The sequence below is a fragment of the Cololabis saira genome, chromosome 5 (genome assembly GCF_033807715.1).
Source record: "Cololabis saira isolate AMF1-May2022 chromosome 5, fColSai1.1, whole genome shotgun sequence".
NCBI lineage: Eukaryota > Metazoa > Chordata > Actinopteri > Beloniformes > Belonidae > Cololabis > Cololabis saira.
Genome location: NC_084591.1, coordinates 34,875,384 through 34,936,331, shown reverse-complemented (window position 1 = coordinate 34,936,331; position 60,948 = coordinate 34,875,384). Strand labels below are relative to the sequence as shown.

General features: G+C 40.8%; 2 protein-coding genes across 2 annotated transcripts; one reads left to right on the top strand and one right to left on the bottom strand.

The window, feature by feature from the left end:
* The first annotated feature begins 7,595 nt into the window (after nt 1-7,595).
* On the top strand, nt 7,596-11,776 carry islr2 (immunoglobulin superfamily containing leucine-rich repeat 2). Its single transcript, XM_061721794.1, has 2 exons — nt 7,596-7,875; nt 8,460-11,776. Exon 2 carries the CDS (start codon nt 8,469-8,471, stop codon nt 10,605-10,607), a length of 2,139 nt encoding a protein of 712 aa, XP_061577778.1. The 5' UTR covers nt 7,596-7,875; nt 8,460-8,468; the 3' UTR covers nt 10,608-11,776.
* Nucleotides 11,777-12,129: 353 nt separating this feature from the next.
* stra6 (signaling receptor and transporter of retinol STRA6) lies at nt 12,130-30,036 on the bottom strand. Its single transcript, XM_061722620.1, has 18 exons — nt 29,893-30,036; nt 26,378-26,777; nt 25,302-25,368; nt 24,540-24,622; nt 23,599-23,732; nt 22,934-23,100; nt 22,063-22,188; nt 20,704-20,774; nt 19,242-19,321; nt 18,752-18,813; nt 18,296-18,458; nt 16,960-17,035; nt 16,414-16,547; nt 15,976-16,093; nt 15,334-15,435; nt 15,048-15,211; nt 14,262-14,399; nt 12,130-13,149 (listed from the first exon to the last, which is right to left on the bottom strand). Exons 2-18 carry the CDS (start codon nt 26,440-26,442, stop codon nt 12,911-12,913), a joined length of 1,989 nt encoding a protein of 662 aa, XP_061578604.1. The 5' UTR covers nt 26,443-26,777; nt 29,893-30,036; the 3' UTR covers nt 12,130-12,910.
* Between the last annotated feature and the right edge of the window lie 30,912 nt (nt 30,037-60,948).

The following is a 60,948-nucleotide window of genomic DNA, read 5'->3' as shown; positions in this document are numbered from 1 at the left end:
TTTCAAAAGTGTTACCGAGGCGACGCTAGACGCGAAAAAGCGCGCGTCCCCTTCATCTGATTGGTCCATATTTGATAGTTCTCCAAAAGTCACCAAATTTTACATGCAAGCCAGGCTTGGCGATAAATTTGATATTTCATGGTTTGCATTAATGGGCGTGGCCTAACGGCTCAACAGCGCCCCCTAGAATACTTTTCTCTGCCATAACTTTTGAATGGTTTGACATAGAGAGTGGTGGGTGGTGTCATCGGACTCGGTATTGAGTCCTTGACCATAATTGGTGAAAATTAGCCCTGCCCCTTCTTTTGATTGGTTGTCCCTATTTCCTGCTATAACTTTTGAATGTTTTGACATAGAGAGTCGTGGGTGGTGTCATCCGACTCTCTATGGAGTCCTTGACCTTCATTGGCTTGAATTAGCCCCGCCCCTTCTTCTGATTGGTTGTCCCTTTTTTCTGCTATAACCTTTGAATGGTTTGACATAGGAAGTCGTGGGTGGTGTCTTTTCTGATATGCTTATGGGGGGGCGGTGGCCGTGAGTGCGAGGGCCCGTTCATTTAGTTAACACGCTAGGTTGAAAAAAGTCTTTGACAAACATCTATGAACTAAAAACTATGCCCATTTGTGACCTCATTTGTTTTGCAGCAGCAGTATGTTGTAGTAGATAGTTGGCTATAAACAGACATTATAGTTGACACTGTGTCAGTTCCACCCGATTACATCATGTTTTGTAAGATTTATTGAGTTCATTGGTTTTCTTCTGAAACACCCACTGTAATTAAATGTAGTCTCATGACAACTTTGCATGTCTATTTGTCTGTGGGCTGTTGCCGTCTTCAAGCTTTTTGATGTTCCACAGACTTTTCTGGACAGAGATTTCTGATGGTGGTCCAGGAATCTCCTGCAGCCACTCTCACAGCTCCAAGTACTCTGATTACCCTCGGCATCCCTGCTGCCCTCCCCATCCACATCTCTTCCTTCAACCCCAGCCTCTCATGTTCTTACTTGATATTGATGTCCTTTGTGATATATACAACGTATACAGTATATATCTGTAAAGTTGGGGTCATCTAAAGAAAATACTAATTTGGCACAACTGACAAGTCAGATGCATTTTGATCTTAGAGCAGATTTTAGCCCCTCCTTGAACCGCCACCTTACTGTGGTGGAGGGGTTTGTGTTGCCCGAGTGATCCTAGGAGCTATGTTGTCGGGGGCATCACGCCCCTGGTAGGGTCTCCCATGGCAAACAGGTCCTGGGTGACGGGCCAGACTAAGAGCGGTTCATAGGCTAATCATGGTAAACAGAAGATCAAGGACAGTTACGTCGCCCGAATCGGCGTCACCGGGGCCCCGCCCTGGAGCCAGGCCTGGGGTTGGGGCTCGTAGGCGAGCGCCTGGTGGCCGGGTCTTTGCCCGTGGGACCCGGCTGGGCTCAGCCCGAAACGGCGACATGGGCCCGCCTTCCCGTAGGCCCACCACCCGCAGGAAGGGCCGTGAGAGGCTGGTCCAATTTGGGCTGGGTAGCAGTCGTGGCAGGGTGCCTCGACGACCCAATCCCTGGACCAAAACCCTTGCAGTGGGGACATGGAATGTCACCTCGCTGGGGGGGAAGGAGCCGGAGCTTGTGCGTGAGGTTGAGAGATACCGGCTAGAGAAAGTCGGGCTCACCTCCACACATAGCTTGGGCTCTGGAACCCAGCTCCTTGAAAGGGGCTGGACCCTCCACTACTCTGGAGTTTCACAGGGTGTTCAGGCATAAGGGTGTCCATCAGTGCACGTGGCACCAGGACACCCTAGGCCGGAGGTCAATGATCGACTTTGTCGTCGTTTCATCTGACCTTCGGCCGCATGTCTTGGACACTCGGGTGAAGAGAGGGGCTGAGCTGTCAACTGATCACCACCTGGTGGTGAGTTGGATGCCCTGGCCGAGGAGGAGGTTGGAAAGACCCAAACGGATTGTGAGGGTCTGATGGGAACGTCTGGCTGAGCCCTCTGTCAGGGACATCTTCAACTCTCACCTCCGAGAGAACTTCTCTCAGATCCCGGGGGAGGCGGGGGACATCGAGTCTGAGTGGACCATGTTCTCTGCCTCCATTGTCGACGCGGCGGCTCGAAGTTGTGGACGCAAGGTCTCCGGTGCCTGTCGTGGCAGCAATCCTAGAACCCGGCGGTGGACACCGGAAGTACAGGATGCCGTCAGACTGAAGAAGGAGTCCTACCGGGCTATGTTGGCCTGTGGGACTCCTGACGCAGTAGATAGGTACCGGTAGGCCAAGCGAGCCACGGCTCGGGCAGTCCTGGAGGCAAAAACTCGGGTCTGGGAGGAATTCGGGGAGGCCATGGAGGAAGACTCTCGGTCGGCCTCGAGGAAATTCTGGCGGACCGTTCGGCGCCTCAGAAGGGGGAAGCAGTACTCTGCCGGCACCGTTTATGGTGCTGGTGGGGAGCTGTTGACCTCGACTGGGGACATTGTCGGACGGTGGAAGGAATACTTCGAGGATCTCCTCAACCCGACTGACATACCTTCCATTGAGGAAGCAGAGAGTGTGGACTCGGGGACGTGCTCATCCATCACCCAAGCCGAGGTCACTGAGGTAGTTCGTAAGCTCCTCAGTGGCACCGGGGGTGGATGAGATTCGCCCTGAGTAGCTCAAGTTTCTGGATGTCGTAGGGCTGTCTTGGTTGACACGCCTCTGCGACATCGCATGGAGGAAGGGGACACTACCGCTGGAGTGGCAAACCGGGTTGTTGGTCCCTCTTTTTAAAAAGGGGGACCGGAGAGTGTGTTCCAACTACAGGGGGATCACACTTCTCAGCCTCCCCGGGAAAGTCTACGCCAGGGTACTGGAGAGGAGATTACGGCCGATAGTTGAACCTCGGATTCAGGAGGAACAATGCGGTTTTCGTCCCGGTCGTGGAACACTGGACCAGCTCTACACCCTCCGCAGGGTGCTCGAGGGTTCATGGGAATTTGCCCAACCAGTCTACATGTGTTTTGTGGATCTGGAGAAGGCATTTGACCGTGTCCCTCGTGCCATTCTGTGGGGGGTGCTCAGTGAGTATGGAGTCCGGGGCCCTCTGTTAAGGGCTGTCCGGTCTCTATATGATCAGAGCAGGAGTCTGGTTCACATTGCCGGCAGTAGATCAGACTTGTTCCCGGTGCATGTTGGACTCCGGCAGGGCTGCCCATTGTCACCGGTCCTGTTCATAATTTTTATGGACAGGATTTCTAGGCACAGCCAGGGGCCGGAGGGGATCCGGTTTGGGAACCACAGGATTTGTCCTCTGCTTTTTGCGGATGACGTTGTCCTGTTGGCTTCATCGGACCGGGACCTTCAACATGTGCTGGGGCGGTTTGAGGCCGAGTGCGACGCGGCTGAGATGAGAATCAGCACCTCCAAAACCGAGGCCATGGTTCTCCATCGGGAAAGGGTGGCACTGGCATGCCTTCTCCGGGTGGGTGGAGAAGTCCTGCCTCAGGGGGAGGAGTTCAAGTATCTCAGGGTCTTGTTCACGAGTGAGGGAACGATGGAGCGGGAGATTGACAGACGGATCGGTGCAGCGTCCGCAGTTATGCGTTCGATACACTGGACCGTCGTGGTAGAGAAGGAGCTGAGTCGAAAGGCAAAGCTCTCGATTTACCGGTCAATCTACGCATCTACCCTCACCTATGGTCATGAACTTTGGGTAGTGACCGAAAGGACGAGATCGCGGATACAAGCGGCCAAGATGAGTTTCCTCCGCAGGGTGGCTGGACGCTCCCTTAGAGATAGGGTGAGGAGTTTGGTCACCCGGGAGGAGCTCGGAGTCGAGCCGCTGCTCCTTCACATTGAGAGGAGTCAGCTGAGGTGGCTTGGGCATCTGTACCGGATGCCTCCTGGACGCCTCCCTAGGGAGGTGTTCCAGGCATGTCCCACCGGGAGGAGACCCCGGAGAAGACCCAGGACACGCTGGAGAGACTATGTCTCTCGGCTGGCCTGGGAACGCCTCGGACTCCCCTCGGAAGAGCTGGAGGAAGTGTCTGGGGTGAAGGAAGTCTGGGCATCCCTGTTGAGGCTCCGGCCCCGCGACCCGGGACCGGATAAGCGTTCTTCCGCTTATCCGGTCCCGGGTCGCGGGGGCAGCAGCCTCAACAGGGATGCCCAGACTTCCTTCACCCCAGACACTTCCTCCAGCTCTTCCGAGGGGAGTCCGAGTATGGAGTATGGAGTATGGATGGATGGAGCAGATTTTAGTTTTTTTGTGCAAAGGTGTGTGTGTCTGCCACCAGCCATCTTTGACAGTCATATTTTATTAACTCCTAGAACCGTGATTCTATGAAAGAAATATAGCACAATGAAATAAAAGAAGATATCCTGAGTACTTCCATAAAGTAACATGAAAGTATAACAGAACACTGCACAAGTCACTACGCACAGAGAACAACTATAAAAACGAGGTAAACAAATATGTAGTAGTAAATAAGTAACTGTTCAGTTTGGAAATTATTGTTTAGTCTGACGAGAAATGTTGACGACAAATCTGAGGGCTTTAGTCTCAAAACTTCAGTAACTTCAGAGTGTCTTCAGTCAGAGGCTTTTTCAGAACCACTGCAACACGGACCGCTAAAGGAACTCAGAATCAGAATCAACTTTTTTTCGCCAGGTCTGTGAAAACAAACAAAAGAAATAAAATAAAAAAATTATTAAAAAAGCCACAACGACCAAACACATATACAAGATGGAAGCAATATTTACTGTCGTGAAGATATTGCAGAAGAAGTACAACACTCTGTGACCACTGAACGTTCAGCAGTGATGACCTGGGGGAAACTGAAAAGTTTTGTGTGCAGTCCTCTGTAGCACCTACCAGATGGGAGGAGTTTGAAAAGTCTGCGGTAGGTCCTTCCTGCCCACAGTTACAGTAAAACCCTGCACAATGACTCTTTAAATAGACTTCAATGAAAAGAGTACTGCAACAACTTATTTCCCTTCGGGGGAAAGTAAAATATTTTTTAATTCTTCCAAATGGTGAAGTATGCACCTCATTTATTCAGTAATGGTATTGTTTTGGTACCGACCCATACGCAAACCTCAGGTATCAATATCAGTACAGAAAAAAACATTTGGATCGGTGCGTCCCTGGGTGTGAAAAGCGCATGTGTTTTTATCCTTTCTCGGAAGCCAAAGAGACTGAATAAAGCCACAGTAGCGTCTCAGCAGAGATAAGATGACTTTGGCCTTCCGATGTATCTGCTGTGTTCTGATATAAGTAGACCTTGAGCCCTTCAGACTATTCATTTGTAAGTTTCCTCATGGTGTATTTTTAGGAGGGAAGTGGCTAGAAAAGAAGCCAAAACAAGGGGACATCCTGGACGAAAACAAAAACCAGGAAAACTCAGCTTTTGAGTTTTGAATTCTTGGAAGTTAAACTCAGTACAGAACTTTTGAATTATTCAATACACATGTTCAACACTCATTTGAGATGCATTTCAATTCGTATATCTAAAATGTTACAAGTTTTCAGGTAAATTGGAGTCTCAATCAGTCAGCAAGTTTCTTACAAAGTTATCATTCATGATATTTGGTGAATCTCAATAATTACCAGTAGTTGTGAGGTCATTGTGTTGCACCACTTACTAAAAGTACCGAATTTAACTGTAACAGCTACGTATTATTAGGTGTGAAACAACAATATTATTACCAGCTTTTTCAGCATACAACTCTATTTTGTTATTTATAATTCAATTTATAATGTGTTACTAATATGGAACACATCCTTTAGATACCAAAAAGACCTTTGCAAATGGACACATTTGTGTATCCTCTTTTAGTTCTTTCAACAAATCTACTCAGTCCTTTAAGAGGAGATCTGTAGACACTGTTATGAGAAGCGCCATTGAGGTGGTGCATGGGTTTAATTGTCCTTAATATGTTCATCAGTTCTACCTGTTGCAGAGAAACTTGCTGTTGCTCACCATAATGCTTTTGTGATGGTTAAGTTACAATAAATGTTTAGTTTTCTTTATTTTTTATTTTTTAGAATATTTATTTTTCTGAACTTCTCTGAGTCCCTGTTATGATATTAGCATGATAGGCAATAATAACCTAAAGGGACATGCCAGCATTTTGCCAATCAGCCCATTTGCCTGCAAAATGATCTTTTCTGCCTTTTATTCACATGTTGTACCTTGGACATTTAGATAGCTGTGAAATGAAAGCCAACAATCTTATACACAGGTACAAATAACATTTTCAGCTAACCAGCAGTTTGCCATCATCTTCAAAAAAAAGTTTTCTGACTCAAAATGATGTGGCTCGGTCACCGGAAGTGATCATTATCGTGTCATGATTGCAAGCCATGTTCCGCCTTGGTCACTGGCTCGTCTCACTGTGAACACAACCGGTTACAAACTAGTTGTGGGTGTTATGCATGTAATCATTGCTGGCAGTGGTGCTTCACCAAATTTAGAATAAAGTTCATTTTATGTATCTTTTTTTTTTTTTACCCATAAGGCAAATTCGCAAGTCACAACATGTAAAAGTACCTCTGCCTTGCTCTCAGACTGCTTCTGTAGAACTGACCTTGAGTAAACATTGTCAAAAGGAAGTTTGTTCTGCCATAAGATCATCTAACAGAATTCAACCAAAGATATTTTCAATACAAGAACAGACCTAACTGATCCTTAAAAGAACGCCATTCATCTTTATTTGTGAAACAGCCATCATCTCCTTGTGTATTCGAGTTTAGAAATGTTTAAAAGAAATTGTTTTCACAGGTTATAGATCTCATACAACAACAACTGAATTGAAATTGACTTTTAATGACACGATTTGAAGTAATGATAAAAAATCAGAATGCAGTTGATTAATTTGAAGCCCATTTTCTGACTCTGTGCATTCTAAATACATGTTTACAATGCGTTATAGGGACAATTGGTCTTTCTGCTATGAGAATCGAGAAAAACAAGTTCATACTACACACCAGAAGATGGCAGTACTTGAGCAGGTAATAGATCTTTGACATCAACGCCACCTCATGTCCCAAACATTTGAAAAACAATAATATCTCCCTTTTCCCCCTTTCTTTTTAATTATTTAATACATGGGCTAGAAGCACACATATAACACAAACTAGGAGCTGGGTTATAAGAAACACTATATAAAGTTTTGCATCAATGAACATATCTAGAGTTAAAAAGATTCAGAATAAAAGGTCTGTTTTATCCAAAGGGCATTTTCATGACACCTTCATTTAATTGGGCCAAATATTAGCAATTTTTACAGCTATTGCTGTAAAAGTTCCCGCAAATTGTGTGAATGTGATGCAACTCCACAGCCGGATCTTAAAGATTATTGGAAATGAATTATTTTTTTGTGGACATTGTGTCTGCAGCAGCCCAGCTTCTTTAAATGTCTAGCCTTGCAAACTATTAACTTTGTGCTTTATTTAACAGCAAGCAGCTGCAGCGCCGCCGAATGGGGTCAAAGATTAGACTTGGGACGGAGTGATAAATTAAACATCGGGATCCTAAATTATGAATTTTCTTCGAGGGTGGGGGGACCTGGGAGCTTCTGTATCTTTAATGGTGAGGAGCGAGATGGGAGAGGCTGCGCGTTCACGCTTCCTTTTCTCGCTCCGCAGCGGCGGGAGCGCGCACTGGATCGCACGCTCGCTGGAGAGGAAAAAAAGCGCCGTCGGACCAACAGCGACTCACCGGGAAAAATGTTCCTGCCACCGTCCTTCATCCAAGCTGTCCACGTCTGCAAAAATCATGTGAACGGATCGGAAACGTGCCAGGACTTGACTTCTTTCAACCATTGAACTTGTTTAAGAGGACTATAAACTCCGGGGGGCGTTTATAAAACACCGAAATTGAAGTTAACATTGAACAGGTAAGACCATTCAATAGTTTATGAGGCATCTTCTTTACCAATCTGTAAGAAGGGAAACACAAACTTGAGTGTTATCCGGATCTAAGCCAAGAGAAAACGAATTCTGTTCCGAATCTGTTAATTGCACGTACATGTAAAAAAAAAAAAAAAAAAAAAAAGAAAAGAATAACAATTCAAAGTGTTCTTTTAACGGTTAAACAGAACACATATACAATCGTTTAATTGTGGCTAAAGTCAAACTACTTTGATTAAATGAGAGGGAGAAAATGGCTTAAACACCATGGACAGCGCCAGTTTGCCTGGACCTGATTTTTGGAGCTGCTCAGCGGAAGAGAGACCATATGACCCTGAAATGTCTGCACATATCACACAGGATGTGTGCATATCTGTTAGTTTTGTTGGCCTTTGCAAGATTTTTCGATTGTTTTTTCTTTTCTTTCTTCTTTTATTTATTTATTCATTTTGCATAAATTTGAGTTTGTATTGGAGAATATTTTAGTATAGCATAAAAAATGGACAGTGGAGGCTTAGTCAGTTACTGCAAATGTTTGCCTTCACTAATATCTGCTCATTGATGCTTTCAGGTGCAGAAAATGGCGAGAAGGCTCCTACAGATACTTGCCTTATGGACAGTTGTGGTTGGCACAGCACAGGGCTGTCCAGACCTTTGCACCTGCCAGGATAAAGTTACCCAAATGTTTGCCAATTGTGCTAGTAGAGATCTCCTAACTGTGCCTGTTGGCCTGCCCTCCAATGTTACCACTCTGAGTCTTACAGCCAATAAGATCAAAATACTGACAAGCAAAAGCTTCATTAATACCATCCAGGTCACTTCTCTCTGGCTGTCCCACAATCAGATCGTGACCATAGAGACGAACACTTTGGTGCCCCTGGTTCAGCTTCGCAACCTGGACATCAGCAACAACAAAATTGTAAGCTTTCCATGGGAAGATCTGCGGAACCTCACGGCACTCCAGCTTCTGAAAATAAACAACAATGAGATGACAAGCCTTCCAAGGGATGCCTTTTCCACGCTCAAAGACCTGAGGTCACTCCGCATTAACAACAACAAGTTTACCACCATCGCGGAGGGGACTTTCAGTGCCCTCTCCTCCATCTCTCTCCTACATATTTTCAGCAACCCTTTCACTTGCTCCTGCAGTCTGGAGTGGCTGAGGGATTGGATCACAAACACCAAAATTGCTGTCCCAGACTCAAATTTAATTCTATGTGAAACGCCTGATAATTTTAAAGGTGTGATGGTTACAAAGATTCCTAAACTGAATTGTGAAGCTCCCATTGTTAGTTTAACATATCAACCAAACATAGAGAACACTGATCTCTATGAAGGTGTCTCTGTCATCTTGAATTGTGAGACAAAAGGAAGCCCCAAGCCACAGGTCAGCTGGGAGGTGACTGCGGGAAATCAAAATTATCTATTCCCCTTACCCTCCATGAGAGAAGTCAGTGATTTACCAATAAATGATAAAACAACCAACAGCAGATTCCTCGTCTTTGGGAACGGCACTCTCATCATCCCTCGCATGAGTAAAAAAGAAGATGGGAGTTATAGCTGCTCTGCAATGAATGAGTTAGGCAAAGCAGAGAGCAGTGTTAAACTGGCTCTGGCAGGCACCCAAAGTCAAGGCAGTAATTCAATCTCTGATGCAACTGTGGACAAGATCCATCCATCTGCTAAAAGGCCTGGAGACCCCAAAGTCTCCAAAAACAATGAAATAAACTGGGCCAAGCACGGCGAAAAGACAAAATTCAGCCCTGATGGTGCAAAAGACAAAATTTCAGAGCAGGCTGGAAGTTTGCCCAAGGACCCCACCTTTGCAAGCAAGTGTGGTGTGAGAGACAGCAGTGAATACATATCCAACCACGCCTTCAACATGACCCTGGATGACCTGAAGCAGTACACCTTTGATTTTGGAGTTATTGCATTAGAAGTATCTGAGACGGAGGCCAAAGTGCAGCTGAATCCGCTACAGCTTCCTAACAGCAAATCGAACCTCCATCTCAGTCATGCTGATACCCAGGAAACAGTGAATAAAGAGCCCGTGGGTCTGCTACAGTCCTCATCCAGTAAGGGCACACTCGACAGGCTTTATCTCTGTGTACAGACGGGAAATGGACACTCCGTGGTTCAGTGGTCTGATATCGAGGAGGGTGTTAATTCCTACCGCTTCCATGGTTTACAACCTGGCACCAATTACACTCTTTGTCTCGCCTATGGGGCGAAGGACTGCCATGTCCAAGTAGTCTTCACAACTAGTAAGAAAATCCCCTCCCTGCTCATCATCGTGGTTGTCAGCATTTTCCTATTGGGTCTGGCCACTGTCCCTTTGCTGGGAGCCACCTGCTGTCACTTATTATACAAGTATCAAGGAAAGACCTACAAGTTAATCATGAAGACTCAAAATGCCGATCAGATGGAGAAACAAATGACAAGAGATTTTGATCCCAGGGCGTCTTTTGTGGAGTCAGAGAAAACCTTCAATCCCAGCGAGATAGGCGAAGAGGAGGCAGAGGTGGAGGGAGACGAGGGAGATGGAGAGGGGGAGGCTGAGGGGAGCGTGGTGACCGAGTCTATCCCCGGATCCTCGTCCAAAACTAACCAGGAAGATTTTGAAGCGGGATCCGAGTACAGTGACAGATTACCGCTGGGAGCTGAGGCCGTGAACATCTCGGAGGAAATCAACGGCAACTACAAGCAGCCCAGCCGCTGAGCCGCGGACTCCTCATGCTCTGTAAAATAGTTTACAACCTACATTTAAGCAGGTAACTCACGCATCATAGTTACAAGATGGAAAAAAACCGAAGGCGTTAGATTAGAATAATAAAAAAAAAAAAAGATTCGCTAAATTTTTACCTCAAAAATCCTCCTCCAATCAATAAGATTGTAAAAGTGATTCATGTTACTTTGTGGTACATAGTGGGATTAAAACCATTAACTCGTGTTTACAACAGAGCAAAGATTTACACAGTTTTAGCAAACCTCAATAATGACAGGAAAGCAGAAAAATGTTTGATTTTCTGTTAGGCCACAGACACAAATGGGCAGGAGCGCATTTTGTGCAAAAACGTCGCTGCACGTTGAAGTTTAACAAAGACAAAAAAATAAATAAAATAAATGGTATTAAATTTATAAACACTTCGAGGGATCACAATAACAAGCAAGAAGTGCCATATTTTTCAAAGCCATTTTGAGTAAACTGGCATCAGGGACTAATATATCTTAAAGTGTGTACGTCCGTGCAAGGCTGCAGAGCCAATTAACATCCACTCAGGTCGCCGTACTCCGACTTCTGGCTGTTAAACAAACGCATTCGGTTCATGGTTTTTGATAAGATTAAATAAAAGATTGCAGATATTTAGAGTGTTGCATTAGACAGCGAACAAAACTGCGCCCTGCCCGCCGTTCCCGAAAGTCCAGCTGCGCTTTATAGCGCACTGTACTTGAAGTGAAAATCCCAGGTTATTTGCGAACAAAATGTTGTTTCACGTAACGTGTAAGGCTTTAAAATGTGCGACTTAAACCTCTGAATCGATGGGTGCTTGCTGTACTCTTGCTTTTTACAACGAACTTGTCCATGGCATGTCACACGCATTTCCTTGTGTGGTTTTCTTAGTGTAGTCGTAGGATTTTAGATGTGACTATTTACCTGTGATGTAAAGCCAGTTGAATTGAAATTATTCTTTTTTACGACTGTTTCAGTGAAGTCTGAGGGGGGGAAAGACGCACTGAGTGACTGGCGGCTTCACTGTAATGTAATTTGATGCATATATAGTGAGTTTTGTGAACCATGTTATAAAACACGAACAAAAAACGTGTACTTTTGAGATTTTTTTAATATAATTTTATGTAAGTGAAATTAATAAAACGTATGAAACCGTACAGACTGTTTGATTTTGTCTGGATTTACCTCACCTTGCAGACCGTTAGATGTCGAATTCACCTTTTTTGTGAATTCTCCCGGAAAAGACAATAAATAGATGAATAAATAAACATTGAATTGTTTAAATGATCAAGCCTCTGGTTTTACTGAGATTTTCTACTTTCTCATTTGATAGTTTTTTTTCTTTGTGTGTGTGCTAAAACTGAAATATGACTAGTCCTGATCCTGTCTTTGTCTTCAGTTTTTGTGTTTTTTTAGTTGTCACTTCAAGTGAGAAATTAGACCTAATTGAAGTTTGGAATGAAATGCTGCCATTACAGCCAAAATAATAATAATAATAAAAACAAAAGAAAAGGGTTTTAGTGTTTTTATTTTCACAGTAAGCAGAAGGGAAAAAAGAGATTTGAGATTTGTTTTTTCATATATCATTTTGCATTACAGCCCTTCAAATTTTAAATGTGGTAACAAACAATGAAATATGCCTGAACAGAAGTGAGCTTCAACAACAATAGAAAAAGCTGGTAGCAGCAAATGGTTTTAGACTTAAAGGAATTAGAGAAGACAAAATGTAATATCTAGAGTTTCTCCTATTCCACAGGAAAAATAAAATTCAAGAAGCAAAAAGCTTCAATGAAAGATCTGCCTGTTGAAACTCTTACATTCATAAATAGCTCTCTAAAAATAACACCATCTTCAGAGGGATGCTGAACTGTACATCCCTGTGTTTAATATGGGCGACTCAAAATTTGATGGGTCTCTGCAGGAAAACATTTGATTAACCCAGAGGCTAATAACCAGTGCAAACAGGTGTATCCCAAAATAGGCACACAAATGTGTTAAACTATATTTATTTGTTTAAATGATTTAGTGCCATCTTAGCTTTTCCATCAGACTGATGCCCTCACAGACACCAGAACACAAAGAGCAAAAAAAAAACAAAAAAAAAAAACTCACGGTCTCCAAATAAATAGGAAAGACTTGGTGAATATCTCTACATGAGACACTGAGCTATAATGCACTTGTTTTGCCAAATGCAGACATATCTACTAAAGGTTTGGACAACGACTATGGCAATATCATTTGACCCAAACCAAAAGAGATGGCAACTGATACATTATCAGGGTCACAGTTGTTCAGTTTTCAGCGGCTGCTTCTGCATCCTTGGTCGCTTCCTCTTTACCGCTCCCCTCCTTGGTGCTGCGGTTGAGGCTTCCATTTACAAAGCTCTCTGCATTCTGATGCTGGAAGTGCTTCCTGGTGCCCACCAGGGAGGGGTTGTTGACCAGGGTGTAGAGGAGCTGCCAGTGCCTGCGGGCCCTCTTGGCACTGGACACTTTGTGCTGTTTCTTCTCCTGCTGGACCAGCTGGATCCCTGCGGACATAATAAGACATTATGATAGTACTGATGGTATAGTCACATAAAGAATAACCTTTCTGAGTTGAAGCTGAATGAGATTGTTTTCTGGGCCACCCAGGACCAGCTAGATACTACGGAAAAGAGTAATAATAGAAAGCAATCATTGCTTAATCCTCTAAGCATGGTGGGAGCATATCAGCTTGCCATTAATGCTCTGAAATCTTAAAACCCCCCGGGCTGCGTGAATATGTATCAGGCAATTAGTGTAGCTCATCTGTGTAATCAGCAACTGAAGAAGTAGTCTGTAATATAGCAAATGTTTTTCTACATACAAACAGGACAGATTTGTAATTCCACACAACTGATGAGTCCTGATGGATTTTTGTACCAATATGCTATCATAGTATATGTTCTCTCAACATTTATGTATGACCACACGTGAATTGCTGGACCGTTTTCAGTGTATATGTAATAAAATAACAGTCATATATCATGTTTAGCACGTTTGTCTTTCGGTAAGAGAGGTAGAGGGCTCAGAGTCAAAAGGACAGGTGATTTATTTATTACAGCGACGACTGTGATCACCAGCAGCGTTTTAAATTATTCCACAGTGAGACTCAATTTGTTCTGGGTGGATTAAATCAACATTGCAACGCTGTCGTCTCATCTATGAGTAAAAGTCAGTTTTTTAAATCAGATTACGTGTTATTAAATCAAATCATGAAGACATCTCACCTTTAATGTGGATATTAGGTGAGCCTTTATATATATAAATATATGTATATATATATATATATATATATATATATATATATATATATATATATATATATATATATATATATATATATATTTTTTTTTTTTTTTTTTGTATTTATTTATTTATTTTTTTTCATGTTTTGAAAATCCCATATCAAACAAGTGCAAAGCTGGTGCATGTGTTGCCATGTAGGCGTAACTGAAAACACCACCACCAAAATCTGAATGTGAATTAATCTCAAATGAAAATAGGCTCCAGTTTGTGCACAACTGAACGCTTGTCGCAGTGCAAAAAAAAAATAAATCAGATGGACGAGGCCCCATTTAACAGTGTATATGATGCGTGGACTGAGTTTTCGGGTACATACCCTCTTCAGCATCTCGTGACCTCTGTGCAGCTTTGCCCTCCTGGCCCACAGACTGTAGCAGCATCCCGCAGAAGGCCTTCATCACGGGGTGGGACTGGCTCACCTCAATCTTCAGATAATGAGCATAGCAGCGGTAGGCTGCAGACAGACATGGGGAGGGGGGTCACTTTGACAGCGCAAAAGCAATAAACACATAGGATTGCACCCCACTCTGGCTTTGAGGTAATCACACATAATGGGCGTCCAATCACACCCCTCTCTTTTTTTTCTTTAGCACCTGCTTTTCCTGACAACAGATGTCTTAAATCTACAACCATTTGTAGAGATCGCTGTGCAATTAGCGTCCCTGCGCAGCAAGGCATACAGATATCATTCAAGCTGCGGTGAGCTAGCAGCAATAAAAGGGGTTATAATGCAAATTGAAAGTCTTTAAGCTGAAAAAAGTGCCCCTTTATGTAGAAAAAAATGGCCAATGTGTTCACTAATGTAAAAGCTTGTTGCTGATACCTATTAATATGTAAACAGTGTCTTCAGTGAAAAAGAGAAAATGTAGAACATAATTGAGAGACAAGACTGGGACACACACTCGCATAGTAATGTGCTGCTATCCTCTTTTCTCTTCTTTGTGAGTGTGTGCACATAATGCATGCCGTACATGTCTCCATCAAACTGACAGTTACAACATGGCATTGAATTTGGACTGATGTTCTTCCATGTTGAGCATCCCAAACAATGACAGCGTGGCTGCACTCAGCATCTGATCAAGATCCAGATGAGTTGGCTCACCGGGGTCGAATGCCTCCACACCGCGGTTAAGTAGACTGATGTCCATGCGTCCCATGTGGACAATGTTGAACAGTGCTGTGATGATCAGGCGCCACACGGCCAGCAGGACTCCGATCAGAACATTGACCGGAAACAGCAGATATGTCAGCAGGAAAAGATTACCCCTGTAATGAATAAAAGAACATCTAAATAAAGTCTGTGCTTGTGAGTGCATCAAACATGCAGGAAGTTGTCAGGGAGTAACACACTTACACGTAGACAAAGTGTATTAAATATGATAAATCACCTATTGTTTAAGTCTTTTGTCCCTGCTGCTTTTTTGATGAAGCAAAATCTGGCGGTGATATGTTGAATCAGTACAGCCAGGAGGATCATCAGCCAGAAGGGCCTGAAAGGACAAAATCAAACATTTCCTGTTGTAATAACACCGGACGAAGGGCACAAACACAATTTATAGCTGACAGGAAATGATGTGAAGCCAGTTCTGTGAAGGATCATGTTGCTGACTGCTCTGGCTAGCAATCTAAACTAAAAAAATATGAAAAAAGTCCATATGGTCAATCCATTTGAGGATTCATTCATTCATTCATTCATTCATTCATTCATTCATTCATTCATTCATTCATTCATTCATTCATTCATTCAGGCAGGGCATACCCAGGTCATCAGTTCACTATCGGCCCACACAGAACAAATGAGACACAGAAACACCATCAACACTCACACTCACACCACATGGTCAATTTAGAATAAAACTAAAAACAACAAAATAACTAAACCTAACATGCATGTTTTGTACTGTGGGACAGTGGGAGGAAGCCTTGGTGCCTGTATCATTAATGAAGGTTTTAATGTGACAGACAAGACACATCGGAGAATTACGCATCTGCAAAACTGCTTGTCACAACAAAGAAGTGGAAACACTCACCACATGCTCCACATGGCCTTAAAGAGGAACAGATTCTGTCCGTGCAGGGTGGGTATTATTATGAGGAAGACAGCAACCAGGAGGCTGAGGAAGAACACCATGGTCTGGATGATCATGCCTGCAGGGTAGAAAGCAGAGCGTCAGAGCCTCAGTACTGTCCAGCATCTTACCATCCTAAACTGCACATCTGCTCTTGTGAACGTGTGAAAAGTTTATGTCCAAGCTATGAAAACACTTGCTAGAAAAATGCATTTGAGGACGATATGGTTAAAAAAAAAGAAAAAGAAAAATGCTGATAATAAGGGACGATGTTTCGAGAGCTAGCTCAACAGACTTATCCAGGTTAATAGCATTTCTGAGGAGATAGAAATGTATAGGGCAGTATAAAAAACAGATATAATGTTTAATTTTCCCTCAGTGCTCAGTGTGCAATTGTACCAAAGCAGATGTGAGCTGCTGTGAAGCTCGTGTATCCCATCCAGCAGACCAGCGCCGGCCTGGACGCCCTGATACTTCGCTGGCAGTTGTACACATTATATATGTCTCCCCTGTACAGCCCCTTCAGATTTGACCTAAAGAAGTAAAAGCATAATCAGGACGATGCAGCACATAAACTGATTCTTCTATAAATGCACAAATGACATTGTAAATTTAGGAGGCAATTTAATGGAGAAAATAAATGAAATGCTGTTCAGCGCTTGACTTGGAAACCCATTTCCTTTAATAAGATGTTGCCTATGGTGATGGCAGAACATTTCATTTCTTATCTTAATAGCCAGTTTAAATTGTAGCAGCAGTTAAGACTTAATGAATGCTTTTCTGTCATGATGATTAGTAATCCGTTATATTGTAATAAGCCTGACATCATAATGAGGCAGTCACAATGCAAAGAGGAATTACGGCTCTTGCAGACTTTTGCCAGAGAAAAGCAAAACAAAAGTAGGAGGAAGAGGGCCATTTAAGCCATTTTCTTGCAAGACTCACCGATGAAGGACCATGGAGCGCATGAGCATTGCCAAGTTGACCAGAAGAGAAAGAGTCATCGCTGAGATGTAGCATACTGCAGGAAAATCAGCACAAAGCAGGTTCAGAAAGTCCGAATTCATTGACAGATCAAAGTACAGCCACTACAGAACAACCTGAGAGAGAGAAGTGGGGGATGTGTAGATGTGAGAAGATAAAGATATATTTGCAAAAAAAAGGAGATGAATAAATCTGGAATTAATTTTTCACTTTTAATGTGTATATATATTTATATATGAATTATAAATAAATAAAAAACGTTCATTTTCAGTTTAACACGTTTCTCTTTTCTAATTTCGATATTTTCCTTTTCTTCATTTATTCTAATATTTATTCATTTTCATCCTTTTTATATTTTTTATATTCATAAGTCTTTTGTTTTTTCTTTTCTTCTTATTTTTTAACTTCCTGTTCTTTAACTTTTGCCCTGAGCCGGTCAATTTTAAGGATGAGCTGATTGCTTTCTATTTATTTTATTTGTTTTGTTATTTGTAGAATATTTGATATACAGTTCATACTTCACCTCAACCAGCCACCAAGAGTGATTTCAGAAAACATTTGAGACAAGAAGTAAGCCATATAAGTTATATGTGTTACACCTGCAAGTTAATTTTTAGTGAAAATAGCTTTTTTATTGCCATCTCTCACTTCTCTCAGGTGAGACGGATCTAGTACCTCCCATTCACAGTCCTTTCCACCAGTACAGACTGTATGCAGCCAGTCACAACTGCAGGAGCAGACTTGTACAAGAGCTACTTTTCAAAACAACGCTGGTGGCTGAAAAATTGCTTTTTGGATGTCTTTTGTTGACACTTGTCTGATTCTCGCTCTGCCTACATCTCGTGTTTCATTTCTGTCATTGGAAATCACAATCAAATGGCGAGGAACCAGACAGCTTCTTAGTATCAATAAGGAAAATGATGTGCGTGGTTGGCCACGATTGTCTCTGCAGGGTGTATGCAGTATTTTGAAGCATACAACGTGTACTGTACTGTTTTTAATTTACTTTTTGTATGCTCAGCACGAGTCTTACACTAATTTCCCCAAGGCAAGAACAACATTTATTGCATTAAAGTTTGTCCCGATGTGTGTAAGATACACTTGGACTACCTGTGGGTCACAAAATCTGCCGTCACATAATGTAAGTTATTAAAATGCGTGATTATTCGTTTTTGTTGCAGTCCTATTATGTCTATATTTTGATGTGCATGTGGAGTGTAAAGAAAATATGTCTCACAAAGCAATGTACACTTTAGATCTCTACCGTCAAAGAGTGATTGCTTCTGGTTTCACTCACCTTCCAGACACCACATGTAATAAACCACTATTCTGACAACTTCATGTCTGTCAGGAGATAGAATAATCTGGAAACCAGCTAAAACATTTGCAATATCTTCATCCACTCCGTACCGGGCGGTCTGGAGGGTAGGGATCACAGCCAAGATCAACAGAAGACCCATCTGAGGAAAAAGAAAGAAGAGATTTACACACTTGAAAACTACATGATCCAAACTGGTCTTTGCTGAATTGAAATCAACAGTTATTTGAAGCTCAGTTGAGGAAATAGTCTAGAATCTGATATGAATGAGGTTCCTGTCAGAGTCAAAACTGGCTGCAGTCAATGTAGATTATTAAAACAATGCATAATATTTCAGCTTGTTACAGTAAGTCAGCATTTATTACTGTGTCGTTATGTCAGATGCTATATTTGACATAATAGCCCTGTGAGTATGATAGCAGATATAATAGTCACCTGATAAAGGGTTATAAATGATACTACTGCAGATATCGCCAACTTCAGCGGGAAACGGAAAGCTGTGCCACAAAAACACACAAAGTAAAAAGTGTTAATATATTTGGTGATTCTAAACATATCACATTACTATCATATATGAATCTAAGAATATTTGCATTGTATTAAAGTGTGAAATTTACCTGCTCAATGACTATAAAGAAACCTACAACAATATTTATTCCAGCACTTTCTGCAATGATTTTCTTTATTTGTCTTATTTGTGAAAGAATATTATTTTGCACATTCATGATATTGTTGCAGTTTAGGTTTGTAGTTAATTTTTCACAATGTTATATGGTGCATCTAAAGTATTATTTTGATTTAATTCAGCTCAACATTCCTAACATTTAGCTTTTTTGTTTGTATTTTGTATGCAAATGATCACTTTTAAAATAACATAGGAGAAATACATACATATATAAAAATTAGTCAAAGAGAACAAACTTACCGTCCTGTGGTGTGTAAATATATGATTTAACAGCGTCAATTATCCTTCGAGGGAGTTTCGGTTTGTCTGTGCCAGAAATGCTAAAGGTGAAAAAAAAAAAAGTAAAACATTTTATGAATGAATGCATTTCTCCGATCACTTGTGAATCTATTAAAAAGAAGAAAACATGTTTTGATGCAAAACCCCCCCCCCCAGCCAATCGTGAATCATCTTCTAGTAACGGCCTGTCCATGCAGCTTCATAGACTTCGTTAGCCTCTATTACTGACAGTGCCATGACTGAGGGATTTCTCAGCAATAACATCTGTTGAACAACCGATTCCATGTCTGTTTTCTGTCATAAACTATGTATCATCTTTGCAATGAAGCACTAATGCGTTAAAAGGCTTTCCTACTCCTTATTATCGATGTGAATAAAGAGAAAAATAACTTTTTTTTTCCACCATCCTGCTGGACAAATCTTGATTTATTTCAGACTGAAGCCACATTCACACAGTCAGTTCGTTTCTTCCACCCTGTTGCACTGTAACAGTTTGTCCCACCACTTTTATGCCTCTGTTCCACTGTGTGTGGTAGTAACGGAGGTGTACCTGGAGCGACATGAGTGGGGATTTTGGAAAAGTATTCAGGGATGTGAGGATGACTGTAAAATCCACAGTGGGAGGTGAGATCACTCCATCACAGGGATAGTTAGAGACCACCCGGTGGTATTTCAGGCCTGACTAGCCAAGAGACAACAACAAATACTGAGAAGAGAAAGACTGGACTGAACATATTACCGACTTTGACTCTTAACTCGGAGCACTAGCTGCTGAGTGAACTCCATCACCATCACTTGGCAGCAGCTGGAGGAGCCTCCATCTGCTGCCACCAGGTCAGCATCTGCCTCCTGCAGCCCCACCCGTCCCTAAATGCCAGCAGACAACTCAGAAGAACTGAGGAGAGCTTGTTGTTTGGGACCCACAAGAACAACCAGGTAGAAAGTTATTTGTTTTGCTGGTTCAGCTCAGTAATTATTCAGCACTGAAGGAGTAAAGCAGCTCCTGACGATGGACCATAAAGTAGTGGAAAGGGACCATCTCCAGATTACACTGTAGTGCTCTATGAAAGCACACACTGGAGATGGAGTATTGCGCCTCTGTGGGATCAGTGTGAAGGCACAGCTGAGGAGTGGAGACGGAATGAAGACCCGTGCATCTTTATACCGGCCCGTGCTCTCTGAGTGAAAGTGGCTTTAGACGCTACACAACCCCTCCGCTCCCTGTCTTTAGGGCTACAGCTGAAGAGATAAAGGCTAAAAAGGCTCAGTCTACCCCTTCTTAGTATCGTTCTGTCTAATAAAGACTGAAAAACCCAAAGAAGAGTAACTATGTTAACAAAAAAAAAGTTAGGTTAAAAACACAAATAAACAAATAATCCATCATTTAAAAAAGATTTATCTCGCCGGTGCCGGTCATGCTTACCTGATCTTGCTGGTTCTCTTCTCACTGAATATTTTCTTTACATAGTCTCTATAGTAGCTGCTGCTGAGATCCTAAACACACAGATAAAAATGAAAACATCAATAAATACTGCAACAGCAATGACAATGTGATAAATCTGGAACACGAGTAGAATGTTGGATGATTTTTGGACGACGACATTTTGGCCTGGATACCCAAGGGGGACAACACTGGTGGAAGATCATGACTGCTACGTGATAAAGGGTTTATCATAACATCCAAACTTTCTACATGTCTCAGAAACACAAATAACAGATTCAACTTTGGCTAAAACCATTTCAAAACGCCAGATGAGTTCAGGAATATCAGCCTTTAATTAACGTACAATAGAATCATTTAACAAAATATACATATACGTGCAGAAACCCCAAAATGCTTGTGATGGATGCTATATGATACGTGCGACATAGCATGCATGTCTCCCAGTGCTGCTCTGCTACCTTGTTAGTGCTTATATTGATCATATGACAGACCACGGACCACTTGCATGAATACTGAAGCGTAAGTGGACGCCGCATCTGCTCGTTCAGCCAAATGCTGGAGAATTTGATGCTGTTTCAAATAGCAGATGAAAAATAGCTCAGATCACACCACAAAAGCCTTTTAGCTTGCTGAAAACCAGGCCGAAGGCAGAAAGAACCACAAACAAACTAAATCAAAAGAGGAAACTCATTCTTTGGCGATGCCCGTTGGATTTTAGCCTATAGCCTATCTGATCTTTCGTTCTATTGAATTTGAGCTGCTGAACAAAACAGAGAGGAAAAAAAAAACTGTTCACATTTTGTTACACGAGTTTCTGTTGAGTTACTTTGTGTTAGAGTTAACCAGGTTCAGTTCTGTGGGCGGCTGGGAGAGATGGGGTTGTGGGGACACTAAGTCCAGGGCAGGCAGTTGCCTCACCAAACTTTGTCAAAGCCGTGCCAAGATTAGCATCAAATAAAAAACAGCATTGTGTCTCCTCCTGAAAAAAACAAGGCAACCTTTTCATAATCTGATCAAGAGCATATTGTAAACCAATTACGTCAAATCTCCTTAAAATGGTTATGCCACCAGTGCGCCGTGTGGGCTTCACATTTTCCGTAAGCCTGCACTGAATGAACGCGGTAAGCCCTGTGATTAGCAGGCAGCTTAGAAAGGTTCCTAAAGTGCAACATTTCAGATGAGATGTTCTCCTCTGTAGACTTTTTTTAATAGCTCAAGCTCACAGTAGATTTGCATTGTTTTGAGTTTGCAAGCAACCAAAATAATTACAGTCATATGATCTCTACAATAGCCTTAAAGCAGAAATGTCAGTGGAAGGACTCTTGGGTCAATCCTTACCTCCGTGGCATTGGTCTTTTCAGTGCCCTTGAAGCCCTTGAATAGAAGCAGGGGATACTGGAAACTAAGGAATGCTAAGCAAGCTATTTGTGGAAGGCTGGAGAAAAGGGAGTAGTATTTGTGTATCTGCAAAGAAACAAAAGAAGACTTTAAGTCACCTAGCAACTTGTTCCGAGAGCTTTGGAGTGACACACTAAGAATACATTTCGTATGGACAGGAAGGCAGTCAGAGATGCTTTTGTGTGTCGACTCGCGGCTGATGTCCGTGCGCTCATGTGTACAACACACAAACATCCCCTGAGACAAAATACAGAACCTATTCTGAATAATTCTACTTTTATGATTTTTTTTCTGTTTTACTATTAAAAAATATAATGATCCTTAGCATCAGAGGGGCTGTCATTTTGTGATGAACCCCAAATGCCCATTAATGCCCCCGCCCTCCCCAGCCTTGTCTACCATTAAAAAGGAAAGTATGCAATGCGTTAAATTTGATGTCTCTTTTTACTGTCACACATTAAAGTGATTACTAATGACAAAAGCTCCTGATAAAGGCTAACAGATGGTGAAACTAATTGTTTTGAGTTGTGGCACAAAAGACCACAAAAAACCCATTAAAACTTGGAGCAAAATCTGGGATTGGGTGGCATTTAAAGCCCGACATGCGTGTCAATGAAACTATTTCAAGAGCTCCAAAAATCCCTTCTTTTACATTTAATAGAAACCAGCCTTGTCTGTTAGTCAATGGGTTTCCAGACGGGATGAGGAGTGCAGACACACAATACGGAGGACTGAGTGTTACAAGTGATAAAACTTTACATATCTATTGATGATGCAGACAATTTTACGACAGAAAAGGGTCGCTACTCACCAGAGGTGTCCTAGGACAGTCTATTTTCTGCCAGACCAGAACACCAAAGTGTGTCCATGACAGGAGGCTACCAAGTACATAGCCGACTTTATTATGTAAAGTGCCACATGCCAGGAGAGGGTAGTATAGTGCGGGGTAGTAGAAAACTCCCAGAATCACCCAGTTCTCTGCAAATACAGTAGAAGTGTGTGAAGATGAAAAGCAGGAAGATATGAGAACGCTCTCTTTCACCTGTACTATGAAGACAACACTGAAAGTTTAACTGGTTAAGGCCCACGAGCTGTTTGATAGCTCATGTTTCCCTGCTATGCTGAAACTTCTGAGACTTTAGGGTTGTGCAAAGGAGAAATTAATTCCTTACAGTCGTTTCTTTTGTAATTTCAGACACAAAGCTGCTCAAATGTCTGAGCCAAACATTGTAGACATGCACAGACACATAATTATCCAGTTATATAATGCAGATAGTTGAAAAAAAAAAAAGTTCATGTAGACATATTTCTAATGCTGATGATTTTTTTTTCTATTTTGCACATTTTTTCATCGGAACAACAACATAAAATGCCAGAGTTAATGTCAGGAAGGACGTTCATGTCAGGTATTTAATGCAAGTTTAGGAAAAAACATCTTTTAAACAGAAGGTGAATGATCCTGCAAGCTGAGCTCACGTTTGTTGGTGGAGTCTGTCGTGAAGGGGAGGGGATTTGGGGAGATGAGAAGGCCCCACAGTTTGCACAAAAGCACCCCGAACACAGCCACTGCCAGGCCTTTATGCTGCGTATGGTCCAGGAAGTTGACAGGACTGTGAAATAAAGCAGCAGGTGTTTAATGCTCACATGCCACCAGACACACATTTTGGTAAAAGGCTTACTGATTAAATGAGAAATGATCAAACCTTGTATGTTTAAGTTTCAGCTAAGCTGTTTAGCCTTGAATTAGTATCGACTTAAAGTACATCTAGCATTTTTGACAGCCCTTGGCTTCCATTCACGTCCAGCATAGCATGAAAAATCACTTTTGACATGCTAACCTTTCTTGAGATTGGAAAACCTGTTAGTTTTCAACTGCTATTAGTCCAGAGGAGGTTTACTGAGCATGAAAACTGTCCTCAGTGCCAAAAGCACGTTATTACTGCAAACACGTTACCGTCAATGAACACATTTTGTAAAAATGACCATCTTTGCTTTAACAGATTTGAAGGTTAGGCGCCCATCCGCCAGTTAAATGATTACATTTGTGCAGCTAACAGCTGAGGGTATATTTTGTTGCCTGTTTGTTAAACTTCCTGCTAGAAATTGTGGTAAACTTAAATGTAAATAAGCTTCCTAAAACCATCTTAAGAAAAGGTGGCAACTACACTAAAATGCTCTCAATGTACAGGTGTCCCACTTGATTTATGATCTGACAACTGAACAAATAAACTAAATGGGTAACTGCAGCACCTCCAATGCCAAATGGTCACCAAGAAGGTACTTCCCATCTCAGTTGACATGTCTACAAGTTAAACTTTGTTCTGAAATGAATGGAAGCCAATAACTGCCAGGGCAAGAGGTAAATGGTAACAGCTCATTTGATTTAACTTAAAAAAAAAAAATGTTATAAGCCTCACCTGAGTAATCCTGAGAATCCTTTCTGTCTGTTTGCGACCTTTGTCCGCCTGGCTAAGATGGCGAGGATCAGCATGACGACCAGCTGGAGAAGAAGACATCACAGTTAACCTCAGCTGCACACATCTGTGCAGCTGTGGAGTCTCAAGAGTTCAGGCCTCACTCTGATCCACACTGAAAACATGATGAAAGTCCACAAAAGGCCAAATCGCAGTCTCATTACTGCACCCCAAAGATTTGGTCTGAATGAACTGCCATTAGTCAGGATCACTAACCCGTCAGGGTTCAAATGACCTGTCACGACCCGGGACACATTGAGGAGACAAAGGGCTGCCTTAAAATGAGCCAACTGTCAAAATCATCTCTAAACAGACCACAAACGAGGGATTAAAGCGAAGCTGGAGAGATCTCCATACAAATATTATGGACAGCAAGTACAGAGATTTCATATGTTTGTTTGTGTCTAATGATAAACACAAATATTCTATAGTACTTTTTTTGTTTCACTGCAGGAGATGAGATTCATGCAGGATTAGTTTCTTGTTCAGCGTCTTCTCAAACAAACAAAAGAGACAGAATAAGTTCTGTGATGATAGGAACAACTTTGAGAGTCCACCTTGTATAACTTTAGTAAGAGAACAAAAAGCCCATCTGAAACACACTTTAAAGCCTGATAAGATCACGTATCAGTCACGTCGACAATGAAGGACAGTGAAAGTGTACGGCGGTGTGTTATAATACGTCTGGCAGGATGGAGGACTTACAGATATCGCAGTGATGCATATGTGATAGAGCATGTCATCGGCAGTGGGCTCACATGGTGGGATTACCCTGAAGAGGGAAACAAAACATTCACATGTTAGCGGAACAAGGGATCTGAGCCTGAAAACTTTCAGCTTTGCACCTTTCTAAACTTTTCACATGTCACCGTCAGGACCATTTGTGGTCGGAAACTTTGTGGCTGAAATCCCACAGCAGAGATTTGCATTTAAACGGATTGGTATCAGCGTGACACAGGAAAACAACAAATGCCTACGGTCACGTTCCTGTGGACCAGAAGAGCAGGAATGCCGGTCATGGGGTGATAATTACAATTCAGACGAGGCTTTTAATGTCAGCTTCTCTTTTCTTGTTTATTGACGATAGTACTCCATAAACTGTCCCATCTCTGAGCACTAATGTGCTTTAATAGCTCTTATCTGTCTTCTTGGCACACAGAAAGGACACTTTTATCAATCTAAGTATGACATATGGGTGCAGCAGGGCATTTTTATGTTTCCAAACCAGGTAGCGGGCTACAGAGGTGGCCACAGACTACCACCCACTGCCCTTTCATTTCACAACAGTTAGGTGGTTTACTCAAAAAGTTAACAAGGAAAACAGCATATTTTGCTTTTGTATATCTGTGATAAACTCACTCCTTAATGGGATACGTGTCAGGCAAAAAAATTATATTTTAAGATGTGACGTTGAATGCGTTCTGCTTTCTGAATTTGCATGTGAATTTGCATGGTGATAGATCTAAGTGTCAAAACCAACCAACACTTCACACAATAACCTGCGACCTATAAACATGAAAATGATATAGCCTCAACATGAAAAATAATCTGAGCTGGAACAGGACTGGCCATGTAGAAGTGTGCAAAGTGTCACATAATATCTCTGTGGGAGGGGTTTCTTAAAGCAAAATTGCAAGAACAAAACATTAAAAAGAAGTTGTGAAACATTTAACAATGGGTGGATTGTCTTGATATTTATGCTTTGGGGTCAAAGAGCTAAGGAACTAAAGAATTACTGTAAGCAAGTGCAGTGTTTAACAATGCATCAAGAGTGTACTTACTCTGCTTCTTTTTTAGCTGGAAGGGGATCCAGGTCTGGATACTCATAGTCCACCAGAGCATCCATTGTGCTTTCTCTTTTTTAAAAGTCCCTCGTCAAAGCAGCTGGAATCCTCTGAACCACAGTCTCTGGCGACACACAGCTGTGATACTCCTGTCTCAAGGGGAAAAAAAGTGTCTTCCAAGTCCTATGTTGGGCTATGCTGGTGCATAGGCGTCCTTGTTTCCCTGTGTTTGGTCTACTCTCACTCGCAGTCTGCTACTCTCCCTCACAGTCTGTATTCAGGTGTCCTGGTCGCACTGTGGTGCTGAGAGTAATGTGACAGGTCCCGGCTGCTGCTTGCTGCCTCCAGCCCTGAGAAAGGCCCTATTTCAGCTGAGGGTTACCACCACACCAGGAGCCTGGAGAAGAGAAAGAGAGGGGGGTAGTGTGTAAGAGGAGGGGAAAAATGTGGAAATCTGGGGAGCCAATGTGGAAGGCCACCTGCGGCTTACTGGGATTACATCTACTTTTGAAGTTGTGTTGCTGGACCTGTGGCCCATGCGTGGCATCAGGTGTGTGTTATAAAACTCCACACTGAAGGCTGTGTGGGTAGCGGCCATGGCTGAGTCTATCCTATCAGGAAGCTACAAGAGTTCCACACTGATAAAATGGAAATTCTCACATTGTTCCCTTCTGTCATAGTTCAGATGCATTTGCAAAAGGTTACCCAAACTTAATCCAGGAAACCATTTACACGTGCAGCAGAACTAAATAAAGCAGGATGGAAGAGCATGCGTTCACATCAGCGACTCGGAGGGATCTTCCCATCACTCCATAATGCTCCACCTTTAGCTTGATAAGGATCAAGGATGGGCTTGTTCACCTCAGCACTTTGTCTTCTGCAGATAAAACAAGATAATGGTGTCCAGCTACACAAATGTGACAATTCATGTGAGAAGAGGTTTTATTTAAGTACGCTTGTGTGACATGTGCGAAATACAACAGTAAAAACCAAACATTCACTACATTGTATGGATGTAAAGGTTAGATTTCACAATTTCACAATTAAAATCTATCCCATTTTCTTCACCATCTGCAGGTTTAGGGCTGGGAACCTGAAATAGTGCAATTTGATGCAATCTGAAGGAGAAGTGGTTTCACACTTTCATATTCAATATTCTTAGCAGACCCACTGGTTGGGACCGGAGTCTAAACCACCTCTGTTTATGCATCTCTGACCTCACAGATGATGGCAGAGTTTGGACAGTATCGTTCCGATCTTTCACAAGGAAGAAACCAAGAAAATGCTCGTAAAAGACCCATTTTCATGTCAGTAACTCAGAAAAGGTGCTCCAACCTCAATATCTGTATTTGTCATCGTTACCTATTAATCCAACTTCCACGGTAAACATATTCCTTTTTGTTTTGACTTCATAAAACAGTACAGATAGTAACTTTAGTTCATTTTTTTGGCTGATTTGTTTATTTTGTTTGGTGAACTACATAGCTACATTTGGCCACTGATTGCAATAGTAGGCACGGCACCATGTTTTGATTGATCATGTCCTCCTTTATGAACCATCTACTCCATGAAACAACTGAAATGTTGTTTCAGAAAATGTATTATTGCCATTTAGTGCCAAAAGGATTAGCAGAATAACTAATTAGAGCAACAGAATATAATCGTTAAGAATTAAGATGAATGTTAATAGTTGCACAGATTTAGAGCCCTGGGTACCCTTAAACGTCTTGTTTACATACAGGATTAATATATTTGAAGCTAATGTCTAAGGCAAAATGGAAAGAAATAATAAACTGAGAAAACTTGCAGGACGAAAGATCAACAATTTTTGCATGAAATTATTTGACGCCCCGACACGAGAATACACTGAAAGTTCTTCCTTGTCTCTGTCTTTTTTCATTATAAGAAGTGTCTTTAGGCTTTGGGTGGCTGTTGTGTTTTTGTACCCTGCTTCTTTTCCCCCCCTCTAATCATCATCTCCACTGGTGACCCTCATTTCTCTTAAGAAGAGAAAGGTCTCAAAACAGTGCAGCTATTTCTCAGGACGCACTCAGGACAGTTGGTTTAAGCTACTGAAATCAAATTGATCAATGACTGCAAATCCTCCAGCATAACTTCTCCACAAATCATGTGACCGCTCCAAAAGGCAAAGTGAAGTCAAGGGTCATGGCAATGCCACAGCCCTCGTTACGTCTTTTTCTTTAACAAGCTGAAAAAGAAACAGTAAAGAAGATTACATGTATATGTTCATGTGCACTACTGCATAACGAAAAGGCTGCGCGACATGCCTGCAGAGCTTTGTTCTTGTATTCTGCTGCTCTGACTGAGACTAAGCTGGTTCTGCATCACCGCCTCAATGTCACCAAACACTCATTATGACTAGATTACGGTCACACAACTTTAAAATGCAACAAAATATCCCCTCCAACACTCTTAAAGAAAACATTGGTTCTCATGCAGAGTAAGCCACCAAATCAAATGTGCTCCCAAAGTAAAGGCAGCAGAGCAAATAAAGGGGTCACTGAACAAAGAATGCTTTGAACAGTTACATCACAGAGAGGCAGTTTGATTGAGCCAGACAGTTCACTTGTATCAGGTTTAGGAAGTCCACTCAAAGGGCTTTTGGTAGGAACTACTTTAGGCATAAGCTTTGTTAAAACAAACATAATTGAGCTACTGATTGACTAATCCATTTTTAACAATGTAAATAATAGCCAAGGCATCAGCAGAGGAGTGAACAATTTAAACTAAGATATAGATAGATAGATAGATAGATAGATAGATAGATAGATAGATAGATAGATAGATAGATAGATAGATAGATAGATAGATAGATAGATAGATAGATAGATAGATAGATAGATAGATAGATAGATAGATAGATAGATAGATAGATAGATAGATAGATAAAGCATGTCCAACATCAGCAATTGTCTCACTCATTTTCTGTAAAAGGTAGCAACCACGTGGGATTCGGTTTCAAACACACACTGAGGACAGATTTCAAGCCTTTGAAGGTGAACCTGATCTTGTGAACAAAGACACTTTCAGTCTGAGCGCCTCAACAGGTAACCGGGTCACCTGCGCCTCTGCGCCATGTGCGCGCCTCCGCTCTGCATGCGCACCAAATTATGTCGTAACTTTTCCACGGAGACACATAATTGCCTTTTGTGTTGTGCAGTTACATGGACATATGTCCACCTCTCCGTGCCAACGCTGACTAAAAATATTCCCAAGGGGGTTGTATTAGATAATAAATGCACGGGGAGATATGTAAACTGTGAAGTGCGGTGCTGGACTTACCGATTATAGATAGGTGTGCTGCCGCTGCGCAGACCAAATGTAGAAGGTTAATGTCAAAGATGACTAAAAACCACTTATTAACTTTTTTTTTTTTTATGATGGGTTTATTTTTTTAAATAAAATTTTGCATTTCGTGGTCAATTACCTCAAACATCCCTTCAGTGTTGCGTTAAAGTCCTCCATAATGAAATCCAATATCAAGATCTTACCTTGTTTTATTTTAAGAAGTCTGTTATTTAGTTCGGAGTAGCTCTGGTATTTGAGTCTTCATTGTTTGTTTTACACCCACTCCTTAACAAGTTCAATAATTGCATGAAACGGCGGTCTCAAGAGCAGCCCTCGCTTTGCTCCCTGAACACTTCTGTCAGAGTAAAGTTGGGACTTTGATCCGTCTCTATCTTGCGATGGCGAAAGCATAATAAAAATACGGCTGTAGGCTATAGCTGCAAACTGGGACAGCATTTAATATGAAGAATATTGTCGTCACTATAGTGGTCATGTTCACATTTTTGTTTTAAGGATTTTTTTTCTTCTTATATATATGATGTCACGTGACCCTGAATTGGAATAATGGATTAATGAATTTTCTTTAATGCAACAATAAGTAAACAATGGTCACGCTTTTGGTGTAGGACGTTTGTCTGCTGAATATGACGTTTAAAGTTAGTAGTTGTGCATGTGTTTTAGCTGCATCTTGATGTTAGGAGTACCCTTGTAACTTTGTTATTTTGTCCTTTTGACATTTCTGAAAGATAGTTCCAGTTTGAAGCAATCTATGGAAGTCCCAACACTAAGGATGATAACAGGATGATAACCAAGCTAATTCTCGTCACATCATAACATTGTGTGGAGTAAAGCCAGTGTACCATGTTATCTGGTTTATAGGTCGCCCCCCCACATCCTCCTGCCCATATACATGTCCCTCCTGGATGTTTCTCCGCCCTATGCTGAACACCTTATCTCCATTATCCTTGTCAATATTTGCAAGACCCTGCTTTTTCAATTGTATACTCATCATGCACACATTGCTCTGCTCAATGTTTCAGATTTTTTATTTTTTTGCAACCTTTAATTTATTGCAATTTACTTGTATTTGTTAAATTTGTATTTGTGTATTCTCTTGATTTTCCTGATCAAAGATCAAATAATGCTGATCTAGAGACTGTTTATTATGATAATTAAAGGACAATTACTCCAGTGCTCCTCCCAATACCACTGGAAGAGTGATGCTGAGTAACAAGAAGGTTAGATAGAAAGTATCTGAGGGTTTCTTGATCAAAAACATTGACCTTGATAGTGCGTGAATTCAAAAGTGTAAAATTACAGTTCATCCAAGCTTTTTAGCTTATTTTTTTTTAAATCTGGTCCTCATTCAAGAAAAGCTTGTAACTTCAGTAGTTGACATGTTACCTCAGGCATCAAAGATAAGTAGAGCTGGAAATCACCAGGATAACAATGGAAATCATGTTCCGTGATGTTATCCCCCACAGCTGGAGTGTATCGAGTGAAAAGAACTGGTGCCAGTCCAGAACCATGTGAAATGCCGCAATTATCCCAGGTAAATTTAAAGGGAATATCATTGATATTTTCAACCGAAATGTTACATGAACCAGTGGGTAAAACCTTCATGGGACAGATACATCTGAACCTTATTGTCCAAAAGTCAGAAAATTGAAGGTATGGTTGGCAATTCCACACAAAGTCCTACAGAGGAGGGGAGGCCTGTCCCAAGGACCATAACAAACGTCACACCAGCCAATCACTGATACGGTTAAGGTTTGTGGTTGTGTACATGAAGTGGGGGAAAGGGAGGGGAGGCTTGGGAGACTTTACTGTTGGGTTTCTTTTTGGGAGGAGTACTGGGGGGAAGGGGAAGGAAAGGGGCAAGCGCTCCATGTTTTATTGGTACTTTCTTCAAATATCAACAGTCAGAAACTACTCACCTACCTTTAAATTATCTTGTGCAGCACCTTACCTTACCTTTTCTTGCTTTGTCTCACTGCATTGCAGTGATATATCAGGTGTGGACTTTTTATGGATCCTGAACTTTTATACTTTCTGAAGAATCCAGACTTGTTCCTTTGCACACCAGGCATTGACCGTTTTCTTATGGCCCATAAAAGCGGGATCAGCCACAACCTCACTGCTGTTTAGAAGTCAACCCATCACAATTCATAAACTATAAGTAGTACGTAATCACAACAAGTGGAAAACCACACCATCTCAATTATTAACTTGCTGATTCCAGGTTTTCCTTTGAAAAGCATGTCACTTCGAGATCTGCTAACGCAGCAGTCTGCCAGCAAGACATTCAATCCTGTAATCTCAGGATATTAAAGTCTTGAATGAATGGATTATTATGTTACTGTATTGTTTTTGCTGCATAAGTATTAACATATCTGTGGTGGTAAAATCAATTCACACTGAATAATACTGCCTCAATATAAATCATACTTCCTGAAAGCCTCCTGGGTGCACATGGGCTAATTACTTGGGATATTTTTCTCCCACTCAGTGCGCTCCACTGCCTATGTCATAATCAATGAGCCTTGTAACACTCAATTAGAACATAATTGGATTTGAGGTGGAAAAATGTACATTGGAGCAGGCATGAAAGTGCTGCTTATCTTTATCGACAGCTGCAATGAAGCGGAATTATAGCTGAACACATGTACATTTGAGAAAAATTAAGTAAATGTCCAAGACATCCCCTCCTATTCCACCTATTGATCTCTTGACATTTTGTTTGTTTTGATCAGTTTGAATTTACACCCAAATACTGGATACAAGGTACCATTCTGTCCCTTTCTTTTTCTTTTTTTTTTTAAATAATTTAAACAGACCATGCTTTGTTATTTTCACAGTGCATAGACAGCATCGGACAATCTCAGTTTTTTGTGTGTAATTACCATGTAATTAAGTTTTGGTGATGCTGAAGGATCCATATCCCTATTTTCCGCCATGGAATATGTAAGAATAATAACTTCATGGGTCCAATAAAGTGATAGAATTTCATCATTGACTGATTTTCATTAACGTATACACTCGATGGTGACGGAGACAGTATTGTTGTGTAGTTTAACACTCAGCTCATGAATGTCTGAAATCTTACAAAAACAAATACAGAAAACCATTTGGGAGTTTTAATTCTGTCGTTAATACTTTCTGTTTTAACAAAATAGACTGCAGGCATGCACACGTCATAACACCACTATAACAGATTTTAATAATCCTCCTTTGTATTAGACAGGCTTTCATAATCCATTTTAAGATCTAAATTTGAATCTAAAAAGCCTGTAGGGAGAGGAAAAGTCATTCTCAGTCATGCAGGTCGTTTCCGTGGTGATATATGACTGTTATTGTAGTGGGCAGGGAGTAAAAGATTTATCCTCTGGTTTATGAGACCAGAGGATGGGGTGTTACATCTAAGGAGCTTGTGACAAGTACAAATCTACGTGATAGTTATTAAAGTGGTCATCATCCTTTTTGCCACAGATGGTGGCAGGCGGCGCTCGCTCCGTCACGTCCCTCCTGCAATTTCCTGACAAGCACCTTGAATTTATGGGAGGGAGGAAGGGTCGAGTCTGAGCCGCGGTGTGGTAATCCTCTTTATCTAACCGCTTTGAAAACCCCTTCAAACATACCGCGCACACTCAAGAATATGATTTGATATTCATGACCAGTTTATCTTAAATGACAGCTTTCACTTAATGTCTTAATACTTTCTCTCACTGTTGTGTATATGTGCATGTAAACTGACTCACCAGTTTATGAAGTTCACCTTTACCAGCAAACGTTCTTGTGTATTAATGGGCGAGGAGGAGAAATTGACCTATGAGAAAACGCTCTAAAGTAAATTATCAGGTAGTCAGGCACAATGTCTCTGACCGAGCGTTTTAAAACTCACTGAGGTGCCATCTAATGCCAGGTTGCTGTGCTGGATTGTATTACTTTACCTCATAAACCGACAGCTCTGTGTTAGCACTCTGTCCTGTTGAGGAGACCTAATAGTGAAATAAAAAAGGGGTTTGGTGGAGTTTGATGGCGGCAGTCTCTCTGTTAGCCATCGTGCGTTTTATTGCTCTATGTGTGTGTGTTTATTTGTGATTTCTTTTAGTTAGGCTGTTGGTGCATGTCGCTGTGATAGATGATGATCCTGCCCCGGCCTCTGCTTTCTCACTTTGTTGTGTGTGTGTGTGTGTGTGAGCATAAATTTGAAGGCTTTGCTGATGTGCTGGTGTGGGTCATGTTTGTATTGAATTATTGGTTTGTTGTCAAATTTGAGAAGCTGCTTTGTCATCACCCGACCTACAATACTGTAGATGAGAAAGTCCAGTGATATTGATATGTTTTCAGCAAATTCGATGTTGGTGTACATTTTTGTGTGGTTGTAAAGGGTACGTTCTATCTTTAAAGCTTTCTTTAAATTAAAGACGGTAATAAAGAATATAAATATCATGGCTGAGAGATGCATATTAAGTGGATGGAGCCCTTCAACCAAAGCAGCACATTCTGTCTAAGATAATGGATTATTACATTTCTCACATCTTATAGTTTTTATTATTAAAGTAAAGCTTCACCCCAGCATGCCTAGTGTAATTGCTATGTAATTGAGATGTTTGCCAAAATCTCTCTAAAGGCCTAATCGAGGGCAAAAAAGGTTGGATTCTCTGAGCACAAAGGCTTTTTTGATGTTAGTAAGTGTGTAGTGTTCCACTTTCAATATCCATAGCGAAATCTGTTGTTATATTTAAATCCTTACGTATATAATTATATCAGTTTATGTGCAGTAAAAGTCTGGATATTGTGCACGGCTTTCATCAGAGCATCCATTGTGCCAGAGGGATTGAGTCTGACCAGTTTTCATAAGACAGGAAGCCTCTTGGTGTGTTAGATTTTTTTGATGAATAATGTATTCATCGTCTGAGGCTGCGGGCACGTCTCTCTGTGTGTTCAGACGGGCTTGACTTTCACACATCTACGCTGGAATGAGGCTGAATCAAGAGCTTGTCTCGGCTATCTACAGCTGCAGGAAATACCCCGCTATGCACAAAAACCACTGAGAGAATCTACAATGTTAAAATACTTTTCAGACTAATGCTGGCTTTGGAGGCTTAATAATGACAAATGCTTGGACACCTGGCAGTTGGCCACACACGTTACAAAGGCCAACATAGCTCTGCTATTCTGTGTGTTATTAAGCTTTTTACTTGTGTAAAAGGTCTGCAAGCTACAAAGGCTGCACAAAGGGAAGTCCCACAGAAAACATGACTGCTGAGCCCTTTGTTAGGCTCATCCTTCTCTTGTCTGGATCATCATGCATTGGCATATTTCTTGTACCGGTACCGGTTTTTTACACTCCATATAAGGAAGACTGATGTTGCTTTAGATAAGCTTCAGGTTACACCCACATTGTCCTGATCCGCATCTACGTTAGTGTTTCTGCTCTGTGTTGAAAAAGATCTCCATCCACATTACACCACTGTACATGCATTCAAATGATCATATGACATTTCAGCAAATTAGGAAAAGATATGTGGCAACCCAAAGGAACAGATCAGGAAGCAAATCATAGTGACTGAGTCGGTGGTTGTAAAATTGCATAATGCGTTCTGTGCATGCAATATAATATACAGTATGTACTGCATACTGGTCTATTGATTGTTAGTATGTGTTATGTAGTATGCCACCATCAAAGCAACTACATTGTAACACCAACCAGAGGCCACCATCTGATCTAGTGGCACATTGAGACATAGGTGTAGTCTGGTTAGTTGAACATTTTACCAGAAGCAGCACACCATACGGGTATTTTATAGACAAACTAAAGGTTGTGTAATTTTTTAGCAACCTCCCTACTGAGTACTACATTTTGGTAAAATCACTGCAGGTCAGTTGTCTTGTCTATGACCTTTGGGAAAAAATTGTCATTTTTTCCCAAAGCTTTGAGATTTGTCCATCCACAATAGTTAACAACAACTGACTTATCACCTATACCCACCTCTCAAACGCAGATGAGGGGCGGGTCTAGGCGGTAACATTGAGTATCTGTTTCCCTGGACCGGAGTTTGGACATCTGTACCTTTCAGCTCCATACTCCATACCATGGTTGTTAAACCATCACATTGACTACTGTAAACGGTGTGAAGGTACACAAGGAAAACAAGGTCAGAAGCTTAAAATGGATATTCATTTACTCCACTCCATTATTCAACATCCTTTGCTTGCCATTGCATTCCCATTGTTATTTCTTCAAAACCTATAAAAATGTTACAAAATTATGTATCACACTAAGTGAAAAATGTTGTCAAATACTAAAAGACTGACATTTCATAAAATACTATATTTAAATGTGCAAACTTTCAGCTTTTTTCCCTAGTAATTGTGCTATTTTAGAGGTTTTGGATGTCGGCTGAATAAGACATGCATTCTTATAGTGTTTTTACTTAAAACCAGTATCCACTTATAAAAAAGATGCTTTCGAATTATATTCTACTGAAGTGGTGTAGAACAATCAGAGAAGCAAGTCAGCGTGGTGGAGTGTGTGTCTCAACGCCACTATAGAAACACTACTGGTACCCCCACAGGACAGGATCCTCAATGATGTTTTTTTTTTTTTTTCATGAAAGGATTAACACTTGTTTTATTAGACTTGCAAAATAAATATAGAGCCTGTAAATCAGATTAATATGGCTCTCGGTTAGGTTTGTATTTCAGTGTCTCTGCCCTGACACCGGATATCATGAATTTGCATTTACGGGAGAGTTCAGTTTTACATTACAGGGGATGAGTCACTCCCATGCTAATCACATCCACACAGATGCTATTTTTCTATCAGTCTTAATTTTGTTAGGTCTTGTATGCATTAGATGGCCTCGGTAGCCAGGAATTAAATGGAGGACGGAGGCATTTTTGTTTAAAGATCATAGAATCTGAAATTTAATTTTAAGGTAATATGTTGAGTTCTATAGATTATTTCATTTTGTGATGTTCATCAACTCAGCACGCCACAAAGAATACATCCTGTAATTACATAATATTCAATTTAGATTTTTTTTATTCCATAATTTTGAAAATGAAAGACAATGTCATTATTTATTAACAAAAAAGTAAATAGATTACAAAAAAATTAAGCCAAAAAAGATACAGTTACGTGAGCAATAATAAGGCCTCCTTAGTTACTGTTGCTAACTTGTACGGTCCATCACTGTTGTTTACAGCTTTACAATGGCGAGTGCCTGTGTGAAAACCTTCTCCCAAGATGTTTTGGACAAATTTTTTCATCAAGGAGCATTCAAAGACGACTTAAATGTGCTATGGAGGGATATGTACAAAATCTAAAAACAGATGCGGCTAAAAGGTTAAATTGGAGGCGAGGGATTGAAAATAACAGAACAAGTTGGAGAAGCCTCATTTTACTGTCATCATGTTAGGAAATGACAACATCCAGGGAAAACACTACTTGTGCACTGCAGGTTACAATTTAATTCATTAAACTTTAATTAGATCAATTTGGAAAGACTTAACTCCACATCTAATGCTGCACAGTAAGTAAGATCTGAAGTGACAGCACTACAATGCCTCAGATCTACTATGGGCTATTTAGCACTTAAACTGAAGTTACGAAGATATGATACTGGTGGCTACCTACACTAGATTTGAAGTTACAACTTTGTGTCTGGTGTTTGGTAGCTCCATAATCTGAAGTAAACTCACTATGCATGTGGCTTATGACGTTAGCTAGTTTTAGTGCAAGGTAGCTAACTATTCCAAGGCTACATCATTTGCTACATGCTACATACTGTAACAACTGCAACTTAATAACTTTACGTTACCAGAGTTTAAAAGATTGTTTCTTGGATTTGCCTTCGAACAAATGTAGGCTCCCTTATTGATCTCCTGGTTAAGTTGGCAGTTTAAACCAAAGCAGACATTTAGCTCTGTTTTCGGTGGATTTAGGAAATGAAATAAAATATACCTAATCACCCATCCTTTCAAAATACCTGGAATTGGTACCTCAGACACATTGTTTTAAATGTTCTTCTTTTAGTGTTTTTCTATGGCTCTGAAAGATTCAGATGTCCAGGTTTGGATCCCTGTGGAACTCCTTCGCAACAGCTACTGGCTTATCTGCATTTTAGGGGCGGGTCTTACCGATTGCATTCTGGAAATATTCATAAAACTATTTTTAAATAAGTGTGTTTCAACCAACAAATGAAGTTGAGACTGTGATTTCTTACTAGTTTTCTTGACTGAACACAGTCTGGGACTGACGGGGATTGATATTATGGATCGCATTGTGTCCAACTCGGCACATATCAAATCCAATTTCTTATAATAGTGGATTTCAATATAGAGTATGTTTCAAAAAAAAAATTGTTAAAAACAACTTAAGTCTTATAGTCATGCCAGCTTCCAGCTCTTCTCATTTTATCTCAGATAAAAATCCTTCCACTCGTTTTGCACCACTAGTCTCAGCGGGTTTCTAAACTCTGCAGGAGCTGAAAATTGCTTTCTTACGAAGAAGGTTTTGGAGGAAGAGAAAACTTTGCCCTTCTTGACACTATTAATTGATTGCTGTAGTCGTTTTGAACACAGGGGGAGCGGTCAGAGTGATGATTTGTAAAAGTCAGTGCAACACAAATGGCCTGACGAGGAGGAATCTTTTTCCTTTTTTTCTCCAGAGGGGGGGTCTCTGAAATCCCCTGAGACCTCAGTGCTATCACACTGATGGGTCCCCCACAGAGATCAGTCTTGCTAGACTCCATTAGCAGAAGACTGCTGTCCACATGTCACTGAGGGAACAAAGACGCATATTCACCCGACACTAAAGGAGGAATGCAGCAGTCATAAATAAAGTTTAGGTAAACACAGCCTGACAGAGGGAAAAGCTTGTGTAATCTATAAATGGATATGTTGTTTATTGTGCAAGATAGAGTCCAATGTAGTACTTAATTTGAGTGTTAGAGTTAAGATACAATGAAATGTGCAACAAAATGGTTTGAGATGATCTAAACAGACGTGTCAGAGTCAGGATGAAATGGTGATCAATAAAGTCCAGATTGATTGTTGAGGCAATGTTTGTGTCACTTCCAGTCACTGTGGAGTTTATTAGTGCATTGTTCAATAGTCGCGTGGAAAAACAAAATTCTCTTTAAATTCTGTGATTTCGTGTATCATCATCGTATCATCATTAAAAAAAATCACTGGGTCCTTCTCAGAACTTAAAATTAGGTCAATACAGCTTCAGCTGAACAACAACACACATGACAAAGTACAAAGTGTCATTATTTACTGAAGAAAAACTTAGAAGCTGCGTGTGACAGTACAGCCTCATTGCTTTGATATAGATTTAAAGGATTAGTAGAAGCTAGCTGTTTCAATTAAATTCAATAAATTAAGAATTTGTTTGTGTGACCCTCTAGGAAATCAGAAGTTTGTCTGGAGCTTTCAAGTGTCTGTTATAAATCAGCAGTGACCTTATGAAGCAGATGCTGCCCCCATCAACTAGGCAAGGATTATAAGTGGTGTCCATTATTTTACAACAGAAAAAACATCACAAGTGGAAAACTTTCAAGATAGCTACCAATCTTTCCAGCAAGTCCGTCCCAGGGCCAGACCTTGCGATGCTCGGTAATGGCAAAGTAAAAAAAAGCCACATCTCAGACTCAACAGACCTTATTACATTATATATATTTATATATATATATATATATATATATATATATATATATATATATATATATATATATATATATATATATATATATATATATATATATATATATAAATATATATATATATATATATATATATATATATATATATATATATATATATATATATATATAAATATATATATATATATATATATATATATATATATATATATATATATATATATATATATATATATATATATATATATATTTATTTTTAGTTAAGAGAACATGGCAGCATGATTTAGGTTTCTATCTGAAAAACGTAAAAGCATACACCCCTCTGAGAACAGTGTTCTTTGGACAACAACAAAGTGGAGATGTTCGATCATAATACACAACGAGACTCAAAATATCATGACACCTCATGTCAAGCATGGTGGAGGATAAGGATTTTGCAGCCACAGGACCTTGGTTTGGGGTGTGACAGTGTGTCTGTGGACTGAATATTGTGGGTGGGAGATGATGAATGACTGAAAAAGTACAGAATCTCCAATTAAACTCCAATTAAATTCAGTCAAATCAAACGATGAAGATGCTTTATTAACAATAACACATTTGAGTCTTGGTGTTTGGGCTTCAATCTAATAAATCCCCACCCAAGCATATGTGGACATGTTGGAGGCGATGAACAAAACCTTCAAGCTGTAGAGTCCACAGGTGAAAGCTGAAGGATGTGAGGTTTTAAGAGCAGCAGCTGGCGTGTTGGAAAGACATCAGGGGGCATGTGAGCGACGAGTACCTCCTTAAATAGACCTATTAAAGAAAAGGAGTATTAGCAGGGTAAAAGAGAGCGTAAAACACTGGTTTAGATGGCCACCCTGAACCAGCTCCTAGGATTCCCCTCATTTATGTGGCCCATCCTTAACAAAGCTGTGCATAAACAAACGTTGTAAAAAATATTGGGTCAAAATTCTTCTAAAATGAAGTGAGAAACTGATAACAGAAAATAATAACTTGTGGAATGTGCTTTGTTTTCAGCCCTGTACTTCTGCATTTTGGCATAGATTTTTATTTTTCCTTTTTTGTAACCAGACAGTGTATGTCTTTCTATTTTTCATTTAACGTTATTTTTTTAAATACATTTAAGACCTGGTAATTGTTCTATCCAACTAGAAACGTAACCCTCTTGTTAAAGGGGGGGGGGGGGGGGCAGGGGTTCTGTGCCTAATATTTTTACCATTGAAATTCACCACTATATTAAACATTTTTTAGCAATGGGGTTCTTTTGGGGGGAGTTTCTGCCCAGGATTTTATTACTGCGTTCGGTATCATGATTATTCGGATCTGTAACCCGACAGGGTTGCACCTTGTCTCAGTGACATCATGGTATTGATTGCACGGATTACCACCATAGGGATCTGACTCATGTTTCCCGGAGAGGGTTGACGATAAGCCAGTGAGGAAACCCCTGTGGGCATGGATGTGGGCAGGCAGACTCCACCACCTCGCTCCACTTTGTCAGATTTTCTTTTTTTTTTTTTTTTTTTAAAGCAAGCTTCTGAAATGGCTCTTCAAAGGTGTTTTCTCAAACACTTTTCATAACATTACTGTCCTCGGTGGGACTCTCACTGCGTAATTGGAACATAAAACCCTCTCCTTCAGCTTCTGGAGTCACACAGCTCTCTTTCACGTGACCCAGGCCTTAATTAGTACCACAACAGATTGTCATTTGCATGTACATGCCCTGGTGAGTAGATGGGAGGTACATGTGGGGGGAAGGATAGCAGCACTTCACAGCCAGTTTGCTTAACAGACCCTGACGACAGAGTCACTTCAGACGGCCTGTTTTTGTAGCAAATTATAAGAGTGAAAGACTTCAGTAATGGGGGGGAAATACGGTATATGCTTTATATCAGAAGGAACATCTGAGGGAAAAATGGTTGCAATTATGATCTGAATTATTTTGCGTATTTTCATTATTTGAGAGAAGTTCTTAGATTTTTAACTCAGTCCTCACTTACTTTGTGTTTTAGCTGTTTTTGCTCTGATCATCAAAATGTCATCTGATGCTGAAAAGAAAGAGAAATATCTGCTTTATACCTGCTGGGATTTTCTGTCTCACGAGAGCAGAGGAGTGCAACGCTGTGAGACTCTTCCTTTCATTTATCTGGCAGCGACATTCAGACGTTACATGCTCACGGGCATTTGCTTTAATATAAAAAAGCTTTGTCTGTTGCTTTGTTCTGACTTTGATACAATATCTATCCCGTGGCATACAGTTGTTGTTATTAACATTACTGGAAGCACAATGTGTTCCCCCTGACGGCTTGATCGCTGAGATTGAAACCATATTCAGCATTTTTCAAGTTGTCAGCTAAAGATTCACATGTGGGAAAAGAAAAATGACAAAAGAACTATTTTGTAAATGAAATAGCTTTTTTCCCCCCTGAACGATGTAGTTTTTGCCCTCAGAGCAGTTAATCTGTGCAACACCATGCTGAATTTGAGAGATAATCATCTATATCATCTGTCACCGTCGGTTTGCTGGCAGTTGTACGTGTGGCTCTGGCAGTACTCGCCAATTTAACATCACATGTTACTCATGCTGCTATTAGCTGCTATCATGCAAATATTCTCTGCAGTGATTTGCATCTGCGCTCAAGGCTCAGCTCTGCGCTCCACAGCTCCATTGTTCCTGCTGATGCTAAAACCTGTAGCGATGGCATTCTTTCACGTTACCTCACCTAACAGGTACTGGATTTCGCTGATATAACCTTCCCCACAGGAAATGGAAGCAAGAAGTCTCTTTCCTACGACTCCCCCTGTACTGACCGCTCGCTGACTGACAGGTAAAATCCCAGAAAGCCTCTGCTGACATGTTATTGCTCTGGGTCAGCAGCAGCAAACACTCCACATCCACCCTCTGCTGCTTTTATTATTTCTTTTGTTTTTCTTTTACACTTCACTATTTTCCTGCCTCCTTATAAGATTTTTCTCCCAGCTCTGAATTATTGACTTGTCCGGGGTCCCGTGCGACTGAGCTGCTGGTGTGTTGCAGCTCTTCTGCTGCCAGGATTTTGCTTTTGTTGTATCTTTTGAGACCAAGATAAACACACATGATCATGTTTGAGGAAAATTTAAGGACTGCAACACATTGTTTTAGCACACTGATAAACAGTAAATGAAAAGGTATATTTTAGTGTTTAGGGATGACAGAATTATTGTTAAATTTAATTTGTGTGGAAAATATCACATTTTACATTAGATAAAAAAAAGTAGGGTATTTTTCTCAGTATGTATTGATCAATTGTTTATTTTACAAAGTCAATCCAGTGCAAGAAAGGATTTTTAGGATTATCAATGAGTTCCTACTGATAAAATATTGAGAAATGTGGTTGCACCGTGTCAGTGTTTTATGAACAGGGTTCGATATTTTCCAACAGCTGGGACTCGTACTTGTTGACAAACACTGATTACAAAGCAGAACATAACTGATTTGTGTCTGTTGTTCATGCATTTCCAGCAGAATGACATCACAGAAACAGAGATAAAGTCATGTTCGTGGAAAAACAGGAACGTCTCGCTTTTCACTTTTACCCCCCAAAAAATACAAAAGGTCAGGAGGTCAGCTGAGAGCTGGCTTTGGTATTCTCACAAGTTTTGTTTTTAATAGTGATAACTTTTAATTGGTGACACAGTTTCATATTTAATGACTAGAATTCATTTACATTTATTATTAACGTCACTCTTTCCTTGGCACATTTTCAATCACATCTAGCAGGTCGGTGTTATAACACAGTCGTGTTGCAGCCACATCTGACCTTTGGCTGGATATTCAGTTAGCTCTAAAAGCTGATGGGATCTTCCTGGAAGCCACTTCGTGATGGGTAAGTTTTCATCTTATCTGTTGAAACTCAGCAACCTGAGCCCTTGCCTGGAAACCGCATGCCACGCAGGGGAATGTTGATTCATATGGCGCTGCAGAAGACATTGTAGCTGAAGATGAATGCTGCTTCATTGTTCTGAACTGATTATTCCAGTGACAAGTGTGACACTGCAGCATTGTGTTGCTCAAGGTTGCCGTCTGATGTGACTTCAAATTGACTTGAAACCCTGCTATGAAAAGCTGCTGCTGCACGTACGGCGGTGTGTGTTGTGAAATTACCTGTTGCTTAGGAACCAATGTGATTTCATGCATGAGAGAGGACCTTGCCAAGGTCTTTGAGCGCACAAATTCTTCTACAATCCCACGTCAAGCCAGACACAAGATACTGATTTTTTTTCTTTTGTTTAGATTGTGTGTCTACCTGGTTTAAAATTTAAAAGCATAGCCTCCCCATAATTATGCTCATCCTATTGAAAAGTTTCCTTTTTCTTAAAAAAATTGTACATTTGTGAAATATCTCTATCCCAAATATGATCTCTGAATTTGCACAGGGACGTGCTGCAAATGAAGATGCCATGATCAAAAGAAAGAAGGGAAAAAAGGAGTTACTCATTCATTTCTTTATATAGTGTGCCCTATCAGCACTGCATGTCACAAACATTAATACCGCTCTGATTTTTTTTTCCCGTGTAAAAGAGTTTCTAAGAAGATGTTCACAAAGGTTATTACTGTAACTGAGCACAATGATTAAATTTTCCTGCATCACATCTGAGATAGAGTATCTTATCTGAGGCCTCATGCTAGGAACATATTCAAATATTATACAACAACAAAACATGCACAACATCTGGAAATGACCTGAAAATAAATAGTGCAGACTCTGCAGTTTTGTTTAGCAGCAGTTCTTTCTGAGATAAAGATTGTACGAATGATGACAGAGGGTCATGAACTGGCCTGAGGTCTGAACCACACGAGAGAGGACGAGGTAGACTTCCTACAAAGTTAAATAATCTGTGAGATAAAAAGACAGAAAAAGAAAAAGAAATGAAAACTGATAACTGATAACTGATAATTCCGAATAATAATATTCAAAAGAAAAAAAAACATATTTTTAAATGCATTACTTGTCCCTTTGCACTTTGATTATTAATTTATTTAAACATTTTTGAAAACAAAAAGTAGCACTCAAAAATACAAACAAAAGGATATATTTTTGAACATTTAGAATTTCTTGGGACTGATGCAGCCTGACTCTTAATCAAAATTACAGCTTTGTAAATCATGAGTACCACTCAGAGTACCTAACCCTACCATTCAGAGCGAAAACCCGATCTCCGTTAGCGTAAAGGCCCATTTACGCTCGACCCAGGAGATGGATACGCAGACGGGCGGAGCCTTTTGTCCGTCTCCTGCGTAGAAATTGCGCTGACCCCTATGAAAGAAGAGTTTAAGGCAGCACAAAGGAACTTTTGACCACTCAGTGAGCTTCCCTGCAGGTGTGGAGGATAAGTCCCTTTTACATCACTGTCTATGGCCCTGTTGACACTTGGTTTTAAACACCGTTTTGAGTGTGTGACCAGAAGTAGACGTACAGATGTGAGACGCATTTGAGGATGCATTGAAAACCCACGTTACTCAGACCACACCCGGAAGTGGACTTGGCCACATGTGCAAAATTAAACATCCCGGGCCACGTTTAAGGGCGGCCTACATAAGTGACATCTTCTGGAAGGACCAAAAAACAACCAAAATGTCATGGACCTGTTGTGCTGTCTTCATTTGCCTACCATAGTTTTTTTTCTTTTAAATTCTGACAAATCCCATTTCTTTATCTTCCATGTTTCTGGATGTTCTCTCATTGCTAAAATCCTGGGGGACATCTGACTGGCAGGAAGCTTTCTTTTTCCTGGCAGCTAGGCACGGTTTAGTGTATCGCTGCCTCCCACAGGTAAAATAAAACCACCAGCAAGGCATTTATTCTTTTCAAGAAGAAATCACGTAGTTACTTATTTGCATCGAGGGCGGGGATGTGAGATGTAACCTGAAGCTGCCACTCAAGGGGCATGCGGAGAAACATGTTAATGCCAGGAATAAACACTTGGACCACACGGATAAAAAGCAGGTGGAAACGCAGCCTAAGATTTACTCTTGTGTTGTCTTTTTATATTCATCCATCTGCCGCAATGTCCACTGTAGCTGTGTGAGCTAATTTCATTGTCGTTGATGCGTGACATTGTGCCATAAAGCCATAAAGCCAGAGACATTTAAACAAGGCAAAGACAAATATATTATATTCTACTGTACATGCAGGAGTTACACAGAAATATATATTTGTCTAAAGATAAATTCTGTTATACAATGACGCTGACAGAGAGTAACGCTGGCCTGGTCTACAGCCAGAGGCTTTAAGAGCAGCTAATCAATGTCTTGTAATTACCCACAGGCAAGAAAAATATGTCCTTGATTAGTGTATACCAGTGTAACAACCATGGCCACAATCCCACCGTCTCGCTCAGATCTGCAACCCCTGCTGTGAGGAAAAGCGGCGGTCGAATAAAGACAGCAGACGCGGTCGCCGGCAGTGGGGGCAGCGTCAGAAGAACAGCAGCAGCACTTCAAATGAAGTAGCCATACAGTCATCAATTTTTCATCTGCAACCAGCTTTGAGGAGGGAAAGGGGGCAGGCCCGGCAGACTCCAGCTGAAGGCTTCTGACAACAAACCAGGGCTTTCAGAGCCAAAAAAAAAAAAAAGAAATAAAAGGTAAATCGGGGGGAGGAGGGGGCTGCTTGAAACATGAAACAACAAAAAAATCCTTTGTTTACAACAGATGAACAAAGAGCTGCAAACAAAGTCAATGTGGAACAGCAGACGTGGCAAATATCACCACAGGAGACAAAAGCAGAGCAACAATTGTGAATTCGCTGTTGTTCATAATTGTGGCTGATAACAACAAGCTGGAACAGATTCATACGTGACAACATGAAATTCAAATGTCATGTGTTTGTCCGTCGTTTCCCTGCCTTGTGATGTCTGAAGCAATATTCATCAGGCTCTACATTACAAATGAATTAGTGAATATCATAAGCCTCTAAATGACTCTTTATATGTTATATTCAATTAAAAAAAAAGATGGCACACCAGCTCACGTTTCATAAATAAAAGTAGTTTAGTACTTTTGTGCAATAACATTCAACAGAAATCCGCCTGCACCTTTGTGTCCTTGTGTGCAGGCAATTGTTTATCTGTGAGGTGAATCAGAAACATGAACCTTGCTGGTAAAAGGATTCACGGCCACAAAAACGCTACTCCTCGTTCCACGATCAGACGATGGAGCTCTGCAGAGTGGCTGCAAATTTAATGAGTCAATCTTCTCTGCGCTGCAGAACTCTCTGGATGTAGAGTCTGTCTGGAGGCTAATGCAACCTGACATCTCCATCCTTGTTTAAACAGCTCAAGTTATCCTGGATGGGATGCTGCAACCGCAAATTAAAGGCACTTTTAATAGGGAGAATTATTTAGTCGCTGCTGCACTATTTCTCCAGTGAACTCTGTGTTGTGGAGAGAGTGCAGAACAGTCCGGCTTCATTTTAGTCTCTTTTTTGTGGGTTAATGTGAATATAATAATGTTATTCAAGTGTGAGAGCCTTTACTTCCCTACTTAGTCTTACTGGTCACTTTTTGTGGACATATTGGGTCAGAGTCCTTTAACCCTGGTCTGAAAACGAATGCAGAGTGGGCTGATGGTTGAAATATGTATGCAGTTTGTCGTCTGAACCGGGTAGTGGCATCTGAAACTATGCATTTGTTAATGAGATTAAGGCCAATGTGGTGTCACAAGGGCAGCGAGGCCTCGAGCTGCATGACTGGAAGCAGGTGGCACGTTTCTTGCGTCCTCGCTAAGCGGGATTAGGCATCAGACGAGAGAGGGAGCATATTGGATTTAGCCTGTTCAAAGGTTTGGGAGACTGGTGGACCGTACATGTGATTAGCCAGGCATTTTGAGCCGCATTGCTAATTTCTGTGTTTTGTAACATCTTGCGAAATACAACTGTGTAATTTCACTTGGGTCTTTGACAGCGCTGGAATGTAAAAAAAAAAAAAAAAAGCTTTTCAGAAAGTGTTGTAAGAGTCCAAACACTCAGAATCACTTTTATTTGGGAGTTCTTGGTCTGTACATTTAAACATTTTAATGATGTCTCATGGAAAGATTTTACCTTTAACACCTTAAATAATACAAAGAAAGAATTCTCTCTAACCAGTGTTGTTACCAAAACAGTCCGCATGATTGTTGTCTCCTCAGCCTGCTGAATTTCTGTGCTCAGAGAAAAAGTGGTGTGTGGAGTGGATGGATGCTGTGGGTGGACGAGTGTGGATGTGACCCGTTGCCCCCACCAGCCCACACACAGCTCCTCCCTGGAGAAGAGGCTCTCGGCTGAGCTCCAGGAGCAGCAGACCAGCAGGGAATGAGGGTGGTTGGAGTGTAACACCTCCAAATGGGATGGAATTATTGAGTAATGTTGTGTGAGCTCAGGTTCAGAGTCATGCATCTCTTCCTCTTATTAAATTGACTTTTCTTTCTATTCTTTAACCGTGAATGCACAAGAATTCTCTCAGTACTTTTCAAAGCCGTTTTGAATGCTGAGTTCTGTGTGTTCTGCATGCACCGGCACAGGAATGGTGTGTTAGTTTGCAAAATGTTAAGCAAATAAACAATTCATCATTAATATCCTGATTCTGCTTGTAGAGTTTTGGCCCATCTTGCTAATCTCATGCACGGACCTGAATGTTCTGATTGCTATGCTTCAGATGTCTCTTGTGGATATTGTTTTCATGTTACTGAATCAAAGTAAAATGTAGAAGTCTGACTCAAAATTGTGTTGGGATGCTTCATAAAATGCCGTAACGGCTTGCGCTGTCAAAGCCAACATCATTCAGTCACTGACTGAACATCAAGAGAAGAAACATTTATTGATCTGAGGCGTCGGAAATTTCTCCTCCACCGAGGAACAGGATGCAAGTAAGATGGTGAATAATGTGCATTTGAGAAAACGGTAGACTTTATTAATGACATGCACATTTTTACATCCCCTTTTAAGTTATGGACATTTTGGCAGGAATTGGAATCGGCATGAAGGATAACCATGAAGGATAACCATGAAGGATAACCATGAAGGATAACCATGAAGGATAACCACGAAGGACAACCATGAAGGATAACCGTGTATTCACACGGATCTGCTCAGCAGGCCAGCGATTTCACCGGTGACTGTCAAGCATAGAGGTTTGCACGTTCATGGAGTTTGGTCGCTGCCCGTTAAATGAAACGGTAATTACAGACTGGAATGAATAGCGCTGTCAGTGAATTTGAAGAGTGATAGCAGTGGATGTGGAGGGAATAATAATTGTCCAGCAGAGGCAATGAAATGTTTCTGAAACCCCTTTCCTTTGTTTGAGCATGTGCTTTACGTCCCTCCTCCCCTTGGTGGAGAAGGATGCTCATTGGAGGACAGAAAAGTCACGGGTAGACTGTCAGGACCACAGCATGAAGGGTTCTAACTGTTGCTAAGGCACTTTGAATGATGATTTGACCATTACATGTTGTTGCACGAGTTAATTAGCTTTACATCTTCACCCACCGAATGCTCAGAGATGGAGTGGAACATGATGAGTGTGAAATCTTGGGATCACTTTGTTTCTCATCAGCGAGCCAGACAGTGTTCAGTATCACTCGCAGTCTGGGGCGGTGACAGCTTCAGGCAACATTTGTTTTGGAGATTTGACCTGGATGTCTTTATGTTCCACGTCTTTTCAGTCGTGTGTGCCAAGAGAAAGTTGGCAGAGACTCATGCTGTCTACAGAAAACCCTCTAAAAAGGCAAAAATATCAGGTTCACCTTCAGTTCAGGGTTCACGTGGAGGGGACGTTATTTCAGGGCTGCTTGCTGAGCACAGCAACGAGGACTCCTTCTTTTTAAGTCATCACGTGTTCACTATTTGTAGACATTACATTCAGCCAACGTGTTTCAGTATTTCATCAAGTATTCAAGAACTTAATTAAAGGTCAATAATATGTATTTTTTCCAGCCTTAACAATGACGAGGAAGGGGTTTGATAAATTAAATATAAAACCTTCTTTGTCATTGAATAAGATCTATTGATGTGTTTCGGTAGATAACTGAGTTTCATTCCCTCTGAAACGCAACACCCCCACGGCCTTTCATCTCAAGCAGAAGCAAGTGAATTTTCCTTTTGATGACAAAGAAACTGAATTTCTTGCGGCATGCTGAAGTCAGTTACCGCACAGTGCAGATGCCCCTCATGTTTCTGCATGCCTTTCATCCTTCCTCTGTGCTTCTCTGCATCAGGTCGTTGGTACAGGCCTATGCCATCCATGTTCCTTCCTCTCCGTCTGTCAGTTCACTTAAATACCGTCAACACTCTACTCTTTCTGCCTCTCCACTCCACTACCCTCCTCCTGATAGTCTCGTTTGAATGTAGGTTCACTCCAGACCACACAGCATCATTATGTCTGGCTGTGGAGAGAAGACGAGAGCCGCTGGCTCCGTCTGGAGTATCTGGGGGAGCTCATCATCCCGGCTACGCGGTGCAACGAGACTCTGTGCTGCCCGGGACTGTTGGTATTGAGCAGAGACGAGCGCCCGGGGCACAAACCATCAAAAAAAAGAGAGAGAAAGGCTTGCACTATGGGAATAGTCATGAATAATCCATGTTTTCTTTACCCTTTTTGTGAAACTGCGCGTATCCCATTACGTTCTCTGTCGTCTTTTTTTCTCCAAATATCCAACCACTATGTTTGCTTTTCAGATAGTAATAGTGATTTAAAAATATCATACTTTGTCAACATTTTCAGAGCTGAGGAATTAAGCACATTTCACAAAACACTCTGAAAAGTAAACTTCAGAAAGAAACAGGGCCAATATGTTGTGTAGTTGGTTGGTTCATTTATAATAAGGGTTTAATAAGATGACTGGTATCCTCACGGTGCTATTCTCACGACAGTGGACGTTGATACTTTTGTAATGAGTTAAATAAATCCAAGTTTGTATTTGTTTACAGGAGATATTATGTTTAGTTTTTTTTTTTCATTCTAATATTGTGTAGTTTAACACACAAACACTGAAATAGACTACTCCTTTAACATGCCATTGTTTTCTGTCTATATTGCTGCTATATGAATAAAGTTACAACTTTATAATAAAATCCATCTCTCATCAGTTCAAATAATAATGAACACATCTATGGAAAAACTAGAGGAAAAAAGCCTTACTGTCACAAATAGACTCTTCTCCTACAACTTTACTCTGTCCACTTTTTATCTCCACGATCTGCCTCAACCCATAATTCTGAATATTTCAGAGATGTGTATAATCTGTTACTGAATTAAGAGAGTAATATTCACTTCATCTTCCACCATGTGGTTCTAAGGGGCTAGAGGACTGGTTCTTAGGTTAAATCAGTCTGAAAACAGTGAGTAAAAGGACAAATATGATTGATGAATTTGGCTTTGGGGGGCTTCCTCGTTCTCTGTTTTTTTACGATGGTCATAAACATTGATTTGTGCAGTTATTAATCGAGGAGCCTCTTGAGAGATCCAAACCATAATCAGTGTTTCTGAAGTCCTGGGTATTTATTTATTTATTTATTTTACTTTATTTTAAATTCCCTAAGGACGTATATGATGCCTTTAGGCATCAGCAGTGTTTCTTGCCGGGTGAATTATGAACGCTCCTGCTCCAGAGAGCTCATTCTACGGTATTGGATTAGTTTAATGGACTACTGCCCCTCTGTGGCAGTAACATGGCTGTAACCAAGTGCCAGATTGTCCCCGTCTCCTTCTCTTTACCCTGCCAGCGTCCGTCTGCAGCTGCACCACTCCTCCCATGTCTGAAGAGAGCTCAGCTTTCCCCGTATCAGACAGTTAAATGGATGAACCCTTTAGCTGCGATGAATATCCAGCGAAATCCGAGGAGTGCGCTATGGCCTCTGGATTCAGGCAATTAAATCAAATCATTGACCATCAAATCGTTTTACTTTAATTAGATCTCAGACTATCTGATGAGATACCTCAGCTCAGTTTTCCTTTATTTGTGCAACCCCATCGAGGCGAAATAGAGAATATGCTAACTTAATCAAGCCAACGGAAAATCTGATATCATTGATCTCCCTTTGCCAACCAGGTGTTATTACCTAGCAGCCGCCAGTTACGTCATGTTTGCAGGTCAGACAGTGTGAGGGGTATACGTACGGTGGCCGACAAGGGCCAAACGCACTGCAACGGCCTAATGCGTCTCAATTAAGGAAAACGGCTTCAAGTACAGAAACGATTCTAATTCACAAACTCAAAACGAGGTACAAACAGAGGAACGTGGTGCAAATGAAAAAAACGTGCTGCAAAAAACAAAAACAAATGCAGCATCATCAAACGTGCTGCAACTAGAGAAACGATGCAAAGCACAAAACTATATAAAACAAGAAACCATCTTCAAAAGAAAAATGCTTCATAACCGGTCACTACAACCGGAAGTGCTCCAAACCTGCAGGGGGCGCTCTCGGCCGAGACCGAACAGCTGACTGAATCACAGTGTTTACATCCATGGTTTAAACATACAGCGGGAACGGTAATGTGATTTTTATCTGACTATATTTATATACGATGTTTATATCACTGTACAACACTGTACATTGTATCGTCTGGTGTAAAATATGATGAAACGTTTCGTAATGGATGTAAACACTGTGGTTCAGTCAGCTGTTCGGTCTCTCTCTACATCCTGTATGTCTGTTACGCCGAGAGCGCCCCCTGCAGGTTTGGAGCACTTCCGGTTGAAGTGAAGTGAAGTGACCGGTTATAAAGCGTTTTTCTTTTGAAGATGGTTTCTTGTTTTATATCGTTTTGTGCTTTGCAACGTTTCTCTATTTGCAGCGCGTTTGATGATGCTGCATTTGTCTTTGTTTTTTGCAGCATGTTTTTTCATTTGCACCACATTCCTCTTTTTGTGCCTCGTTTTGAGTTTGTGAATTTGAATTGTTTCTGTACTTGAAGCCATTTTCCTTAACTAAAACGCATTAGGCTGTTTCAGTGTGTTTGCCCCTTGTCGGCCACCGAATTTGTGGGATGGATGATTCCTCTCCAGCTCAGTAAGTCCATCTTTGAGTTTCCTTCATGATCCTGCAGGTCCTGTAAAAGCCCAATGAAGATGTCCCTACAGTAATTGAACCGAAGTGGACCATATTGCTCATAACTACCACTCAGACAAGTCTGGCAGGAACAATATTCTGCTCCTTTTATTCTGCTTCCACGAGCAGCATAATCAATATGCTCTGGCTGCAGCGTCCAGCTGGTGGGCGAGGCCGGCTGCTGCTGGCGGAGAGGCCACATGCACACCAGCATGAACACATCCTGTAGTGCACTAATGCACTTCAGGGCTCTGACATCAATTAAGAAAGACAATGGACAGCTGCCCTGGGTGTGAGAGGCTAAACATAACGCTTACAGCTAGAATTTGTGAGGCCATTTGGAACCGTCATCCCGCATTCTGTTGAAGGGACTTTTTGTCACCAAGGTCTGTCTTTAATGCCGAACCATTTGTCTCCATGTTTATTATCTTTCCTGTCACTGGTTAGATTAAGAATTGCCTCAGTCATGCCGGCACTAATGATGAGACTATAACCAGCACCAAGTTATTTTAGGATATACAGGACAAATGGTTACACGCCATTTATTCTCGGTAGGAGAAGCTATGTCATCTGCCTATCATTCCCGGGGCTGCTGTCAATCGATACATTATTAGTAGGCTTACCTAATTATAACACTTTGTATAATGTTTCATAACTTCCTAAGTAACTTGTTTATTTGTAGCCGATTAATGCCTGACAAATGAAATGATCTACAGAAAACTTTTTATTAATTTGAGTTTGTTATATATTAAAAATTTCAAAAACTCTTAGAAACTTCAAAGTTTCTAAGGAATATATATATTTCTTGTATTATGATGAATGCATGGGTCATCTAATTTATTTTCTGTGTTATTTATTTATTTTTTATGGGGGTGGTGCAGCAGTCTCAGAAATGCATATATCATGATACATGAATACGTGATACATGAATTCAAATTCAATTAAAATCTAAAATATTAAAAATTCTTCTAAGTGTACAATACATCCGACATTATAGGGTTGATTGATTTTGTGACTCTGCAACACCGTGTTTTTTAACAATAAACCAAAGCTCTAGTTAAACAGACAACATTTTAAATCGTCAAAAGATGAAGTGTCAGTTTATAACTTGTCATGGGTTTATCCAACCATCCTTTCTCTGTTCCCACTTTTTCTTCCTCAGGGTCTGCCGGAGCCTGTCCCAGCTGTCGTTAAGCAAAAGGCCAGAGACAGCTGGCTACGTCTGGACGTGACGCCAGTGCATCACAACACCACATTTACACAAACAAGTACACGTGTGCACGTTCACTCCTATGGGCAGTATGTGTTTTTGGAGTGTGGACGGGAACAGATGTAACCGTAAAACATCACAATGAGATCATGATAACTCCACACAGAAAGGCCCTGGCCAGGATTTGGATCAGGAGCCTACGAGCTGCCATGTTTTCACTTTTTTTGATTCATTGTGACACAGAGCCACGGTAGTTCCCCAACTGTTTGGAGGCAGCGTCTTCAGATGTACAGCAGAGCCATTTATAACATGCTATTTAAATCCTGCCTTGTAATTTGTGGAATAATAACACAAACCTATATTTCTGATGTTTGATAGTAATTAGTTATTGAAGCATGTTTCCCCAGTCCTGTGTGAAACATTGTTTCATGTGAGTCTTGCCTGTCTGGGCCACACAGATGCATTTCGATCTCAGCGTCTCCTGAATCCACCGGTCTTCTAATAATAGTGCAAATGGTGCAACGCCATGTTTTATTTATTTTTCTCGCTCAATTGAAATTTTTCTCGCTGACTGTCAGAAGCTTAATCTGCAGCAAGGATGGCCGTTCACACCCACATCATGTTTTCATTTATGCCCCTAGTGAGAGGGGGAAGCCATCTCAAATTCATTTTATCCCGGAAAGTGGTGAACAGATCTCTGTTTCCATCATGCAGTTTAACATGAATGATGGATTCTGGATGGTATTCTAATGAAAAATCAAGAAAAAAAATCTAATAAAACATTAAAACTTTACTTAAGGATTGAAAAACAGAATGATTCAACAGTGCTGAATAATTGCTAAGATATAATTATAGAATATGCTTTAAAGTGTCATTCATTTTTAAAGAATGTGACAAGAAATGTCTTCCACCTCACAAGACAGGCTTTGACTGAAGTGTTTTTTTTCCACGCCCCTGCGTCCGTCTCACTGCACAGCACTGACCTCAGGTAGGTTTGTCTCGCTTTCTCTTTGGCCCGTTTTAATCAGGTTGGCCCCTGGAATGCTGCCAGGAAAAGCAGCCAGGATAATGTGCCCAAAAGCCTCCAGATCAAACCAGAAGCTCTGTGTTTCTCTTGAGCGAGGATGGGCAGGGCCTGACTGCCCTCCCAGAGCCATGACAGGGAACTGGAGTCTGGAGAAGCGGCATGCCTTCCTCTCCTCTCTCAGAGAGCTCTGTTTGTTGCTCACTATCACCGTCTGTCACACCGCAGAGTGCCACGGCCACACACTCTCTTTTTCGTGCATGCTTCCACACTGGCCATCGTGGCACAATCTTCTCTCCCACACTCGACACCTCAAAGGGGGAACATGTCATCCGTCTCTCCACACATAGTGCTAAGAAGCCCCCCCCCCCGTCCTGGGGGACCTCTGCTCTTCCTCTGCTGATTGATCTGCTGAGCCCTCGCCTTCATTTATCTACCTATTTATCCATCTTCCTGTCTTTATACCTTGCCATTTATCTTTACCACTTGCTCACTGAAGATATCTCTATAGCTTAGGTTTGTAATCGATATGCTTAGTACCGCTGTAATTGGACGTAAATAATGCATTTCATTGTCTTTAATATAAACCCAGGAAGCTGGACCTCTTCCAGTCACTGTACATTCACTATGGACAGTAAGTGCAATCACTGGTACTGATCTCTCATTTTGTAATGCATGCCGCCTGCTTGGATTTTGCTTAACCCTGCAGTTCTCTCCCGAACTCTTCCTCAGATTGCTTTTTCCTCTGCGTCCAACCCCCACATGAGACGTATTGATTGTTCCAGCGCACTAATGATCCTGCTTGGTTTTGGATGTCTCTGTGAACCGCAGCCACCCTTTGATAGATATTTCTGAATGGCTAACATTGGCCTTTAAAGAAAAAAAAAAAGAAGTCTGACAGTAGATTTAAGACCATGTTGTTGTTGTGTTGACTCATGATCTTTGCATTGCATAAAAAGATTACCCGCAGTCATTTCCGGTGCAATGCAATGAGCTTTCGACTTGGCGAGCCAGCACCAGCCTGGTGGTGTGGATAAATGGAGGCTAGTATTTACACATGCATCCATGCACATGTAATTATTATGTATGTATGTGTATGTGTGTGTGTGAGAGCATACACACAAGCTTGTGGGCAGAAGCACAGGTCGGTACATCCTGCTCTGCCACCATCTGTGCTCACGCAGGCATCAGGCCACTTCTTACACATTCACCTTCTCCATATATCCACATAACTCCTCTTGTTTATTTTGGCTTATTTAGAGGGATATGATACACAGTGAGGATGAATATTGATGTGTATTTGCTGTATCAGTGGTTGGATTGGAATGGTGCTCATCGCAATGTTGTTTAGTTTTTTTACGTCACTAAATGTTATCTTGACTCTTCCTAGACTGCTTCTTGTTTGCGGAAACATCCATAATTACTCAGTATGTTTATGAAGTAAACACAAGTGAGAGATCACACACCAATATATTTAATTTAGAGATATCAAGAAAAGCATGTGATCTGTGACATAGGGTTGTTGCATCTTTTTTGTGTTTTGAATTTGGCAACTTTTTTTCTACTTTGCTTTTTTGTTAAAACACACATTTTTCAAGCATAATCCTATAAAGGTCTGGTAACCAGATCAGATTTGATCTGGTCATTCTGGCAATTTTAAACCTAAATCATATTCTGAGACCATGAGTTGAAACACTGGCTGCTACCTGTCCCACATGGTGCCCGACTAATACGGCCCCCTCCTACTGGTGGTGGACTTACATGATGGCTTCATATGACTCTGGATGGATGGATGGATGGATGGATGGATGGATGGATGGATGGATGGATGGATGGATGGATGGATGGATGGATGGATGGATGGATGGGATGATGGATGGATGGATGGATGGATGGATGGATGGATGGATGGATGGATGGATGGATGGATGGATGGATGGGATGATGGATGGATGGATGGATGGATGGATGGATGGATGGATGGATGGATGGGATGATGGATGGATGGATGGATGGATGGATGGATGGATGGATGGATGGATGAATGGATGGATGGATCAGGTGGGAAAGTTGTTTCAATGTGCGAGAAGCTCATGAAGCTTTCCAAAGCCCAAGCAATGCCTTGATTAAAACCCCAATCTAGATTAGTTGAAGAGGAGCTATTGTAGATATGAAGCAGGAGTGTAAGCAGCAGAAATTTAAACCATGTATTTCCTGGACTGGCTGGGAATGTGAGGTCACTGCCAAATAAAATGGGAAAGATTCGAGCACTGAAGAGGACAAGAGCAAGAGGCTCCATCAGTGCTCTGTATCAATTTCAGAGATCTATGGAGGTAGATTTGTGTCTTAATTATTCAATCAAAAAAAGATTGCTTCAATCAAAAAAATATATTTTCAATTAAAAAAAAATTCACTTCAATCAAAAAAAAAATTTCAATCAAAGAAAAAAAGTGCTTGAATGCAAAAAAATATTTGTGACTCAAAGGGCTGACCAATGGGGAAGCATCCGCCCACTGCGGGATGTTTGTGTCAAAATGATTCAATCATGGGTTCAAATGGGTTTTTTATTGAAGTGATTTTCCTTTATTGATAAATATTTTTTTTCTTTTTGAAGCAACTTCTTTTTTGATTAAATAATAAAGACACAAATGTCCTACCCATAATATGGCCCAATCACAAAAAACACTACTTCAATCAAAAAAGTTGCTTCAAACAAAAAAAAAACTTCACTTCTATCAAAGAAAACATTTCCAATAAAAGAAAAAACAGTGTTAAAATGCATTTTCTTTTAGTCTCAAATATTTGTTTGCATTCAAACACTTTTTTTCTTTGATTGAAATTCTTTTTTTGATTGAAGTGAAATTCTTTTTTATTGAAAATATATTTTTTGATTGAAGCAATCTTTTTTTTGATTGAATAATTAAGACACAAATCTACCTCCATAGAGATCATGGACCAAATGAGATGGCAGACAGACTAGTTAGAAGTAATATATATATAGTATAGTATATAAATAATATGTATAGTAATATAATCTCAGTAATATGTTTTACAAAAAGATACATTAATTCCTATTTAAGTCTTAATCCATATACAGTATGAATATCACACCACATCTTGATCTATTCGATGGAAAATGTGTGTTCTGAATTCTGATCCTTTGGTCTAATCCAATATTATGATATTATTGCTGTATTACAATTCAGCAAACACCTTTATTCAGAATGAATATTTATGATTAACATTTCAGGTGAGACAGTAATTGCCGAGCATGATGGTGGTAGATTGGGAATCAATACAGAGCTCTGACGGCAGTAAGACTGATGACCTTTGTGGGCCCTCTGAGGAGACTCATGACATTTTAAGTCCCAAGGTCTCCGTGGATAGGAGGTCATCAGACAGGGTGTAAATGACACTCATGGCAATCCGTGTGTTTCTACGCAGCGCTCATCCTGATTATGTAAATGCACCAAGACAGATTGCAGTGTTCAGCATTTACATAAGTGACAAAGTGTGTTGATACCATTTGACTTTATAGCATTAATGCTATATTTTTCCTTAAAAGCGCTGACATGTGAAATTGTTTTGAGGTGGTGTCTGTATATAGATAGTTTAAGGCTCTTTTAAGGGTCACCATGGTTTTTATACATATAATAATATTAGGTGTATCAATTACCATTTAAAAAAAATATTTAATTGTGCTTCATTGTGTGGTAGATATTGATATTTTTCCTGACTATGTCTATGTCATAACATGGAACCAAAACAATCCTGAAAGAAGGTTAGAGACCGTTCATAAAAAGGTAAAGACTTGCAGACATAAATAATTTATTTTCTCAGTAAAGTATGCAGACAAGCTGGCTAAACGCTAATGAGCTGAAACATCTGGCTGCCCAGGGCGTATTGTGACCCCTGAAGCCCTTTTGCAGCCCAGTCCAATAGACCCCAACCTTTTTGGCAATGCCTCTTCATTTCACCTGCAGGCACACTCCATCCTTAGCTTGTTCCAGGAGGTTAGCTTTAATCACACTCTGACAATGTGGCTCCACACCCTCGAGTCAATACCATCTGCCAGCTTCTCTCAAGGCATTAGCCAGGTGCTGGGCATGTTCTCACCCCAGCTATACAACAACAGCACTGCCTGCTGGGATCAGCCTGGCTGCGCCAACTGTTGATCATCATGTCTTCTTATTCTCACCCTGAGACTCTATTAACTCAAGCTCTGTTACTGTGAATGAAATGTAGACTAACGTCAGACTCAGACTAGGTTTTCATTTTTTTAAATGTGATGTCATCATTGCCCATTGTTGCTCATTGTGTGTTGCTGTGCCCCTCCTCTGTGTTTGCTGCAGGGCTCCAAGGTTGTTTGTTTCCCCCCCTCGAGAGCTGTCTGAGGAGATGCACAGCTCCGGTTTCCTGGACCAAGTCTGCAGTGCCTCAGTTGCAGGCGTTAATGTCTAAATGCTGCACTAATAAATTAATCATTTGTATTACATAAAAGTGAACTTGTAGAAAGGAGATCAAAACTGGTGCTCAAAAGGGTTAACTCTCAAGTTGTATAGAAATGCGCGAATGTGTCCAAGTAGGGGAATATATAAATTATTACACATTATACAAGCTTGCAATATGTTTGCTTTGTTGGCGATTTCTAAAAATCCTGGACTGGAAAAATGATTTAAAAAATGAATTAACAAACTGCTGTGAAGCTGGAAGTGTGGAAAGAGCCATGTTTGCAATCTCCAGAGATCACCATGGGTGTATTGAAGTGTTGTGTTTGTTGCGTGGCAACAGCTGAGGTCATGATGTCACATGCAGCATCAGCAGGTGAACACAGGTGAACTCTCTCAGGGGACATCATAGCAGAAACGCATGGCTAAAAGAGTATATTGCTGAGGTGCAGAGATGGCTTTTAAAGTGACATATGCAGAGTTTCATCTGTTTTTAAAAAGCACAGCTTTTAGTCTTGCGGCTTTGCTGCTATATAATGTTGCTGCACCAATGACTGGGTGAAACCATAGTACTTTGTTTCTGACCATCCTGTTTGGTCTTCATCTCTGGTCTTGTCTCGTTCTGCTCCTCCAGTTGAGAGAAATGATTTAAACCCCCTACTCACGGTTTACTCTTTTCCCCTGCCCAATTCCTTGATGTCTTTAATATTTGTGGATTTCAGGTCTTATTCAGGCATTTATTGCTCAATCATCTCCCCTCATGTGTAGGTAGCTTTCACATTGTCACGTTGCAACAGATGTTAAAAAGACATACCAGCTATAATCCTTTCAGAAGCATTGGCAGCGAACAATATCTTAGATATTCAGTGGAAAATGGCTCAGTAGAGAATCTCAAGGCTATCCAAAGACAGACAGAAGCTCCACAAAGCAGCAACTTTATAGAATTATTTAATCTCACTTCAAATGTTTTCCTTTTTCTTCTCAATCATTCTTTAGTGATATTGGATAAACCGCTCAGACCGTTGTCCTATTTAAACATGAACTACCTTCACCTCAAACTTAATTTTCAGACACTGTGTAACACATTTCACTCTATAGACCTTTTAACTATATTGTATTGGACCATGATAGCGTGACAGAACCTCCGTCATGTTTTACTGGAAGTAGTGAGTGCATTCACTCAGCTGCACTTGAATTTGTGTCTGGAACATTAAGATAAGCTTTAATTATGAAAGTGTTTGCAAACACAGGCCAGCTCTGGTGTGCATATGCTGAAACTACCACTCCATATTTTTCTTGAGAGGAAGCTGAAGCTCTTTCTTTATTTTCTTTTTTTTGTTGGCCACATTCTGCACAAAAATTCACATGCATGTCTCATATTCCTTTCATTATTCTTCAACTATAGGTCATGTGATCTCCAAAATTACAAACAGTTCTGTCTCTTTATTTTCTTTGAGGAGTTCCTTTTAACTCTGCACAAGGATGCTAATAACTAAGTCAATACAATAAGATAAAATACAATACGCAACAAAATGTTGGATGCACCCTGCAGGAGCAAAGAGTATTCAATAACATTTTGCAAACAGCCTGCAAAGAAACAACTGAAAAACAATACTCACCAGGTATACTACACATACCCCGGAGAAACAATTGTAAAACAACACAAACTACAAATACTGCAGTTACCCCCAGAGACAGCAAGAAATCATGAACCCCCCCTCCAGCCTCAAACAGTGTTTAAAGGTTGGTTGGAAATAGGAATAAATAATTCTAAAAAAGGTTTAATTTGCAGTGAGGGACTCACTTTTACACACCTCAGTGGGTAAAAGTTTCTAC

Bases quoted from the DNA above. Each gene is read 5' to 3' on its own strand.
- islr2 (XM_061721794.1), top strand. From the start codon at position 8,469: ATGGCGAGAAGGCTCCTACAGATACTTGCCTTATGGACAGTTGTGGTT.
- stra6 (XM_061722620.1), bottom strand. From the start codon at position 26,442: ATGGATGCTCTGGTGGACTATGAGTATCCAGACCTGGATCCCCTTCCA. The intron at 23,733-24,539 runs GTGAGGCTTATA...TTTATTTCACAG, and splicing joins GGATTCTCAGGATTACTCAG to TCCTGTCAACTTCCTGGACC. The intron at 20,775-22,062 runs GTAAGGATTGAC...CTGTGTGTTTAG, and splicing joins AAAAGACCAATGCCACGGAG to GATCTCAGCAGCAGCTACTA.